The sequence below is a fragment of the Aythya ferina genome (assembly GCF_964211825.1).
Source record: "Aythya ferina genome assembly, chromosome: 3".
Lineage (NCBI taxonomy): Eukaryota > Metazoa > Chordata > Aves > Anseriformes > Anatidae > Aythya > Aythya ferina.
Genome location: NC_140298.1, coordinates 36,251,284 through 36,307,312, shown reverse-complemented (window position 1 = coordinate 36,307,312; position 56,029 = coordinate 36,251,284). Strand labels below are relative to the sequence as shown.

The following is a 56,029-nucleotide window of genomic DNA, read 5'->3' as shown; positions in this document are numbered from 1 at the left end:
CACCTAAGTGAGAGTGTTGAGTGGTGGTAAGTATGTCAGCCTGAAAGTACAAAGCACTGCCTTTGTTACCAGGCGTCTGCACTGTTGGACAGCAAACCTGCATTTTCTTTAACCTTTCTTTTGCTTCCAGTGCACTTAGAAAAGGTATTCTTCACATTTCTTACCAGTATTGACTCCAGCTGAACCTTGGCTTTCCTAACTGTCTGTGCATGCCTGGGCTGTGTCTTTGTTTGCCCTCAGCCGGCCCATCCTCACCTCTACCACCGTGTATTTTTTCCTGTACATTTGAGCTCAGTCAGGATTTCCTTTATCATCTGTGCTGGCCTTCTGTCATGCCTGCTTTACTTTCTGCTCATCAGAATGGACTGTTCTGCTACCTTCAGAAAGCAGTTTTTGAAGACTGTACTCTTGGCCACTTTGGGATGCTAGGGCTGTCCCTCATGAGCTCCTACAAAGATGTTTCTCAAATAAACCAAAATATGTTGTCCTGAAGGTCCAGAGCTCTATTCACCTTATACACATATCAAGATTGTAAATGCCACGATCCCATGTTTGCTGTAGGCAGTACCTTCACATTCTCCACCAATTCTTCCTTCTAACTAACAAGTCCAGCAGAGCTTTTTCCCTATTTGATTCCCTGATTGCTTAATCAGGGAAGTTGACAGACAGCTGTTTAAGGCAGGATTTTCCACAGAGAGTGAAGCAGCGTTTATTGTTGGTATGAGCCAGTACTGGCAATGCAAGCTTTTCCTTCACTCTTATTAAATTGAGTGTAGGAACTTCAGGCCAGCTGAGGTTTCCTATTCAAAGTTGCTATCTTGACAACTTAGTCTGAAACAGAATCTATTTTGTTGTTTGCTTTCATGGCTCAGCTGACTGATGACAATTTTTTGTTCCGCGCAGTCCTCAGTTGATCAACTCAGTCTTTAACTTGATTCAGTGAGTATCTCTCAAAAAAGCTAGAATGAACGTGAATCAAGAGTGAACAGCCACTTAAACTGGCTTTATACCTGTAACCCATTGGGATGTCTGAGGGAGATTTACCAGACCTCCCATTTGTCCTTACAATTGCAAGTTTATCTTTTGAAAGAATGAGCTCCAGGCATAGTATTTCTTGTTTCTGTATAACACGCCTAGCCTTAATTCTTTTTTTTTCCTAACTGTATTTCTCTTCTATTTTATAGAAGTGGAAGACAAACATTAAATTCTTCGATGTCTAATAAGAATGTGTGACTACAGGCTTTTATGGACAGTGGAGTTAAAATTGCCCGTCAGAGTTTTAAAGGCTCCTCCTGGGAGGTAAATTGTAGCTATTTGAAGCTTAGTCAGTAGTTGAACAGAGGACCAGTGTATCAGGAAATCTCTATTTTGATTCCCTTTGAGTCACCATTAGGGAAGCTGCAATGTCCCTGTTTTCTCAGCTGTAAAAAGAATGATAGTATTTGCCTCTTAGATGTGTGCTGGAGACTTATTTTCTTTAAAACAAAACTACTTTATTCCTTGAGAGTTTTGTGAGAGCTGTGAGCTCTCACAGGGGTCGGACTGTTGCTGGCTGGAATATGCTTTGATGGACGCTGAAATGTTAGTGACCTATGTGACATCAGTTGTAAGCAAAACTGCTTATCAGAAAGAAGCACAGCACAGTTGTGCTATTCAACTGCCATGATACAAGGAAGGCATTTTGGGTGGTGTCCTTCCACTGAGCTTTAGATATCTGCATCTAGATTTGTTGCTCTGGGCCCCATCTGCAGCTAAAGAGGAATAGTCACTTTTAGGAGAGTGTTCATCTGACCCAGATGTAGAAGTCTAAAGGAGGTCAGATGAGTGGTGTTCTGCACGTGTCTGGTTTTCCACTGCGTGCCAACAAAGTGAGTTCAAGCTGACTACCTCAGCTGAAGACATCCATGTCATCAGTATCTTCATGAAGTGACCTGACTTTAGCTCTCCCTGTCTGGGAATCAGAGGAGACTTAGTCCTGCTGGGCAGCTGCTTTTCTTCTACACGTTCAGTAGTGCTTGGTGTTGAAATTGCAGTACCGATCTAAAAGCAGCCTGCCTGTCTTACCTACAACAGCATATCCAGGGTTCTCCACTACATGCATGATGTGCTAGACCTGGGCCTCAGGTTCAGCCTGGTTTGGCTCCTGTGCCTGTCTTTGGTACTGAATGAGAACACCTGTAAATTGGGCCTTGCAGCAGAGATGCTTTGCCAAGCTGTTGTAGTTAAATATTTTTGAGTCTGAGACATCTAAGCGAAGTCCCTTGCACCCTTTTCAGGAGCTGGAGGACTGAGTGGCTGCTGTCAGCATCACTTGCTCATTTGCAAGACTTCAGCTGGGCTAAAAACGAAAATCTGGTGCTCTCCAGGGCTTTAGCTAAACCTCTTAAGCCTCAGTCTTAAGTGCTTTCTTTATATTGCTCAAGTACAGGTGCTCTGTCTTACTTCTAATCGTGCTTTTGTATTTCACATCCCCTTTCCACACCCATCTTACCCTGTAACACACACTCTGCAACAAGCCAAGCCTGAGTGCTTCAAGTGTTTAAATACAGTGGAAATTCACCCTCTATTGATTCAGCTGCGTTGTTGCAATGTAAGAGAGATGTGTTATTGATTCTCTTTAGGATGCTTGTTTATGCAGAGATTAGAAATGCATCAGCATAGCTTGTACATTTAAAAAGTGATTGCAGAGTAAAATCTGTACCTCCTGTTCACCACTATGCTGTGTTGCTTCTGGCATTTGTATGCTGGACACTTCCTTTTGTGCATGTGGAAGCTTCACCTTCTGGGTGAGCCCTTCTCTTCTGAACATTTGCAGGCCTTAGATTTACAGGGGTGTTCATCATGCGTGAAATAGTGAAATTTCAAATGTAGCTCACCAGCTCAGATACAGACCATGTGCTTTTCTGATGAATCAAATAAGATTTTACTAGGTGTTGATGCAGCCTTGGACAGCTAGCAAGAAGTTCATTGACCATGTAATCCCCAAATTTTAAGCCACACTGAGATTATGCAATGGTTTGGAATGAAGCTGTGCTCTCAGAGTTGTGTTTTTTTTTTTTTTTTTTTTCTGTTCCTGTGTAAAGTACTCTGCTGCCCCACCTGCTTCAGAAGTTTGTCATTTTGTTGGCTCTTTCATCTTTCTGCCTTCCCTTTCCAAAGGTACACAGATGGCAAATTGGAATATTGAGTGTTGACTGCATCCATGTCCAGTGGCATTGATGTCTTCAGGGATTTATTTTGCTGTGATTTAAATTGTTGGTAACTGTGATATCAATTTAGAGAGCAAGATCTGTGAATTACTAGGCTTTTGAAGTATTTTGCATGGGAATGATACAGGATTATTGCAGATGAGAGAATGCTATGTATCATATTCCTTTTTCCCTCTAGCAATACCTTTTCATTCCTTTTGAAGAGTTTTGCCTGGCATCCAGCAAAGTTCGCTGTGTAAACATCAGTGTGACAACTCCAGTGTACACTTGTAAGTCAGACTGTGCTACCTAGCGATTTAATTCCAACACCATCCATACTAATTTAAATATGCATAATGCTGTGCAGAAAAAGATGTTTCCTGCATAGAAATTCACAGCTGAAAAGGAAAATAGGAAAATAAGATTAGGTAGGGTAGGTGAGGCCAATCTGATTATGTGCTGAATTCTGAGACTGATGCACATGTTATGTGCGAAGGGTATTTTTAAGTAAAATGTTTTTTGTACATGCATGTGAGTGAAATATGTAACTTTGCTTCTGTTTATATGCAACAAAATTGCTGGGAAATACTTCTTTCTCTTTTTTTTTTTTTTTCCTTTTCTTCCTTGCTCTCCTGGAGAGAGTTTCTTTGTAATTAAGAAAAAGTCTAAGAAATAAAAATTGTAGATGTTTCGTGTGGATTTTTTTGTTTGCTTTAAAGCACAGTATAGTGAATACAAAGTCTTGAAGTTCCTATCGTGGAATTTGGAACAGACATTTTGCGGACCTGAATATGCTACTGACATGATATTGGTGTTAATATCACAACTAGGCAGGTGAGATATTATTCCAGGATGGAGCTGGAGAAACTGGAAGTCTTATTTTTCATGGGTGCCACTGCCAGTGAGCCCCAGAAGACAGATTGGTACCACGATGCTAGTGTTGGTATTCAACTAGCATAAACATTTTGATATTCTACAACAACTACTACTTATATTATCAGACTATGTACAAGTCTACTTGTTCTACATACTTTTTTTTTAAAAAAAAAAAAAAAAAAAAAAAGACTGATTTAGGCTGCAGTGACTGAAGAAGAGGGTATTTTCCCCTCTGCTCCACCTGTTGCAGTAGAGCTGAGGAGTGATGTTTCAGATAGAGGCCCACGGTACCTAGCTGGGTGAGAGGGAGCACTAGCAGTAGCACTGCCCATCTCCCCTTTTCCTGAAACTAGTCTGTCCACACAGCTGCTGTCCTCTGAAGCGTGCAGTACTGAATTAATTCACCTGTCCAAGGGGAGCCTGGGGTGTGCTTTGCATTTCCCTGACAGTGCCTGGGGAGAAAAAGACAGTAATCACCAGTTCCTATTGCACCCTGCTGGATTAAAGCATGAGCCTCCTTCTGTCCCAGGTTTATGTCCCTTTACTCTAGTGACTTGAAAGTCCCTGTGCTGTATCACCTCTGTCCTCGAGCCAGTAGGCTCTCGGTGATCCTCTGAGTCACGGAAGATGTTCTCAGCTATGTCCCCATGGACATCCTGGGGGGGGGGGGGGGGAATGTGTGTGTGTTCCTCTTTCCCTTTCAAATGTGCTGTGTTCTGCTGTCCTGCTGCCTGGCAATTCAGGGCTAGGCCCTGCAGCTGTGAAGAAGATACCTAAGCCTGTAGCCACCAGCCTGACACGAAGTGCCCTCTGTCCTGCAGTGTGCCCCTGTCAGCTCTGGAGAGGGCCCTGCTTCCAGTACCACAGCACAGGGAGCAGCTCTGTGTTGGGCTGTGCTGCTGCAACCCTGAGTCCACCAGCTTCTGTGAGACAGAGCAAGGGATGGCCGAGAAGGTCTCAGCAGGGCACCTGCCAAGCTTTCTTGTGCCTGTGACTTTTGCCCTCTGCCCAGCTGAGATGTGCTGGGGCTCGTGGTCCGCCGGGCTCGTGGCCGCATGGTGGTGCTGGCTGCACGCCACGCAGGGGGTGCCAGCAGCTGCAGAAGCATCCTCTCCCCTCCCCAAAAAATCCCCCAAACCCCAAACCATGTCATTTTTCACGGCGTCTTTTATATCGGAGATTAGAATCGCCTCTCTTTGTTGCTATGGGAACGCTCGAGTGAAAGAAAACGACCTCATTATGATTTACGATGAAATCTCCTTCGGGGTGGGCTCGCTGCCCCCACGCCCTTACTGCAGGGCGAGGGGACGCCCAGCCCCGCTGTGGGGATCTGGGGAGGTGAGGGGGTGCTTGCCCACCTTTGCACCCACCCTCTGTGGTTTGTGGAGCTCTTGGGCTCTTCTTCCCTTTGGGCTTGGCAGGTCAGAAACAGCCCCTGCTGCTGGAGCAGCCCCTTCCCTTGAAAATCAGCTCATGAGCAGTAGCTGCATCGCTTCTGTGCCAGGGCCACGTGTGCCTTTGCTCTGGGAAAGTCACTGCAACAAGAACAGGGCCCTGTCAGCGAGCTGGACCAGTGGCTTGGATGCTGTGAGGGGTCTCTTTCTGCTTCTGGTGCCTGGCAGGGCCCTGGTGTTCTTTCTGTGTGTTTTTTCCCTGAAACCTTGGCTACTGCCCCTGAGCCCAAACTGTCCCTGGAGCTTTGCCTCACCCTCAGGTGGGATAGTGAGCTGTGAGGAGACTGAATTTTCAAGTCATGTGCTGAGCTAATCAGGGCTGTTATTAGCACTGAGCACGTGCTGATGGACCTGGGAGAGGCCACGGAGGTTGGTGAGACATGAGCAGCTACCTCCAGGACCTGCTGTGAGTGCTGGTGGCTCTTCTCAGCCTGTTGAAGCTGGACAAACTGGTGGCCCAGCATGGCAGCGTGTGGCTTCCAGCTCCAGCACAAAGCTGTGCTATCCCTGGTGCCTCCATGCTGCAGGACAGGGAGAGGCCAGCAGGCTGGAGGGGCTCTGCTGGGGCCTGCAGTCTCCCTTTTTGGCAAAGCTCTTTGGGAACGATCTGCTAAACAGAAAACAAGGCCTCCTGACTGCCACTGCACCTCCTTCTCCTCTTCACTAAGTACTGGGGCACATTTTATAACTAAAGGTCTGTTTTTTCCATTGGGTTGTACTCAGGAAAATGTCTCCACCCAGCTGCCACTCCTCCAGCATCGCTCAGGGAGCGCAGTCCTCGGGCAATGAAAGGTTTCAGCACGTGAGGAGAGGAGCTTGAACATCCTGTGCACACCAGCTGGGAGCCTGTGTGTGCTGCCCCACTTCCCCACAGCTGGCTCTTGCTAAGCAGTAACCCCATGAGAGCTCTGCACATGGAAGAAGCTTGGCCTTTCTGGGCTTCGCTTTCAGAGCAGTGCAAAAAAGGCTGGAAAAATGACAGCGTTTGCCAATACTAGCACAAATAAGCAAATAGGAAAAGCAGCCTTTTTCTTGAATTCATTTATTTTTTCCCTTTTATTTTCATATTATTTTCCAACCTGGGAGCAGCCACAATATTGGTTTTGGCATTCCTGATCTTGCTGGAGGAAATTTAGTGTTCCTGGTAAGTGGGACGTGTCTGCTGCTGCTGCAGCTGCTTTGAAGAGAGCGATGCTGAACATTTAGCAAAACCCCTTTTCATCTGCAAAGCCCAGTACTGAAAAGACTTAAATGAATGCAACCAGACCAGTTTAACACTGTCGTCCCCCATTGTTATTCTCTTGACTCTTGTAATACCATAATTTTGCTATTATTTAAGTCAATATAAACTCTTCTATTGTACAGCAGTCCTGGATTTCTCTAGCAAAGAAAAGAAACAAGGAATCCAATTGCTGGTTACTCTTCATGACTAAAGAAAATAACATGGAATAATTCTAACCTAAAAAGCTTGGTATCCGAAACCATCTTCTGAGACTTCCTTATAGCTTATAAAAAAACAAAGATGCAACTCGACTTCCCCGCATCATGGATGGCCACATTGAAAGTAAAGTAGTTGCATTTATAGTGTGCTATCTGAATTAAATTTGTCTGTTATGGCTGAGATGTCCCAGCTCTATTAACTATAGGTGCCCCATAATACAGAGCATTTTTAAACACGTAGGTAGGATAAACCATAATCGTTTGTCTACTGAATTGATTTTATAGAGGAAAAGAGTGAGCAAACCAGATACATCTCTTTATATCCAAATCTTCCTCTAAGACTTCAAAGAAACTGTAGAAATTAAATGAATAAAAAGATGCTCTCCTTTATGTATTCAGATCTGCTAGCCTAAAGCTCAGAGACTTCCCTGCACTCATTTCCAATCTTTAAAAAATGAGCTTTGCACAACAGATCCGTGGGAGCTCCACAGCTCTCAGCAATGATTTCTTTCCCTCTTCTCACTGTGCCTTGCGATGCTGTTGGCATTCTCAGTTTTGATAAGCTGTGCTCTTCTTGGTTTGGGTGCAAAAGGAACAGAATCCTCCCTACAAAAGGCACTAATTAATGGCCCAGTCCTCCCAGGTGTACCCGAGGCAATAAGGAATTAAAGATGCCTGGCCTTGCAACTGCAGGCCAGAAGGGAGGATGCTTGTTGGCCTGGCACAGACCCTTGAGCATAGACTCTATTACTCTGCTTTATAAATTCTGCATGAGCCTGGCATCTTACAGAGTCTTCAGTAGTTTCAGATCCTATGGATACAGACTAGGGTGCTGTCTGTGTATACTTCTAGGATATTTTAATGAGACAGAAGTAATTTTGCAGAGTCATGATGCAAGTAGATGAGTACCCATGAGTGCCAGTGTGGGACTGTGAAAGAGCTGAAGTTTCTTTTTCTGAAAGGCAGATGGAAGAGACGGTGACAGTCAGCACAGAAAATCTGTGAGCAGCCTCACTTGGAGGGAAAGCTTCAGCTCTTGGAGTGCCTATTGAAAATTCGTACAGTGGTGAAGGATCTAAAAGTGAAAAGAAAGGCAGTGAAGAGAGAAAGATGAGACAAATTCTTCTAGGAACTGTAAAAGTTAAAAATGACAAGTTTTGATTTCTCTATCCCCCATTGCCCTGAATCCAGCTGCATCTCTGAGACTTCAGCGATTCAAAGTGACCTAAGAAACTGAAGAGAAGGAGAGAGCAATCTATGTAGGTATGTATTTGACAAATGCTGATACAGTTAGTATTTGTGTATGTACTTATCTATGCGGAGATGTACCTACCAGATATATATATGTGGCTTTGCAGTTACCATCCTATCATTTATAGCTCCTAAAGGATTCTGAATACTTCCTTCTTCTGTAAGCACGTTGGCTTTGTGGGATGTGTGACCACAAGGGTTTTGGGTGCTTGAGATAACCATGTGGTGCTCCTCGCCTTTCATCTAGCAATCTAGATAAGCCCACATAATTTTAGGTATCTGAACAACAGGGTGTGGCTGTGCTGTGAATTATGTGTGTACCTCAATGCTTTTCTGGATAAGAGCTGTACAGCAGAGTAATAAGCAAAATTTAAAAAAGCTCATCGTGCTAAATTTAGATCAGGATCTGCAGTTCATCTCTTTGGGCACCTGATGCCTCTAGCTAACTGGCACGATTGGGCTGCTCCAGGAATGATTTTTATATTCCACCGATCTGACAGCACCCGTCTTTTTCATATACACAAGTGTCCATATCACTAAATCACCTCTGCCATCGTTAGTGCTAATTGGTTCCCTTGCTGTACCCTCAGAGAAATGTGAAAAGCCTGGATGGAAGCTGAAGGCCCATCTTCCCACCAAACGGCACTGCCACACGTTCCTGGGACAGCCATGAATATACAACAACTACTGCAATCATGTTATGTGCTCTGGTCTTGCTACGGAGAGGCTCTCAAAATCTAGGGCTGTTACTCTTGTCATGCTCTGTCAGGACTGAGCTTGCCCACACAAAATTAATGCAAAGCTTGCTAGCCATTAGCAATGATTTGGTTTCAGCCACATTTTTTATTTTCATTTTTAAATTTTTTCTAATGGATGCTCATCTGTGTAGCCTGGTGCTCTGGGCAGGATCTGGTCCCTGGTAGAAAGGAGAGGCAGAACTGGGACATGAGGGGAGTGGGAGCACGGGCGGGTGATGGCACGAAGCCTGACTTTTTTTACAGAACACACACCCCTCATTTAAGCTGTGGCATGCTTTCTTTTATGTCATATCTTGTGATGGATAAAGCAAAGTTAATAAGTTCTTGGCATACTGAACAGAGCACATGCAAGAGTCGGTCTTTTTACAAAAAATTCTGTTTCAAGTCATTTCTGAGAAATCCAAAATTATCCCTGAAATTCTCTGGTTTACATGTAGATATTCAGTGTGCAGTCCTGAAACAGATCTTCATTTCTGAGTGATAATTTTTGTGAGACCAAGTAAAAATGCATCCCGTGTCTTGCAAAGATATTTTTGTATAATTTTCCCAAAGGAACAAAGGGTTTCCTACCTTAATAAGGAGAAGAGAGAGGAAGAAGGGGAGAGAGAGAGCTGCCGTCTATAGTGCATGCTTCAGAAGTGGGTTCCACTACTTTAGTTTCCTTGTTAGAATTTATATAACCAGAAAACCTTGAAATCTGCTTCTGAGAAGGGAGAAATGGAGCGGGCTGTGGAGAATGGAAGTGTCAAGATTTTGTTCCAAGGAAACTGAGGGAGGAAAACCAGAGAGTCCTGCAACAGGAAAATAGTGTTTGTTGTCTTCTGTTACTTTTGATGCCACCCCACCAAATACAGCAGGGTGCCTAAGGGAAATAGAAATAACATGAAGGCACAGAAATCATTAGACTTATTTTCAAAACCTGTCCTTAATTGAAGTTATTTATATTGCCTCTTTATCTTGTCAGTTCTAGGCCCTGAGGGTCTTTCTATCCTTTCCCTCTCAATGAGTGTGGGTGAATAGTGGCATCCTTTTTTGCTCTCCTCCATCTTCTTTAAGGTCTCTGCTTGGTTGCCAAGTGAGAAGCACATAGATTTGCTATCTGGCAAAACACAGCATCATTATTCCATACTTTGCTCTAAATCTTATGCGTCAATCTCCTTCCAGCTTTGCAGGTTTTGTTTGCATAAATGAGCAGACTCCTACCAAAAGAATCTGAGATGGCAGCTCTGAAGATTTTAATCCTCTTTTCATCCCCAGAACAAAAATAACACAGCAGCAATATGCCTGGGATGACTGCTGTGCTGGCTAACACCAGGGACTGAACTGGGGAACTTCCACAGCTTAAAAGCATGACCCTTTTTATAGCCTGAGCTGGGGGCATGAGGTCTGTAAGAGACCTGTAAGCTCTAGGGTCTGGACATGAAAAGGAAGCTCTGGATCACAGGCTGTCTTCTCAGCAGCATGAGTTTCCTCCAAGAACGAGCCCTTTCCAAGTGTCTGGGCTTTATAGCCTTGCAAATCCTGTGCAAGTCATTACCTAGGTGATGGTAGTCACCCTACTGGCCATATAAAAAACTGTGATTCAGTCCTTAACTAGAGGAAAAATAATCCTTAGATCATGTTATTCTTTTAGATTCTCTGGAGATGCTACTGGCAAATTCTCCGGGCTTGTTCTACAGTAATATTTCTGTTGTGGTTACCAGGCTAATTGTGCCTCTGGCTCTCCCACATCTCATGCTTTTGGACTTTAATTTCCAGGCCTTTAATCAACTGGGCAGTCCTCCTCCTCCCACACCCTGGCTGGAATCCCCTGTGCAGCAACAGAGCCATCCTGCAGCAGGTCTATCTCATAGCTCCACAGAAATACAGAGCTGGTAGTGTTGCAGAAAGGTCCTGGAGCCCATTGCCTTGTCTCAGGCAGGATCACCAATAAGCAAATCATTCTGTGCCCCTGCCGTGTCCTCCTCCCCACACCTGTAAAGCTGTCGGGTTACTGAAGGTCCCTCAGTCCCTTGGGAAGCTCAGGACCACCCCACAAGATTCACATCTCCAAGAAACACAGACCTTGTCCTCAGCCCATAGCCAAGGGTTTTGGCTACCCTAAAAATGACACTGATCACCAGACCCTTCTTATGCTGGAAGGAAGAGAAAGATGCCAGCGACACGCATCTCAGCCTAGATATGTGTGAGTTGTTGTGCTTATCATTACCATTGTTCATTTGCTGCAAAGCAGGTGTTAGCTCAGAAAAAACATAAAAGCTGCATTCTGTATTGTTTGTTCCTCGTTAAAATGATCTGGGCCCCTGTGGGCATGTGTTGTCTTAATATTCTGGTGCTGAGAAGTGCCACATTTTCATAATGAAAGCTGTTGCAGGAAAGCAATTCCAACCTCAGATAAAAGGAGAAGATTGCACTTGCCACTCGAGTTATGGTATTAGAACAACTGATTTTATTTGTTTTCATTTCATTTTCCCTGTCAGCTGCTTCTGAACCTCTGTGTAGCATTCTTCAGAGATGTTAATTGTATTTTGTATGTCTGGATCCCCCTAAGAAATGACAAATGTTTTCACTCACAAATTAGATGTCTCTTTTCATTTAAACACCAACAAGGAAAGCTAATTTAAGAATGGTTGTGCCGTTGTTGCAGCAAGAGCCCTGATGTATGATAGAAGCTGAGATACAGAGTTAGGGACCTGGAGCAGCAAACTCTGCATTGGGAATGTAGATCGATGAGATACTCATTTAATTTTTCCCTTAGCTGGTTCACAAGTGGAAAAAAAAAAAGGTCATATGCTTGCAGTTGGGCACAGGAATAAAGTAATTGTACTTCAGGAGTACAGTCATGTAGATTATGTCCAGTGTTGAAGCAGACACAGCAACCTTTGGACAAAGTTCCTGGGGACATCTGTGTGTGTTTTGCCTGAAAAAGGACGGGAAGGCTTTTTCTAAGTCATGAATGAATGTGAAGGAGGAAGGAACTGTTAAATAATGTGCAAATAGATGGGGAGAATATTGAGTATAGCATGGGATATTAGGAATATATTGGTAGTAATACAACCAGCTGAGTTGCTGAAAGGAAAGGGAAGGTGACCAGAACAAACCCTGCTCTTCTGGCAGAGGCATCACTGGAAATTCCTCCAACAGAAAAATCATGCTACATATCCACCTGAGTGTAGTCATTTGGCTCTGAGAACTCAAGCCCAAGCCTGAGCTTCATGTCTGATAGCAATATGGACAGGTATTTCAAGAACAGATCCCATCCCATGGTAGCTAATAGGACTTCGCAATGGCCAAGTAGAGATGCAACACAGGTGCTCAGAAGGTGTTAATAACTCTCTGCTATTGGTAGAACTGACAAAAGCAGATAGAGTAAAAGGACAATTGCAATGGACATTTCACCAGATCTTGTTGAGACCTTTGTGAAAAACAGTGCCTTCATGAGCAGAGTTACCTCCTTGGCTAGAAGACTTACACTTGTACAGTTCACATTTCCTGTACTTTTTCTGTGCTTCATGTGTGCTGGGCAAGGCAATGCAAAACAATGTGTTTCATTAGGTCTCTGGCTACCATTGGCCAGAGTCAAAAATCTGACAACATTCACCCCTCTGGTTCCATGGCTTATTTGGATGGGTGAAATTATAATATGATTTCTGTGAGTGCTGAAGGTTCAGAGACCTCTAGAGAAAACAAAACAAACAAACAAACAAACAAAAACAGAAAACAAAAACCACAAAAATGAAAAATTGTGTTGTTTCTGCATTTAGTCACAATGCTTCACATAGGCTTGGGTACTTGGAAGTCTTTGGAAGGCATGAATTAGTTATAACTGATAGACTCCATATGTATCCCTGCTTTACAGACAGTAAAAGATGCCAGACTGCCAAGACCCCATAGAAATCACCCTGGAGAAGAAAAAATACCAGTATCACGTGCACCTTCCTTTCAGGCAGGTCCTCCTTCCTGCCTTCTGATTCTGTGTGGCCTGACTGTGTATGGAAAAAGAGCACGTGAACATCAGGCAGGCAGTGGAGTATCTCCCCCTCCTTTGCAGATCAGCGTCCCACATGTTTCAGAGTTCTCCTCCCATGTGTTCAAGGGCTGTTGCTTTTCATTCGCAGTTTTTCCACGCTGGTATGAGTGTTCCCTGAGCAGAGGCAGCTTTACAGCATTTAGCCAGCCGACACTTTCTGATAGGCTTTGTGCTCCCCGTGAAAAGTGCAACAGTCCTTGACCAGAATCAGTCACTGTGTTCATCAGTAAATGCTCGAAGGTGACTCCAAAATGTATGTCCTATCCACATTTTTTTTGCTTCGGTGCTCAAGAGAAAAGAAGTCATCCCATAGTTACTGCAGCAGGACTGCCAGCTGCTGTGGATCCTGTCAGGCTGCGGCCTCAGCTTATCCATTATGGAACAGGCTTTCTTATCTGTAGGCTTGCCAAACAAGTTTCTAGCTTCATACCTTTATCTTTTTCCTGTGGATCCAATAACTCATCGAATGGGAAATTCAAAAGAATTTAAAGCAACCTTGGGCCTCCCTTTTTGATTAGTGCCAAGTGTAGCACAGGCACTTGTGGAGAATGTGGCCTGCTAATATGGCAACCAGCACCTCACACCAGCCTTCACCAGCCAGCGGCTTCAGGGACAAGGGTCACCCCACCACAAAGGCCAGGCTCCCTGTGTGGTGCAGCTGTGTGTTCAGCCGATGACTTGAAAGAGTCACTGAGAGCATCACTATTTATTTTCTTATGCCATCAGGCAACAGGCAGGGCTGCAGGAAAGCAAATTCTCAGGGGATACCTCTTTGTCTACCTGCAGCACCTAGGGCAGGCCTCCTCAGACACTGAACACACACAGCATCTCCCAGCACAGCCTATCTAGCGTAAGCTGGAGTCTGGAAATTTTACCTGTGTCCTGGTTTCAGTTAGCACAGAATTAATTTTCTTCCTAGTAGCTGGTGGAATGCTGTGTTTTGGCTTAGAATGAGAAGAGTGCTGATAACACCCCGATGCTTTAATTGTTGCAGAGCAGTGCTTATACTAAGCCAAGGACATCTCAGCCTTTGCTCTGTCCTGCCAACGGGCAGGCTGGGGGGGTGCAGTAAGAGCTGGGAGGGGACAGACCCAGGACAGGTGACCCAAACTAGCCAAAGGGGTATTCCATACCATCTGACGTCATGCTAAACAATATATAGGGGTGGCTAGCCGGGGGGAGGGGGCCGGACTGCTCGGGGTTAAGCTGGGCATCGGTCAGCGGGTGGTGAGCAATTGCATTGTGCATCACTTGTTTGTACATATTATTAGTAGTAGTACTATTATCATCATTGTATTATTATTATTATTATTATTATTATTATTATTATTATTTTCCTGTCTTATTAAACTGTCTTCATCTCAACTCACGAGCTTCACTTTCCATTTCTCTCCCCCGTCCCAGAGAGGGAGGGGGGAGGGTGAGCGAACGGCTGCGTGGTGTTTAGCTGCCAGCCGGGTTAAACCACGACAGTCTTTTTGGCGCCCAACGTGGGGCTCGAAAGGTTGAGATAACGGCAGATCTGACCAGAGTGGGTTAAACTAAAATTGGTATAAGTATTAGACCTGCTTAATAGTCACTTGTCATAATGCTGATTGCTTTAATCTCAACTGTGCTGCGCCTGTTTTCCAAATTGAGTATTATAGCACGTTATTTTCCGTATGTGCTCTCTGTCATGTTGTTTATCCTCTCCGGGCCCTGGTTTCAGACCATTATGGTACTGTGTGTTGTATCAGTGGCTTATGAGATGATGAAATATCTGGCCATGACTCTAACCTGGTATTTGTACTCAGTAACATCTTCGATTCTATACTTTGGAAACTGTATTTTGGAAACTATTAGCAATTGTATCTGTTGCCTTTTTTCATTAGGGAGTCAATCTGTGGAGGGGAAAGGGGAAGATAATTTTTCTTACTTGATCACTCTCCCTTTCTCCTTCACCACCCCTGTACCCTCCTTGATCACTCTCCCTTCCTCCTTCACCACCCTCTTATCCTCCGAGTTTATTACAATAGCTCTCCAAGATATTGAATATCCTTGGGATACTCAGACCAGCATAGTCCTGTTGTTCTGCCTCCTGAATGCACTTCAGGTTCTGCTTAAAGTTAAACAACTACTTATGAAGCTCATCCGGAGATCTGCCCGGAGGCAGTATAGTTGTGGGTGGCAGGGAGTATGGGTGGATATGGGCAGGCATCTAGAGCAGTTGGCACCCCCAGTGTGTTGGAAATTCACCCCTGAACAATGGCAAAATCCTAAAAAACTGGCAGAATGCTTGAAAAAAAGGTGTAATGATTCTGGCAGTTCCAAAGTAACACAAATCATTGTAACGTGCTGGGGCCTGGCTCATGCCTATCGAGCTGCCATTGATACTGCTGTCAACTTAGTGACAGACCCTGCGGCCACTCCAAACCCTGTGACAGATCCAACGGCCACTGTGACCCCTACGGTGGATTCTGCAGCCGCTCCAGTCCCAGCTCCTGCAGCCGCTCCAGTCCCAGCTCCTGCAGCCGCTCCAGTCCCAGCTCCTGCAGCCGCTCCAGTCCCAGCTCCTGCAGCCGCTCCAGTCCCAGCTCCTGCAGCCGCTCCAGTCCCAGCTCCTGAAGCTGCTCCAGCTCCAGCTCCTGCAGCCGCTCCAGTCCCAGCTCCTGCAGCCGCTCCAGTCCCAGCTCCTGCAGCCGCTCCAGTCCCAGCTCCTGCAGCCGCTCCAGTCCCAGCTCCTGCAGCCGCTCCAGTCCCAGCTCCTGCAGCCGCTCCAGTCCCAGCTCCTGCAGCCGCTCCAGTCCCAGCTCCTGGAGCCGCTCCAGCTCCTGTGGCCGTGTCAGAGAAACGAGCTGTAGCAGTGCAAGTTGACCCTGCAGAGGGCATTCCAACCCCTGTGGCAGACCCTGTAACAAAGTCAGAGAAACGAGCAGTAGCAGTGCAAGCTGCCCCTGTAGAGAAGGTGAAAATATGGTATAGAAATTCAAGTCGTTTAGAACGCAGAGAGTCTTCTGCCAATCCAGGTAAGGCTTCTGCCAAAACTAAGTATAGAGATGACGAAGATGATGACGACGCTGGGCCGTCAAGGATTCAGGAGGAGGAAGATGAGGATGCCGAAAGAGCAACAGTAACCACCCGAAGCCTAAACGAGCGCGAGCTACGAGATGTGCGAAAAGATTTTGGTCGCTGTATAGGTGAGCAGCTTGTCACCTGGCTGCTCCGGTGCTGGGACTCTGGAGCCAATTGTGTGGAATTAGACGGCAGGGAAGCCAAGCGGCTGGGATCCCTTGCTCGAGACGCCGGCATTGACAAAGCAATTGCAGATGGAGCACGACCCACCAGCCTCTGGAGGCGTCTCCTCTCAGCTGTGAGGGAAAGGTATCCCTTCAAGGAAGATATTTTATGTCTACCAGGCAAGTGGACCACTATGGAGAAGGGAATCCAGTACCTGAGGGAATTAGCCGTACGGGAAGTGATTTATGAGGATCCAGACCTCAAACAAACATCCACAGATCCAGATGAAGTCAAGTGTACACAACCCATGTGGCGGAAGTTTGTACGGAGTGCACCATCATCATATGCCAGCTCATTGGCAATAATGGCCTGGAAAGAGGATGAGGAACCCACAGTGGGTGAAGCGGCTAAACAACTCCGGCAGTACGAAGAAAGTCTCTCCTCTTCCTTACAGGCCTGCGTCTCAGCTGTGGAGAAACTTTCTGAAAAGGTTCACCAACTTGAAGAGAATCTATTGTCCTCCCCACCTGAACCAACCAGTGCCCACCGACCAAAGGAGAACACTTGGGAGAAACTTTCTGAAAAGGTTCACCAACTTGAAGAGAGATTATTCTCCTTCGCACCTGTACAAAGCAGTGTCTCAGCTGTCAGGGGTAGGCGTTCACCCACACAAGGAAGACGATATGGTGGGTACTCACCCCGTGCCACCCTGTGGTTTTACTTACGAGACCATGGAGAGGACATGAGAAAGTGGGATGGAAAATCTACCGCGACCCTAGAGGCACGGGTACGTGAGTTGCAAAAGAAAACAATCAGGAAAAAGGGATTCTCCGAAAAGTTTGCTGCTCCAACTTCCAGCAGACAGTCCTTCAAACACAGAAACGAGGAAGATTCTGACCAGGATTAGGGGGGCCCTGCCTCCAGCCAGGGGGAGGAAAGGGACAATCGAGTTTATTGGACTGTGTGGATTCGATGGCCTGGCACATCACGCGCACAGAAGTATAAGGCTTTAGTAGACACCGGTGCACAATGTACTATAATGCCATCGAGCTATAAAGGACCAGAGCCCATCTATATTTGTGGAGTGACAGGGGGATCTCAGCAGTTGACTGTATTGGAGGCTGAAGTGAGTCTGACTGGGAATGAGTGGGAAAAGCACCGCATTGTGACTGGTCCGGATGCTCCATGTATCCTTGGCATAGACTATCTTAGAAGAGGATACTGCAAGGACCCAAAAGGGTTCCGGTGGGCTTTTGGTATTGCTGCCTTAGAGACAGAGGGCATTAAACAATTATCTACCTTGCCTGGTCTCTCAGAGGACCCCTCTGTTGTGGGGTTGCTGAGGGTCGAAGAACAGCAAGTGCCAATTGCTACCACAACTGTGCACCGGCGGCAATATCGCACCAACCGAGACTCCCTGATTCCCATCCATAAGCTAATTCGTCAATTGGAGAGCCAAGGAGTGATCAGCAAGACTCATTCACCTTTCAATAGTCCCATATGGCCAGTGCGAAAGTCTAATGGCGAGTGGAGACTAACAGTGGACTATCGCGGCCTGAACGAAGTCACGCCACCACTGAGTGCTGCAGTGCCGGACATGCTGGAACTTCAGTATGAACTTGAATCGAAGGCAGCCAAGTGGTACGCCACAATTGATATCGCTAATGCATTTTTCTCCATCCCTCTAGCAGCAGAGTGCAGGCCACAATTTGCCTTCACTTGGAGGGGAGTCCAATATACTTGGAATAGGCTGCCCCAGGGGTGGAAACACAGCCCTACCATTTGCCATGGGCTGATCCAGTCTGCACTAGAGCAGGGGGAAGCTCCTGAACACCTGCAGTACATCGATGACATTATTGTGTGGGGTGACACAGCAGAGGAAGTTTTCGAGAAAGGGAAGAAAATAGTCCAAATCCTTCTGAAAGCCGGTTTTGCCATAAAACAAAATAAAGTCAAAGGACCTGCACGGGAGATCCAGTTTTTAGGAATAAAATGGCAAGATGGACGTCGTCAAATCCCAATGGATGTGATCAACAAAATAACAGCTATGTCTCCACCAACTAACAAAAAAGAAACACAGACTTTCCTAGGTGTTGTGGGGTTTTGGAGAATGCACATCCCAAATTACAGTCTGATTGTAAACCCACTCTACCAAGTAACTCGTAAGAAGAATGAGTTTGAATGGGGCCCTGAACAACGACAAGCCTTTGAACAAATCAAGCAGGAAATAGTCCATGCAGTAGCCCTTGGGCCAGTTCGAACAGGACCAGATGTAAAGAATGTGCTCTACACTGCAGCCGGGGAGAACGGCCCCACCTGGAGCCTCTGGCAGAAAGAACCTGGGGAAACTCGAGGTCGGCCTCTGGGGTTTTGGAGTCGGGGATACAGAGGATCTGAGGCCCGCTATACTCCAACTGAAAAGGAGATATTGGCAGCATATGAAGGAGTTCGATCTGCTTCGGAGGTGGTCGGTACTGAAGCGCAGCTCCTCCTAGCACCCCGATTACCGGTACTAGGCTGGATGTTCAAGGGAAGGGTCCCCTCTACGCATCATGCAACTGATGCTACATGGAGCAAGTGGGTTGCACTGATTACTCAGCGGGCTCGAATAGGAAACCCCAGCCGCCCAGGAATATTGGAAGTGATCATGGACTGGCCAGAAGGCAAATACTTTGGGATATCATCAGAGGAGGAGGTGGGTCGTGCTGAAGAAGCCCCACTGTACAACCAGTTGCCAGAGAATGAAAAGAAATATGCCCTGTTCACTGATGGGTCCTGTCGTATTGTGGGGAAGCATCGGAGATGGAAAGCTGCTGTATGGAGTCCTACGCGACGAGTTGCAGAAGCTGCTGAGGGAGAAGGTGAATCGAGTCAGTTTGCAGAAGTGAAAGCCATTCAGCTGGCTTTAGACATTGCTGAACGAGAAAAATGGCCAGTTCTCTATCTCTACACCGATTCATGGATGGTAGCAAATGCCCTGTGGGGATGGTTACAGCAATGGAAGCAAAACAACTGGCAGCGTAGGGGCAAACCTATCTGGGCTGCTGCATTGTGGCAAGATATTGCTGCTCGGGTAGAGAACCTGGCTGTGAAAGTACGCCACGTAGATGCTCATGTGCCCAAGAATCGGGCTAATGAAGAACATCAAAACAACCAGCAGGTGGATCAGGCTGCTAAGATTGAAGTAGCTCAGGTGGACCTGGATTGGCAGCATAAAGGTGAATTATTTATAGCCCGATGGGCCCATGACACCTCAGGCCATCAAGGTAGAGATGCAACATACAGATGGGCTCGTGATCGAGGGGTGGACTTGACCATGGACGCTATAGCACAGGTTATTCATGACTGTGAAACATGTGCTGCAATCAAGCAAGCCAAACGGTCAAAGCCTCTTTGGTATGGAGGACGATGGCTGAAATATAAATATGGAGAGGCCTGGCAGATTGATTACATCACACTCCCTCAAACTCGCAATGGCAAGCGCCACGTACTTACAATGGTGGAAGCAACCACCGGATGGCTGGAAACATATCCTGTGCCTCATGCTACCGCCCAGAACACCATCCTGGGCCTTGAAAAGCAAGTCCTATGGCGACATGGCACCCCAGAAAGAATAGAATCAGACAATGGGACTCACTTCCGAAACAACCTTATAGACACTTGGGCCAAAGAACATGGTATTGAATGGGTGTATCACATCCCCTATCATGCACCAGCCTCCGGGAAAGTTGAACGATACAATGGCCTGTTAAAGACTACCTTGAAAGCAATGGGCGCTGGGACGTTCAAAAACTGGGATACGCATTTGGCAAAGGCCACCTGGTTAGTCAATACTAGGGGATCTACCAACCGAGCTGGACCTGCCCAATCAAACCTGTTACGTACTGTAGATGGGGATAAAGTTCCTGTAGTGCATGTAAAAAATATGCTGGGTAAAACAGTCTGGGCTACTCCTGCCTCAGGAAAAGGCAAACCTATTCGTGGAATTGTTTTCGCTCAGGGACCTGGATATACTTGGTGGGTGATGCAAAAGAACGGAGAGGTCCGGTGTGTACCTCAAGGAGATTTAATACTGGGTGAGAATAGCCCATGAACTGAATTGCACCATGTTAAATAGTATATTATACTGTATGTTATCACTACCATGATTACTATAGGTGACTAATTAGAATGTATGGAAAAGAGTGTAACCTGAGCATGACATAAATGGTATGGAATAAGGGGTGGATAGATGTCCTGGTTTCAGTTAGCACAGAATTAATTTTCTTCCTAGTAGCTGGTGGAATGCTGTGTTTTGGCTTAGAATGAGAAGAGTGCTGATAACACCCCGATGCTTTAATTGTTGCAGAGCAGTGCTTATACTAAGCCAAGGACATCTCAGCCTTTGCTCTGTCCTGCCAACGGGCAGGCTGGGGGGGTGCAGTAAGAGCTGGGAGGGGACAGACCCAGGACAGGTGACCCAAACTAGCCAAAGGGGTATTCCATACCATCTGACGTCATGCTAAACAATATATAGGGGTGGCTAGCCGGGGGGAGGGGGCCGGACTGCTCGGGGTTAAGCTGGGCATCGGTCAGCGGGTGGTGAGCAATTGCATTGTGCATCACTTGTTTGTACATATTATTAGTAGTAGTACTATTATCATCATTGTATTATTATTATTATTATTATTATTATTATTATTATTATTATTATTATTTTCCTGTCTTATTAAACTGTCTTCATCTCAACTCACGAGCTTCACTTTCCATTTCTCTCCCCCGTCCCAGAGAGGGAGGGGGGAGGGTGAGCGAACGGCTGCGTGGTGTTTAGCTGCCAGCCGGGTTAAACCACGACAACCTGTGCTAAGAAGCATCTTCCTCCAGAAGTGGCTCTACTGCAGTCCACGGAACAAGTTCCTACCTGAGTGAGTAAGGCAGGCAACAGCTGGTCCTTAAGAGCTGGGAGATGAAAGTCTAGTAAGCAAGCTGATTAGAGCTTATCTGCATAAAAATGGAAATGAGTCAGAGAGGGGAGTACCATATTGGAGTGCAAATGCAAGCAATTAGCTTAAAGCCATTACTGTAATGGCTAGAAAGATTTATTTATTTATTTATTTTAAAATTATCATTACTGAAATGCATTAGCAATATCTTTTTAAAAAATGTAAATATACACAGTACAATGCCAACTCTCTGCCAGAGCATGGAGTAACCCCTTTTCAGTGGTACGTGCAGAGGAGCCTGTGGAGGCTCTTAACCATCAAACACAGCAGAGTGCAGAGGAATATGAATGATGGCATTACCAGGGAGCGCTGGAGGAAGACAGCTGTGATTGTGTACTGACACAAATATTTACTCAAATGGAAAGCTGAACTTTCATAAAAATTTCTAGAAACACCTGTCCAGTGTTCCCACCTTCCTGGCCTTGGCTTGTTCTGATGCCTCTCTTCCCCAGAGAAGTGTGTTTCTCTCCATCCCCAGCAGATCCTTTGGAGGATGAGTGGCTAAGGCAAGGGATACATGGGTCTGATCTTAGGGTATGGAAGCACTGGGGACTTTCAGGGTCCTAGTGATGTGGGGAGTGGGTGTCAAGTGCAATGGAGGTCATCTATCAGTTTCTGTGTAGTCTTGGACGGCCTTGGATTTTTGTTTGAAGTGATTTTTACATAACTATTCCTCCACTTGATCTAATTAAATTGCTGAAGCATTTGTGAATATGTGATTGAAATATATGGTCAAGGAATTCAAACTCTTTTCTATTAAAATCATAGAAATCATCTCCATTGTATTTCTTTGAGGAGCACTGCAATGTCTGAGATAACAGCACGAAGCCTTACCCATAGGAAACCAAACTTAAGCGCACAGAAGTGGTTCTCAGGTATCATTGAGTGATGATCAATCTCCTGAGGGAGACACACTGCCCTGGAGTAAAGCAGGCCAGTTAGCCGTGTAACTTAATCCAGTGAGCATCTTTTTCCGGTGCTGACAGAGCTGAAGACATATAGGAGAAATGTTCTTTCAGTGAGTTTAGAAGGTCTCCATGCTTTCTGAGCCCTAAGTATCACTTCCTAAATGATAAATTTGGGACCTAATCTATGCATTCCTTGGTAAATATTTGCATTTAAAGGATTTTAATCTTGACTTTTAGGCCAAACTCTGCCTTTGAGAATGAGTTCAGGGTTCTCGCTGAGGACAGCAGAATTTGGCACCATGGGAATGGAAATGGCTGCAGGCCAAATCCCTGCAGGCAGGGGAATTCACTGAACACCGTGCTAGTGGAAGTATCTGGTGTGTGAGTAACTTATACCTGCCTCCAGAGGCTTCACTGAGCCTGAACCTGGCCCAAAGGTGCCATGGAAGACTATGCCTCCTGGAAAAGGATGCATCGTATTTTATATGTGTTGTTCTGGATTCAATGAGGTGACAAATGTAAGCCTGTTTTTTATTACTGTGTGGCTGCTGTATTTTTCACAACTGCTTATCGAGGGATGTCTGACAGAGACAGAAAGCCCTGGTTTGTGTGTTCCTGTAATTTATATGCAAGGCCATTCTCTGTAATTCTTTCAGAGAAATGACTGAAAACCTCAGCCCCACCAGCTCAGCCTGGCACCCATTTTCTCTGCTTCTGTCATGAGGAAGGGTAGCCAGGTGCTCCTTGCTTCCCTCAGGCCCTTGGTTCTCATGCCAAATTTTAGGTGTGCAAGCAACACCCCCAGCTTGTGATTCTTTTCATGGTTGTATCCATTTTCACCAGCCTCACATCACAGACCAGCAGAAGGCCTTGGGGCAGCTGTGGACAGTACAAAGCCAGTCCATGCCATGAAGCATCTTATATTTATATATATATTATATATTTATATATATGTGTATATATATATATGTATATATATATATATATATATTTTTTTTTTTTTTTTTTCTATGAGGCTGACAGTTGCTTCCCCTCCAGGATGCTGAACACGGGCCTGAAGTCACAGCTATGTGCGGGAACCCAGCAGGTATGCTTCTGGGAGGTTTTGGCAGGAGTTAGAGAAGGACAATGAACCTGCTCACCTCTTGTAGCTTTGTTAGGCACACGGCCACTCAATTTGGTGCCATTTCTGGGCTCAGAAAACAGGGACCAATTTCTGTGCCGGGACTGCAGTGTGGGCACCAAAGAGTTGGTGGCTGGGGATGAATTTCAGGGTGAAAGGGATGATTTTTCTGAGGTGCCTTAAAGCATGAGGAGTAGAGCGTCTGCAGGAAGGGATCGCCCATGAAAAGTTCTAGGCCTTTGGCAGGTGTTCAGCTGCCCTGCACTATTTAAATGAGATCAGGAGTCTCTGCCAGATGCAAGAACATAGCTCGGCTCATTACATGCACCACAGACCTTCAGAAAAAAATGTTGACACCCACTTTGACCAGGGAACCCTGCAGGAGTGAGTCTGGAAAGGCTTCACGAGTCAGTACACGGACTGCTGCTGGAGCAGGAAGCAGTGGGGTGAAACAAGCCTAGCAGGATGCAGTTCATTTCATCTCAGGATGGACATCAGTTACTGACATGGCCCATTAGCAGAGCTGTTTGTTATACCGACTTAATCGAGTTTTCAGAAAGAAAGGGGAAAAAATAATCAATATTCCCAGTTCATTTTAAAACGATAAATAACCACAGGTCTCTCTCCTGCCTCATTTATAGTACCACTCTTGGCTGGGAGAGTGAGAGGCGCTATGCTGGGCTGTTTGGCCAGCAGGAACAGGCACTGTGGTGTGAGTGCTTTTCCTGCCTCCAGGCACTGAAAGAACTCCCGCATCCCGTGGGTGATGCACGGAGCCGCTGCAATATCGTTCTTTGACCTCAGCTTTCACATTCATCATTACTCCTAGCTACAAGCTCCTTTTCTGCTCTGGACATTTTAGCATAGCAGGCCCAGTCTGTGGCCATGGAAATAATTTCCTCTACTCATTACATATAAAGGGAACCTCTGAACCAGAAACTCCAATAGTTGGCGCAGGGACTGTGAAGGCAATAAGTTAAAACACCTACTCATGAGCGTGCTCCTTGCCTCAGAGCTTGGGTCATTTTTTGCTTCGCAGAGCGCAAGGACTGCACGCATCCTGAGATGCCGTGGTCACCCGGTGAGGGTGGGCAGGAACCCTTTGGGGCTGATCCCCCCCAGCCCAGAGCCACGGATGTGGATCTGCCCAGATCAGTCCCAACATGTGGGCTGACTGAGTGTGTAGTGCAGATACCAGAGAGCATTGCCTCTACACACCCTCACGTAGCATGATCTGCGGCATAGGAAACATGACTGCATCGATCAAACTTGGGGTATTTCCTTTCATCGTGCTTCAGCAGTGCTTCCATTTCACTGCTATCAGCTTTCATCAGGTTTTCTCATGAGGCTTCCATAGTTTTTCAGATATCATGCGATCGGCTGGGAAATCATATGATTAATAAAAAAAAAAACACTAAAAGTGTGTGTTTTTTTTTTCCTTTTTTTCTCTCTCTCTCTCTCTTTTTTTTTTTTTTTTCTTTTCAAAGATTCATTAGGTTTCTAAGTCTGTTTTATCTCATTAAAAACACAAGGAGAAGAAATGTCTTGAAAAATAAACCAGAAAGCCGAAGATCTAGGTGGTAGGCCTTTAAGACACACTGTAAATATTGCAGGAATGATGGTGAGCTCACAGCAGTTTGTGAGAAAATCTGTCTATTTAAAATACAGCCTCTTAGTGCAGGGCCATAATTTAGTCTTGTGCATGTAGAAATATGCTGTAAGTGCTTAACAAATTATAGAAATAATAACAATTAATAATAGATGAAACCTGAGAAAAGATGAATCACTACATTAGAGAACACAGTGAAATTCTTTGGTTTCCTGTCAAGGATCCCAGGCTGACAACCACACGTGCTACAGCAGCATATGCTAGAAAAATAGTCTGAGACAGGGCTTGGTCATGCAGATTTGCTTGGTGTGATGGGATTTGGGCCACGGTAGGACAGTCTCACAGCTTGCTGAGCTAGGAGGCAAGGGCCAACCTTGCAGGGCAGGGCTGGGCATGGTGTGGTGTTGGGATGGTCCCTTCCAAGAGATTCTTTCCCTTTCCATAGGAAGGTGAACAGGATCCATGTGGACTTTACATCAGCCTTATGTGATGTCTGTACACCCTCCTCCCAGCGGCTCTGGTGAAGAACCAGCATGTCCGGATGCTTGTGTGCAAGCAGATGTCATCCTGCTTGTTGACATCAGGGTGCATTTACCATCAGAGCGAGTTTATCATCTGCATGGGAGCCTACAGCCCACCGGGGGCTGTGTGCCTAAAGCAGATCATCCCCTTAGCCCCATCTTGATGTGAACTCAGCATTCTCTGGTCCCGGAGGGAGTAACACATCATACAGGTGCTGAGCACAAAGAACACATCTTGGCATTGCCGGCAAAGCAGAAATCCCAGCTAAACAGCTAGAAAGTCTGCCTAGGGCACACCTGAAGGCAGAAAAACCCAAAGATGTGTAGAAACATTGGATGCATGCTAGCACTGCTCTTTCTACTTTTAGCATCCTTTTGGAGACACGTTTCTGCTGGGTTGTTCACTCTGAACCAAAAAGATCTGCACTTTGGGGATTGTTTTCAGTTATAGAAAAAGTTCTTTTTGCTCTCTTGGAAATGTAGAGGAGCCATAAATTAACAGTAAGTTGCGCTTTTGACTATGTGAAGTCATCTTTACATTGCCAAAGCGATGGCCTGAGTTTAAAGATGAGTTTTAAACCTAAATTGCAAATTGTTATTCTTCTCTTAACCTCTGTCATCTTCTCTGCTTATATTCAGCATATGATATTTTGAGAGCTGGCTCCATCCTTCCTCAGTGTTTGGAAACTGCTCAGCACGCGTGGCAGGCTGCTGTAAACATGTGATAAATAAGTACAGCACAACGGGCTGCAGCTTGGGCTTCAAATTGGTTTGAAGAGACAGTGGGAACATTGCCCAAGTTGTGGCTCGCTATCCTTCAAGTGGACAGGACTTTTAATGAGAAATTACAAATACAACAGGTATTGGAGAAGATTTCTAAGCTGGCCAGTGATGCAGTGAGATTTTCTCACTTCCCCTCTCTTCTGTTTCCTGATGAAACTCTTGTATTTTCCCATTAGAAAAATCTCTGTTATTACATAATGTCTCTCATATTTTTTTCCCATTAGAAAATTCTCTGTTATTATGTAATGTTTGCTTCTTTTCCTCAATTCAGTCTGTATGCTATATTTCAGCCATACAGAAGTCTTTAAGTATTTCCACTGTTCTTCCACCACATTTAGGCAGAGAGCTCCTTTCCCTCAATTTTCTGTTTAGTTTGCATAAAAATGGCTCTAAAGCCCTAATTTAATCTTTTTTTTTTTCTTTTTTTTTTTTTCCTTTTTTTTTCTTTTTTTTTTTCCTTTTTTTTTCTTTTTTTTTTTTTTTTTTTTCTTTTTTCTTCAGAAAGCGGAAAACTTTCCTATACCTTTGTTTCCATTCCACCTTTTCCTTTTTATACCCAGGAGAATTTCTTTGCCTTCCCTCCCCTGGGGCAGACCTTTCCATTAGGATCCTCTCCATACTCCACTGTTTCTGTTTTTCCACTGATACCCTCAGAGGCTTTTAGCTGCAGGTGGTGAAACCAGTAATGGAAGGAATACCAAATACACATCACTATTACTAATGGTTACTGCGATTACTTAGGCTGATGAAATACAGCTGTTGGCAGAACAAGAGCATCCAGCAGACCCTGTCTTTAGCCAAAGTTGCCCCTTCCATGCTTTGCACAGCAACAGGGCAAAATGGCAACTATTGATGCCAGATGCAAACAATCCCCATTTATATGATGTGGTACAACGCAGAGAGGGGTGACACCATGAGACAGTTGTGCTTGTGGTTTCAGCATCACAGGGATGGGAGACTCCCCTGCTGAAGGACATTTCTCCTTCTGAGCTGAACCCTGGAGCAGAAGTGGCCTATAGTGGAGAGCAAGAAGAAAATCATCTGCATTTAAACATCAGCTGGATGTAAGATTGCACCTCACTCAATGAGAACATCTGTTTCTGCCTACCACTGCTGTGCTCACCCTGGTCCCAGTTACTCAGGGTTTTCAATGTAACCTCTTTGCCAGCTCTTAATTGTACTTTGAGAAAGGGAAAAAATCTAGGTTGTTTCCATAGCTGTATCTCCTTTCCCAGAATCTGAATGACAGCCTAACACCAAAGTTTCTATTGTCAGCTGTTCCTGAAAAGGGGTGAGGGAAAAATTTCTTGAGCTTTCCAATTACAAATGTAATGATCTCCGCAGAACAAAACGCAGTATCTGTCTGTAATGCAGACAGGTTGAAACAGTAGATGTAGAAGAGAAATAATAGAAAGGAGAGCATAACACACACATAAAGAGATGCTACTGACATCTATCCCCCAATGATCCTTTGTCATTATTTGCTGAAAAACTCAATTTACTTGTTTGGGGATGAAAAAAGAAAAAAAAAAACAAAAACACAACAGAAACAGAAAGAACTGTGCATATGGAGAAGTGGGATGTTCTTCCCCCCTCCTGCCATCTCCAAGGTTTTGGGAAAGCTGACCCCTTTCACACAGCTGGACGTCCTTGTGGATATCCTATGAGATGTAATCTCTAATGACAGGTAGCAGCTGTCATATTTTAATTTTATCAGAGTGTTTTAATTGATTGTGTCAGTCCTTGGACCCGATTCCCACCTCAGCCACATTAAAAAATAAAGAGACCTTTGCTCTGCATCTCCTCTTGGGCTGTCAAGGGCTTGCTTTGGGCAGTCAGGTCGTGGACCATCTTTCACGTTTCTCTGCTTACAGGAGGCATTTGCCCAAGTCTGGAAGGAATATGATCAATGTGGTAAAACTGGTGCAGTGCACAAGGTTGGAAGTTCCTGGTCTGGTTATCTGTGGCATTTGGGGTCTCTTCCTTTTAAAACTGAAATAAAATCAGAAAGCTTTTCCTTTCCATTAATTTTGCTTTACCCGATTTGTTTTCCCGCTTCCTGAGGGCTTTTGTAACCAAGCATTTCAGACTGTTTGACTTATCAGGCACATTTGTAGATGATAAGCTGGTGACTCAGAAGAGCAACCAGCAGAGACACCAGTAACAGCATGCGTTTGCCAGAGTGTTTTATGGAGAAATGTTATCTACTTGGACACTCTTCTTTCCTGTGTTTGCTTTAACATTTCTTTTGAATCTGTTTTTTTTTTTTTTCCCTTTTTTTTTTTTTTCCTTCTAAAATCCCTCATCATGTTGTCTCTGCATGGAGGGGCTGTTCCCACTTCTACTGTACCAACTGCCTGGGGCAGCCCTACTAAAATGCACAGTAAAAACTGGAGGAGTTTGACTGGAGTGCTTAAATTTGGTGCCCTTGATGTGCTGAAGGGCAGGACCCCTCCACCTGGCAGTGGTTAAAGGCTGCGGTAGTCCACGGGAGAGGACAAGGCACCAGGAATTTCTTGACTAACCATGTAAAGCAGCAGGCAGTGTGCACTGGGGAGGAGAAAGTGAAAAGGTTGCTGATAGAAATGGGTAAACAGATGCCAGGTGAAGCTGCTTGGACACCAGGCAGCTTTAGCATCACAGGGGTGAAATGCCTGCTTGACCTCTCCACCTCCTCGTGTCCAAGCACATCAGGGTTAAGGTTAAGGGCTATAGGAAGTTAAAACGAGCAGGAACATTCTCTGTTTTGCTTTTGAATGAGAAACCTGAAATGAGCTGAATACAGACTCATGCATCCCAGAGCCAAGTGCCAGTGAGCAGCAGGCATTTCACAGAGCTCCTTGTTATATGGGATTTCTGATAGCATGGACGTAGCCATGCTACTTTACGAACCCTGGGTGATAGTTTGAGTGTTGGCCCCAAGAAGTGAAACTTGCATGTGCAGATATGTCTGGTCTCGAGGAGGGGATGTTAGGGTCAGCATCAGCTGCCACAGTATTGTAGCTATGAAGGACTTCCCAGGGGTAGATAAATACTCTGGCACAAAGTAAATTGATTGCCTTTCCTCTGCCTGCACCTTCAATAGCAGCCTGGTGTGGAGGCCTGTCCTGTGGTGGCTGGGAATGAATGGGCACTGCTTAGCTTGCTTCTCCCTCATGTCTGCTCTTCCTTTGAAGATTTTTCAATCTTGCTTCGTGAAGTGTGGGGAATTCCAGGCATTTCCAGCCTTTTCTTCGTCTCACAGGGATGTGCTCTTTGTCCTTGCAGCCAGGTGGGGAGGATGAGTGAAGCCAATGATGCCATTTTACCAGTAAAAAAAGTGGATTTTGTGTTTTTTGTCACTTATTTTAGTTTGGGAATGCCTCTGACACAGGTAGAGAAAACTGAAGAGAGTGTGTTTCTACCAGCAAGACTTGCTGGCATATTTACAGCTTCATGCCTATGCTGACCAGTCCCTGTCACTGCACATGAAGCCTTCAGATGTGTGGAGTGACAGCTTCTTTGGGCTCTAGCCAAAGGACTGGGAAGCACTTTTTCCCATGTGTTTTAGTTAAGCGGAAAAGAACACATAGCATGGCATGAAGCTTGCCTAATGAGATCTATAAAAGCCAGGGTCTCTGCCTGAGTGTTTCAGATCTTGTCCTGGAATATGTGTAAATCTGCACTAGAGCCCTACCACTGGCTGTAATGTTGTATTTGCTGCTACTGATTTTAAACTAGCTACTGTGGAAATAGGTAAGTCAGAAAAAATGGCAGTACGCACCCACATTGAGCCTTGTGTCACCATGAGTACACTGCTAGCTGAGGAACCTAGTTAAAAGTTTGCCCTGGTGAATCTGTGACCTAAAGGCAATAATTTAGAGAAGGATGTAGATCACAGACCCTGGATCAGTCAGAGCACCACCTGATTGAGAGCCCATAGTGCTCTGAAAGTTTGCTGAAGCAGACAAGTGGACATGAGCAGATGAAGTCTTTGGACAGCTCTTCCGGAGTGTCTCTCTGGAGCCTTGTCACCTCCCTTTGGAGACCACAGAAGCCATCATGTCTTATGTCCAATTAAATATTAACCAAACAGCAGCTCTATCAGTCCCCTGGGGCAGTGGTGGTGGGTTGTGGCTGCCAGGGCCTGGGAGTGGTGTGCGGGGATGGACACGTAGGTTTGGCAGCAAGGAGTGGTCTGGGCTCACTACCTGAGCTGTTTTTTTTCTGCTTAGTTGGGGTTGGGTGCCATCTAAATGGGTCAAAATCCTGTTTGCTGCATCTGAGGCAAGTGCGGTCTAAATGCTCTGATCTCTAAGGATGGGATTTTGGCTCCGAAACGTAGCCCTGGTTAAAATGCATAGGTTTCTGGGCTTTCAGGCTGTTGCTGGGAATGAATTTCTTTCAGACTTTCTCCTGTACTGCTGCGAGCTCAGTGCAGCCACGTTGTGCAGTGCCGGAGAACTGCAGAGGATTAATGGGAAGTGAAAGGGATTCAACCCTAAGGCCTGAGAAATTCTCCTCTAATGCCAGTTTTCCAGCTGAGCAGTAACTTGACTTTAGTGGAATTACCCCAATTCACACCAGCGTACATAGAAGGTCCTGGAAAGAGACCAAACCTGTGCTTGACTTAGCTTGCTGCTGACATTTTAATTTTCCAGTACCAAGGGTGACTTCAGTGCTGATCCTATTTCCTCTCAAATCCCAGAACACAGGTCTGTGGAAATACGGTTTGGATTTGGGCCCCATCTCTGCCAGTCGGTCCCATCTAACTTCACCATCCGTCTCAAAGAAAAGCATAAAAGCTAACAGCCAGACTCTCCGAGGGAAACAAATGAAATTTGAAGAATGTGTTAGGTTTAAGATAAGAGATGTAGACTGCAACAACGAGAGGTTTACAAGCCCGGCTTGCTTTGTTAATAAGTTGAGAGAGGAGACATCAATTCTTTTAACGTGATTTCTGCCCTGGTAATGTTCCTTTAAGAAGTGTGAGGCACAGTGAGATACTGTAAGGTTTCATTCCTCTTGATGGGGTCTTTGCTGTAAGCGTTGTTATTCTGATCAGCTTTGACATCGTATAAAATAGCACTTATTCTCCAAGTAATCCGAGAAGCTCTTCAGAATTCATGAGGTTTAAGTCCAAATAATTACATTTATTGATCTCTACTATGTGAAGAAAATTTCCAATTTATTGCAGACTTGTTTGGTGTTAGACCTCAAATTAGGCCATGTCAGGATTTTCTTTTTCTGTCTCTATTTTTAATGCTTTATTTTATTTATTTATTTATTTATTTATTTATTTTGGGTCTGAGATTGTTCATTTGATAGCAAAAGATTTCAAAAGTGTTGTCACTGAGCAGGGAAATTAACCAAGGTGCTTGGTGCTGTCAGCAAGCCCTGGGCCAGGGCAGCCCCTGCAGCGGTGCAAGAAAGGGGTTTAGGTCCTGCAGTGCAAAGCCCTAAAGCTCTGCTCCCAACCTTGTTGCAGGAGGCTGGGTGCTGACTGCTTTGATCCCTGGAGAATAAAATGGGGCTAGCACTTCCTCCAGTCTGGTGGGGGTAAAGCTCAAGCCCTTGGAGATCCTCAAATGTATCCTCTGCCCAGAGACTTCTTTAGGAAAAGGAGGCCCCAGTTCCCTCTGGTCATGCCAGAGATAAAGGAGAATCATCAGTATGGCTTAGTGGTAAGTAGAAGATCCATCCATGCCATGTCCCCACCTGGATTAATTCCCAGTGGTACCAGACCTTAATCAATCTTTGTGGGTCTGCGGCTTCAGTAAACTACAAGTGGACTAAAGGTGGGCACAGGTAGTCCTCAGCCCCATGTACCCGCTGTTAAAGGACTCCACAACCCCAGTGAGGGAGAGGAAGACTCAGCATCTGAAAAGCAGACGTAGTCTGCTAGATCACGCAAGGTGTGCTTCAGTCACCTGGAGTGTCCCTCTCACCTGGTGAGGGATAGGGCATGCTTAGGAAGGCAAACTGTAGATGGTGCTGAAGAGAAGCATGCTGAACAGAGTTTGCTGGCTTGGAAGTTCAGAAGCCAAAGCTGATGACAACAAAAGCCGTGACAAAAGTCACAGGGATGTCTTAGTGTACACTGCTCTGTGTATCGACTTGCTGGTGGCAGAACTGAGGACTGCTCAGCTGGGTGCTCGCAGTCTCTCTTGCTGCTGGGCTCCACACCAAGACTGTGGACAGGAGGCTTGACAGGCATTCCCCACGCTGGGGCTGCTGCTGTGGCCTGGCCACAGCCATGGGAAGACCATCCCAGTGCCCTGGGGCCATGCAGATCTCCTGTTTTTGTCTTCAGTAGGACAGCACAGGCTTTTCTGGGGTTGGAAGGGATTCAGCCAGACAGGAAGGGGATGCTTTTGTTGGGAATGAGGGGCTGTTGGCAACAGCTTAATAAATGATGCCTTTCCCCAAATAAGTTGTTAAATTTAGATCTCAGTTTGATAAGGCAATCTTCACATATTCTTTCAGGGCACATGTATTATTTAAAAAAACATTTATAAAGGATTAATGCCCCACTGACACAAATCCCTATCATTTCTGGTGCCAAGAGCCAAAACAGTTGAGCTTTTTCTAAGAAACCCTTTTCATCTGTGTGTTTATCTCCAAATCTGGCACTGGGAAAAGTGCTAGAATGACAATCTTTTATTTATCTACAGGAGTCCTTTGTTTATCCAGTAAACAGGGACAACACAAGCAGCAGTAATGCTATCTCTGCCCGTGATCAGCCTATCCTTTATGTTTCGCATATAGTTATTAAGTTTATGCAGAGTACCTCAAAGCTTTTGATAAATTTATGCTTTTTTCTCTCTTCTTTTGCCATACAGTGGTTGCCTGTACCTCTGGTGTCTTGGTTAGGTATCTGCGAATTGTAAAATGCATCAGCCTTTTGCAAAGCATTTGTGTATCTGCAGGAGTTAACTGCTGGAGGGCTGATGTGGATGGAGCTGTTATTATTCTGCCTTGGCTGATAGCTGTACAAGAGGGAGCACCAACACTGACTTGCTCTGCCGCCCCTGTCGCATTAAGGGGTGTAGCTGATTAACCGTTACGGGCCCGGTCAGATTCAGGATACTGAACCAGTCGGACATTCACCAAAAACACATTAACCGTCTGGGGGTCCAGTCAGACATTCACCATCAACGCATTAATGGCCTGGGGGTCTGTTCAGACATTCACCAAAAACGTATTAACCATCTGGGGGTCCGTTCGGACATTCACCAAAAATGCATTAACCGCCTGGGGGTCTGGTTAGATTCAGAACACTGAACTATCACGGATAATCACTCTCACCCTCGTTGCACTCAATGAGAGTTATCACAATGCAATCAAGTATGGTTTATTACAGCAACAGATAATCAGGTTCTTTTGGATTGCCGGCGATAGTGACTGTCTGCAAAAGCAAGTTAGTATGCATAAAATACACAGGTGTTATAGGTGTTGTAGGTGTTACAGATGTTACAGGTGTTATAGATGTTTATAGATGTTACAGATGTTACAGAGGTTATAGGTGTTGCAGGTGTTACAGATGTTACAGGTGTTTACAGGTGTCACAGGTGTGCAGCCTAGAAATAAACGCGTTAAAAGGATCAAAGACTCTATAGAGATTTATAAGCAAGTATTCAGATCTCACCCAAAGGCGTCCCAATGGGGGGGGAAGAGAGGCTCAGCCCGTCGACTGATCCCAGGAGTCAGGAGGTCCTAAGGATGTTGTCCTCAGGATGGTATCTCCCCTGACGGTGGTATCTTCCCTAACATCCCCTTTCTCTTGGGCCAATTTATATTATTTTCTATCTTTTAGGTGGAGCTTGAGTGGCTCTAGTCAAGCATATCTTAGTTATGATTGGTGTAAAGTTTTCCCGTCTCCGTTTAAAGTAATAGGCTCCGAGGAATTCAGAGCGCATGCTCAGTGAGGGGTGGTCGCGCCTTGGAGGCGAGTAGCTTTTAGGATGGAGGTGTGTTTTGGTATTATAATGATATTATAATGAGCAAAAAGTACACTAGGGTACAGCATTTGTCAAAACATGACAGGTCTTTGGCTTAGGGTGGCAAAAAGTGCAGCTTTGTGCACAAGAACAATCGAGGTCCCATCTGATTACAGAGCCTAGCCGTGGTGTCTCCACTCCACTCTATGCTCCGTGCTGTTCCTTAGAGCTAGCACACCAAGTTTCCCCAGCGCAATAGCATCTAAGGCTGGGAGCCTAGGGAACGCTCAGATAAAGCAGTTATGCCCTACCCTGAAAGCCTCTTCAATGCTGTACCTTTTCCTTAAAAATGTGAATGTTAGTTTTATTTTCCTAGTTACTTCAGGCATTTACACCACAGCCCCGCAGCGGGCTCCTGGTGGCTGTCCCCTCCACACTGACATCTTCAAAGCTGTGGGGCAGCCACGGGTTTTGCTGCTCCTTTAGCTGGAGCAGGCAGCATTTCTAAGTAGGGCTCAGTTTTGGCATCCTTACTTTATAGAAGGGCTGGCCGAAGTCAGCAAGCTTTTGTGAGGAGCACCCACTCCTACCAGGAGAGAAGCAAGATGCTTGTATGGTGCCTTAAATATTGCTGCTCTTCTGGCACGCTTCTGGAGGACAGACTCATGTCAAAAGCACCATCTGCAGGTGTTCAGGGCCAGCAACAACCTTGCTAGGGAGCTGGGAGAGTGATGGGGAGCGGGCACCCCTTCTTGCCCCATCTGAGCACCCCTTGTGTAGCCATTTCACTGCCATTGGGGTGCACTGGGGGCTCCTTTCCCTGGGGGCTGCTAGATGGTGCTCTTCCCTGTGTCACTTTGTTAGTCAGAGGGGGAAATCACAGCAGAGATGAGCAGGAGGTGCTAAGAGAGAGTGTGTGCCTGTGGTGTCCCTCTCCCACGGGAGAGCATCTGCACCTAGGGAGGGTGAGAGCCCTCACGCTGCTCACTGGGCTCTACCTCAGCTGCTGGCTGGACTCCTTATGCTGGAGGAAGCCAGGAAGGTGGGAAGGTTTCTCTTGTCCATCAATATCACAGGAAGCAGCCAGTCATTAACAAGCAAGGTTTCACTGGCACCTAAGATCTTTGCAAATTATTGTTGTGGGCTGCTCCTCTCCTGCCCTTTCCTTTCTCTGCGCACCTTCCCGCCAGCCTTTGATTCAATAAATCAAAGCTTAGTGCCAAATCTTGTTAAATTCCAACTCCCCCGTTATTCCCTCTCTGACCTTTGGGAGATGAAAGTTTGGAAATGTGTTTAATAATGAGGGTTGTGATATGTGAGTAAAAGACACGAGAAATGTAAACTAGGACAATGATCAAAGACGATGCATTAGCTCTGATGAGGAACTATATTGTTGCTAATAGGGTGACCAAACCAATACAGAATGGTGGCAAAAAATATCTACCACGTGGCTGCCAGAAAGTCTCAGCTGGGTTTCGAGGAAGCTGAGGAGAGCATGTCATGGAGAAGGACCTGTGACATCTGCACTTCTCGTCCTTGGTGGCAGGGCTGGGTAATCTCAGCTCTTGAGGCACGTGAAGGACGGAATGTACAGAGATGGTGAAAGATACCAGTTAAGCTTTCATGAAAAATACTGGAAGTATTACTCTTATTTTTTCCTTAATTAAGAAAAGTGAATAACAATATTTATTTTAAATTTCATGTTTGACTGCCATCTTTGAAAATTAATGATACCAGGTTTTTAGTTCCAACTGTTTGAAATGTCTCTTTCCTGTTCGTCTGCTCATTTCATTTCCATCATCCCTTTTTTCTTCCCCCTCAGCTGGGTGAAGGGAAAATAATAGGGGATTGATTCTAATCCTCCACTGAGGTCTACATCAGAGATGATGAAAGAATGCGTATCTTTAAATGTATTATTTATTTATTTCCAGGCACCAAAAATGGTGAAAAAAGCCAATTTCTTAGAGTTATCATTCAAAAATAGAAAAAAGAAATGTTGACTGACTTGAATGCATGTGGTGACAACTTTTAATGCTGGGGGTTAGGCAATGCTTGGGAATCTGCAGATGATGCCATGCCCAAGGGAGGTGCTGACAGGGTGACACCAGGGTTTGACACCCTTTGGCCTGGCTAGCCAGCGGCCCTGTGGCTGCCCCATGGCACTGGTCTTTAGACGTGTTTCTCCCTTATTGTAGAGGACATTGGCCACTTTCTCTTTCCCTGGGCTTTGTGATTTTGACCCTTCAGTGCCTAGAGTGGTCCACAAGCCCAACACTTGTCTCCTGTTGGAGCATGATGCACACCACAAAACACCTCACCAGACCTGCAGGGAGCACCCACTGCTTTGCAAACAAGAAGGTGGCAATGGAAGGGAGGGGCATTATTTTTGTCCTTTGTGATGGACTCACCCTTAACAAAGGATTTCCCAGTTTTCAAATCCAGTTTCCTTCCAAATCCAAGTTTCCCTCATTTTATTTTATTTTATTTTATTTTATTTTATTTTATTTTATTTTATTTTATTTTATTTTATTTTATTTTATTTTATTTTATTTTATTTTATTTTATTTTATTTTAATTTTTTAACCAAATAATGCTGTGCCCTTCACCATCAGCCCATCAACTTTGGGGCCACTTCCTTAGCCTTTGTCTTTAATGTTGCTGTCTTCTACATTTCTTCTCTTAGTATCCTCAGGTACACTGACCTGAATACAAGACAACAGCCCAGCCCCACTGAAGTGGAGTAGCACAGAAAAAATTCCTTATGGTTTTGGAGATGACACTCGGTAACAGTTGCAAAAATGAGACTGTGTTCATCTTGAGTTTGTATTTCACTGTAGTTTCAAATATATACCTTTGACTTACCAGTTATTCCCTGTCTGAAGGCTCAGCATTTGCTTTCTTCTTTCCTAGTTTAATATTTTATTGAAGGATTTATTGAATTATGGCTTGTTGATTTCATACCATTTCTCCAATTTATTGAGATCATTTCGAATTCAGGTCCTGTTCTACAAATGTCCTCTTACCTTGGATTGATCTGCAGATTTTGTAATTCATGCTGTCTTCCGTTACTCAAGTTACTGTAAAAACCTGGAACAGAGCCAGGAGGAGGACAGATTCTTCCAGGATTCACAAGAAATCTTACACCAATAGTTCTTCACTAGTGGCTTTTTTTTTTTTTTTTTTTTTTCTTACCTAATTGCAGTTATAGGCAATTTCATGTAGGCCAGTGACTTCCACATTATCATCTTTGAATTGCTGATGAGCTGCAAAGCCATAGTACATGCCCTGCACTTGATCCAAGGAAGCACTCCTCCTTCCTATTAAAAGTAAATCCAGACAGTGTTTGCAAGAGAATTTACGACCAGTTATGATCAAGGACCCCAAAAGCCAAAGTACTGCAAAACTAGCGCTGTACTGACTTAATTTGCTCATGGCCATGTGGGACAATATTGAAAGCGGTGCTAAAACATATTTCTACCACTTCTTCCTTACCCACAAAGCTAGTTACCTTGTCAAAGAAGAAAATTAGTTTGCTCAGAAAAGAACAACTGATTCAATGTTCATTTTGTTGAAATGAATAACTGAAATGATTTTTTTTCTTGATAAATTCATTATGTTGAGTTTTTTTTTTTTTTTTTTTTTTTTTTTTTTTTTTATCCACTTGTTTTCCTTTGGGTTTTTATATATTGATCAAGTAATAGTTTGTTCTAGTATTTTTTCCAGGGAGAGTTAACTAGTATGTGTTTTTCCATGTTTTCCTTTTGCCTTATTTTAAATAAAGATATTATATTTGCCCTTCTTGAATCTTCTGGGATCACTGTTATATCATGAATTTCAGGTATAATTTCTGAACGGATCAGAGATTTCTATAGCGGGTACCTTCAGTGTCTGAGGGTGGATTTCAGAAGGCACTGATAATTTGACCATATCTCATTTATCTCAAGATTTTGTTCTTTCTGTGCTCTGGCTTGTGTTTCTGTCTCCTTGTTGGAATTAATTTTTGAAGTATGTTATGAAGTCTGAAGCAGAGATGGATGAGGCTACTGCATCCTTCTCTATATCAGCCTCTGTTTCCACTTTTTCTATTAAATAATAGACTGCATGTTCTCTTTTCTTCTGCCTCTGCTGATACCTTAGCACTTTTATTGTGGTCTGATGTCCATTACTAATTGTAATTAATTCTGTGCTTTATCCATTCTGATTTTTATGCCTCTATTATTCTTTTACGCTGGTCCTTAGCTATGTGGTCTAGTTTTCGCTTTTGCTGTAATTTCTTTTTGATTTTCAGGTCCCTAAAGAGCTCTTGATGCAGCTCTAATGGTCACTTATTCTGCTTCCCATCTTTCTAGCACAATAGGATAGGTTACCATTGTGCTTTAACATGGTCTTTCTCAGTAACTGCCAATTTTCTTCTGCTCCTCCATGCAGAAATTCCCTTCTCTGGAGACCTCTTCTGCCGTGTTGCTGAGTTTGTTGGAGTGTGGGAGGGAGAACCTGCATTTCCTTTGGGCTCCTGCTAATTCTGCCCAGCTCCCGAAGACCAGAGGGTGCCAACATTTCTGAATTATTTGCACCCAAATGACTTTCCAGCTGGGATTTTTAACTACTAGCTACCTGCTGACTGCAATCAAGCCTAGAGGAGCTGCTCCACCAGCACCTTCCTTCACTGTTTGAAACAAGTCCCCAGAACATTTAAGCAACCTGGCATGCTGCCTGTCTCTGTTCTACTCCTTTTCTAATGTTTCTAGTTACATTGCCAGCTGCAGTTCTGCCCTTTTACTGCATTTGTTAATTTCTAAATGCAAAAAGGCCAAGCTTCAGGTTTTCCTTGTTGGGATGGGGTGCAGCAGGACTCTCTCTTTGTCTCATCCTTAGTTTTGTCCTTCCTGCACTAGAGGAAACTCACTGATTGCCTTCCTTCCTTCCTTCCTTCCTTCCTTCCTTCCTTCCTTCCTTCCTTCCTTCCTTCCTTCCTTCCTTCCTTCCTTCCTTCCTTCCTTCCTTCCTTCCTTCCTTCCTTCCTTCCTTCCTTCCTTCCTCCCTCCCTCCCTCCCTCCCTCCCTCCCTCCCTCCCTCCCTCCCTCCCTCCCTCCCTCCCTCCCTCCCTCCCTCCCTTCCTTCCTTCCTTCCTTCCTTCCTTCCTTCCTTCCTTCCTTCCTTCCACACTCCTCCACCTGTTTTCACCCTGGCCAGTCCGTACCTTCCCACCCCAGCACCCCTGCTGTGACCACCACCAGTGATGTGTTGTCACTACCATTCTTCCTCCCTATAGCTCGTGCTCCCGAACACGTAGGGACCACAGATCACACGCACGTGGGAAGGTCAGACTGCGGGATGTACTTTTGTTTCTTTGCATCTGTGGATGCACCCTTCCTGCAGCTGTCTGTGTGAGTCTGGGAGCAGAATTGGGTCCTGTAGGTAGCTAAAGGGCAATGAATGAGTCAAAACTATCAACTGTTTTTCACACACGATCTATAAAACCTCAACATTGGAGTGTCTGCCATGAAATTTATTGTTTCCCAATAAACTAAAAATGCTTCGGTTTACAAAACAACCACTTACTTTTTTATTTTTCCTTCTCCTCTTCTGGAAATTGTCCAGTATTTGTTTACAATAACTCCCTTAAAACTTAAAGAAAATTACATTTCTCAGGAAAAATGTGTATTTTTCTGTAAAATGGCTTTGATATAAAGTACTTAGCCAGCTCTATAATCTAGTGACTTCCCTTGGATAAGTACAATTTACCCCTCTTCTTTTTCTTTACCTTCTCTCACCAGCTATTCCAGAAGGTGCCTGGACCCATCTTACAGGTCCTGTGATGCTACCAGCTGCATTCTAAAAAGCCAGGTAAATATGTTTGCCCTTTTCATTCTCAGATCAATTGTATCCCTACTTCTATGAATACAAGCAATTATTTTTCTGAGGGTGGGAGGAAGGAACTAAGAAAAGGAGAAACCAATATCCATACTCAAAGTACTGCTAAGCGGAGCATTACTTTCTTCTCTCCTTGTCTCTGCCTTCCTGATGCATATCCAGGAGAGGTTTAAACAGGGTGGAGGAAATCAATCCAGTGGGGTGGGAGATGGAGCAGTACAATCCTGTTCCCTACAGGACTGTGTGATGCATTTAGGTTTGCCAGGCAGTCCTGCTGCTGAGCTACCTGTGTCTGCTGAGCTGGCAGTGCAGGTGTCCCAGTACTGCCACGTCGCTGTCAGGGCCGTGACCAGGAGGCATGGAAAAGGTGAAGAAAGTGTTCATTATTTTTCATTTTTACTGTAGGTGTAACTTCTTCCTACCTTCGTGAGGTCTCACTTTGGGGTCTGGTGATTACCTGGGAGTGATGGTGGATAGTCGGCTGAATATGAGCCAGCAGTGTGCTCAGGTGGCCAAGAAGGCCAACGGCATCCTGGCTTGTATCAGGAACAGCGTGACCAGCAGGGCTAGGGAGGTGATCGTCCCCCTGTACTCAGCTCTGGTGAGGCCGCACCTCGAGTAGTGTGTTCAGTTTTGGGCCCCTCGCTACAAGAAGGACATCAAGGTGCTTGAGCGGGTGCAGAGAAGGGCGACGAAGCTGGTGAGGGGCCTGGAGAACAAGTCCTACGAGGAGCGGCTGAGGGAGCTGGGCTTGTTCAGCCTGGAGAAGAGGAGGCTCAGGGGTGACCTTATCGCTCTTTTTAGGTACCTCAAGGGAGGCTGTAGCGAGGTGGGGGTTGGCCTGTTCTCCCACGTGCCTGGTGACAGGACGAGGGGGAATGGGTTTAAGTTGAGCCAGGGGAGTTTTAGGTTAGATGTTAGGAAGAACTTCTTCACTGAAAGGGTTGTGAGGCACTGGAACAGGCTGCCCAGGGAAGTGGTGGAGTCACCATCCCTGGAAGTCTTCAAAAGACGTTTAGATGTAGAGCTTAGGGATATGGTTTAGTGGAGGGCTGTTAGTGTTAGGTTGGAGGTTGGACTCGATGACCTTGAGGTCTCTTCCAACCTAGAAAATTCTGTGATTCTGTGATTCTGTGATTAGCTCTGATCTGGTCAATACGAGTTTGCAATTTTCTCCACCAGTGACATCTCCTTGATGCCTCCAAGAGTTACTGGCCACGGGGTCAGCTCTCTGCTGAGCTGCCCACTGAGAGCTTTGTGTTTCCTCCGTCTGAAAATTAAACATTTGGATGCTGGTAGCTGTTCTGCTGGCAGTTCCTGTTAATGATGAAGAATTACCTATTATGCCAGTGTTGGGCGGCTTTGACAATTCCATTACATATTACTAATAGCACTATTAATGTATGGCAGCTTATCCTCGGCGTTTGTGCGCGTGTGTGCATGCATATTTGTGTGGCCGTGTGCGGATGCCCCAGGGAGCCTGGGCCACAGACAACAGATCTGCTGGCAGAATGCAGCAGCCACTGTGGCCACTTCTCCCTTCCTCCCTCGGGGACACCAGGCTGGAGGGCAGTGCCTGGGTTTGCCTCCCCCAGGAGCAGAAGTGAGCTGAAGCTGACTGCTGGGAAGGATGCCGATCCCTAGTGCTGTGGCATCCTCTGCTGCATGGTCTGTCTGTGACTTGGGAAGCTAATTCCTGTTGCCTGCTGTTGCTTAGTCCTTCTTCAGCTCTGCTCCCCTTCTCTCCTGGTCTTTACTTTGATCTTCAGCTGAACGATTTGACTTCTGGAACCTGCCTACATGCTAGACCTCCTCTTGGGCAAAGTGGTGGTACAGGGCTGGCCAAGTCATGGATGATGGAACTGCTTTGCTCTTCCAGCTCCTCAGCAGCAACCTAGCTTATAGGATTAAAAAAATAAAACAAAATTCTTTTGGTGCTATCACAGCATAATGGATGTTGATGTGATGTGCATGTGACTAACGCAAAATTGACCCCCATTTCAAGGTTCCCTGTAGATTGCACACATACAGCCTGAGAGAAGGGGGGATAAGCAGGACTGCAAGTCAGAACAGTTGGGTTTTGTGTCTCATTGTTCCCACAGGGAATGCAGGGACATAATTAACCTCCTCCAGGCTGCCCTGCTGGTCTCCTGCAGCAAGGAGGGACAGGGCAGCTGCTGCTGAGCAGGCGAGGTATCAGCCGTGCAGAGAAGGCAGGGTGGCTGCTTTGGTTTATTCAACTACAGCAAAGAGAGAGCTGGCAGGGCTGCCCTCAGGGCTCTGGCACTTGCTGGGGTCATCATAGCCCTGCAGAGGCAAGGGCACAGCTCTTGCTTGCCCTCCTGTCTTTCTCCACATCCCTCTCCCCTGCCTGGTGCCGTGCTGGCAGCAGGGGAGCCATGCCAACCCACTAGTCCTGGCCTGGCCTTTGCTCTGAACGTCGGGCAGCCAGAACAGGATGAGAATCTCACCCTCTTTTCCCCCAGGGTTTGTCTCATAATGAAATACAAGGGAAGAAGTTTATGAAGCTTCTGAAAAAAAAACCACAACCCTCCCTCTCTTGTCTTTAACTTCCCACTGTTTTGATCCTAGACCATCTGCAGGAGAAATATGTTTAGATATAGCTTGTGCATCAGTGCAGGTGAATTTTTCTGTGCCTTGAAAAATGGGACAATACCTTCCTACAGATATTGATTGTCATTCCACATCTATGCTGTCCTCCTAACTTCAGATCAATTTGTACTTTACCAAGTGGTTTGATGTCATCTTATGGCAGAACGCTAACTTTTCCCCTTTAAGGCTATTTATCTTTGTCCCTTTGTAAGGTCAGGGAAAATCACTGTACTCTGGCCCCCCAAAAGTAATTCATCTAGTGGAGGAAAAGATGAGGCAGTATTATGTCTGGCAGCCTTTTTAAACAAGTCCTCAGAAACATCAAGAAAAACCTGATAGGCTTGGGCAGGGAGGGGGGAATTGAGGATGTTACAGGAGCAAGTCTGAAAGCAATCAAGGGAAAGCTCAGAGTTTATATTCTGGAAATGTCCCCTCTTCTTGAATCTATTTGCAGACATCTTTCACTGTTACTGAGGGGGAAAAAATTAATAATAATCCAAGCAGGCTCCCGAGCGAAGGATGGCCATGAGTCTGAATTGGAAGGATAATTTATCTCCCCCGCCACTTTGAAGCCTTTTAGCCTGGGGGGGATCCCTTGTCTAATGAAATTAATTGAGTGCGTCTGCAGCCTGGGTACTCCATCTGAATTCCAGTTTCCCCCTTGCTTCGAAGTTGCCAGGTATCTGCTCACCTCCAAAGTGACCGAAGTGAATGCATCGTGTGTCAGAGCTGCTCCTTCTCATGCAAATCACAGCCCAGGTAGTGAGTGGTTCCTGGCTCTGCTGCTGCCTGGCCATGCTCTCCCTAAGCTCCATGCACAGAAGGCAGCCAAATGTTAGAAAAAGTTAGAGAATAAATTCTGTCCCAGGCTATTTTTAAATGCAAATGTCACAGGGAACTTCTAAACAGCAGATTGCTGGAGGGAGGAGAGCGTCACTGGGAAAGGTTTGCTCTATTTTCATCCTTTCCTTACACTGTTTACCTTGGTGCTAGCTAATGGCAGTCATCAGGGGTGTCCGCAAGAGCAAACTGGTCAAAACAGTGAAGAAATCAGAAGATAGAGCAGTCCCAATTAAATATAGATAAAATGGGAAATGATGGAGCCAGTGTTTAACTGAGCAAGAGGAAATGGGGGAGATAGGTGACCGGCTGTATAAGTTACCAAAGAAGGGTGTTATTTCTTCCTTTTCCTCCCGCTACAGCTCCAAAAGAATGCCAGTTATTTGAATATGCTTACATTTCTTTTTATTTTATCTTATTATTATTTTCTGCAGCCTTCTTTTACCTTCCCCCACCAAGCTGCATTCAATTTCTCTGCTTTCCCTTCAGAGCGGATTATCTGATTTTATACAGATTTAGTTGTACACGGCTCTGAGATCGCGTGAAAGTGCCAGCAATATGACAGTGGTTTGCGTAGGCATGAATGCAGTATTATGTGGATAGCCAGCAGCCTGGCTTCGTCTTGAATAGATGCAGATTTGTTATGTATAGATGTGTGCTTATTTGCTGAATACTTATGCCCTCTCAGCTCCGGGAGCTTCCAGGAGGCAGTTGTGTTTGCGTGACAATCTTGTTCCCAGGGAAGAATAAAGTGCTTGTGCAGAAGCTTTGGCCCTTAGGCTGTCAGATGAGGGAGGTTTTTCTTCTTGTCATGTAGGTTGCACCAAAATCAGGACTGAGCAAACCAAACTCTGAGCAGCAGAAGGATGATATTTTTCTTGGTATTGTTTTATTTCTTTCTGCCTTAAACGGACTTCTAGCCAGTATGTGCCCCTCCATCAGTGAAAAACAAGGCAATATCGGTATCAGGCACGTCTTATCTTCAGTGGGAGCTTGAGGCACTTTGTTTCTTACGGTGAGATGGTGAGGTGAGTGTCTGGGTCCGCACGTGCCCTCCTTCTTCCAAGGCCTGAGGGTGTGCAGTCCTACCTTGTTCACTCCCGGGGCAGCCCTTGCTGCTCTGCTGTGCCTCAGCCATTCCATATGGATGTGTGGCTCCATCCAGGCACAAAAATGTAGAGATCTCCTACTGCTGGGTCATTTCTTTGCCTTGATGCTGGAGGGTGCCCTGTGGCTTGGCCACGTCCCTCAGGGCAGATCCTCAGAGACCATCAGTGTCCTTTGAAAGGGGTGGTACAGGGGGATGCTGCCATGGCAGGGCTTGACAGACCAGTAACCTTGAATGCAAAGATTGATGGTAAGAAAACAAATGTTTCCTTCTGAGGTAGCTCAGGAGTTCATTTCTCTGGGCTTGAATTTAAGCCCTGTCAGTTGTACAGGCATGTGGTCATTCCAGGCTAGGCCCAAAGCTCATTAAGTCTCATTGTAGTGCTTCAGGTTTCAGACATCGCTTTTTCATTTAATAAATCTTTCCTCACCTGTCACTCCCAGCCCCGTCCCCATCCCAACAGGCACCACTTCTGGGAGCAATTAAACCATAGCTCCTTTCCCGTGCCCGCATCCTGCAGGGTTCACGTGCGTGAGCACAGCGCGGCTCTGTAGGGATTCCCACTCAGCCTGCCCTACGCTGCTGGGGCAAGGGGCCATCAGCTGTGGGGGCTGTTAGGCAGGTTTTGTTTTTCACCTCACCAACACTTGCCTTGACTGAAGCTTTACATTTGCCAAAGGTCCAGGAAAATGTGACAGCCCTTATGAAAAAAACAAAAAACAAAAACAAAAAACCTCTCCCACTTTTCTTTTTTTCTGTTAAAATATAAATAAGAGAAAATGATGCAATGTTTTCTCATTATATGCACTCCTGTTTAAAGCAAACATATTCTTCCCCAGTCAATGTCTAAGCAGAAAAAGGCCACAGAGAACTGGCTTTCATGGCAGACATAAAAGGTGTGCTGGTGCCCTCTGTAAGTAGAGACAACGTTTGATCTGTCTGGATCTACTCTGCAACGAGTGAGACAGCTTAATGGCAAAAGACTCTGCCATCCCAGAGAGCTTCTAGCTTCTATCCTGAGCAAGCTCACCTCAGCTCCAGGAAAAAATTGCAGTGCCCTCTTACGGAGCATCTGGGAAGGAGGTGGTGATCTGCCCTCTTGCTGCAGGGATGTGAGGACAGGGTTGGGAAGTGGAGTGGAGGACACCTCATGGGCCCTGCTGCCCCATGGCAGAGGAAGCTGTGGGACGTGTCCAGCAGGAGGCAGCCGATTGCCACAGGGGCTGGAAGTGGGGAGGCAAGAGAGCAAGCGGCCCTGAATGGGCTCGTTCTTCAAGTCATATAACTCTTCCTGTGGCAAAAAAACCATAGAAGTAGCAAGGAAAAAATAATCAGAAGTGCCCACCACAGCCACCATGCATATTGCTGTTGTCTGAAGCCTTCTGCCTGTTTATTTCTTTCCACTTTCCAAGCAGAAAATAGATCTGGGGAGATGTTACTTGCTCATGCAATAGCATCCCGATGGTCTGGTGTTACCTTGTGCTTGAAGGGAGCGAGAACAGGAGCCTTATCAGTCTTTCAGTGTTTTGCCTTCCCCTTCTCACTCCTGTTGTCACACACACCCCTCCAGGGGCTGACCACAGGGAGGGGATCAGAGCTCGCTGCAGGTTGTGCAGGGCTGTAGCTGGCTGGCTGCACGTGCAGAGCACAGGCTCTGCAGGCAGGGCACCCTGAGCAGCATACAGTGGCACGTGAGTAAGAGGGAACAGTAATGATTAAAGCTCTGCCATTTATAGACTGAGAAATCAGAACTCAAAACTAACGGCAGCTTCTGAGACTTCCAGTACAGCTCTTTGGAAAGAGAGTTTTAGGAGCCAAGCAGCTTATTCTCCCAGGGACAGTGTGGGCTTGCTTGTGCATCCCTGCAAGTATCGATACCAGACCTTGCACCTCCTGCCTGTGACACACATCTTCAGAGCTTAGCCAGGAGGATAAACCCATCCTCTCTTCCCTTCTTTTTCACCTGTGGCAGAGGACTAATTGCTCTATTTAAGGACATGGTTTACAATTGATCTTAGGATGGGTAAACATAGTTCAGTATCTGGGGAAGGATGCTCCTTTGTCCTTGCTGAATGCAATATAGCAGTGAGGTGATGTAGGAATGGCAGGGGAAGTATCCTTTTTTTTTTTTTTTTTTTTCCTGGAGACCTCACTTCAGCTACCCTGGCACACAGCAAACAAGTACAATCTGACACAGTGGGGAATTCAGCCTGTGAGGTGGAGAGGGTGCTGAGGAGTTTTGGGTTTGGCAACGAGCCCTGCACACCACCAGCTGAAGAGCGTCAGCAGAACTGAAAGGGAATATTTGTGGGGTTTGCTGTTCGCACACTGCTAGGAGTCCTGCTCCCATAAGCAAAATCTCTGAAAATTAATTCTGGCAGAAGTGTATTTCTCCCTGGGAAATGGGATGAAGGCTGACTTAGCATGGGAGGTCTGATGGAGCCTGTCCAATACCTGAAACCAAAAGTAGCATTTCAGGAAAAAAGCTTTAGAAAGAGGCTTGTGGAACTCAAACTTCCTGTAGCAGAGGTGAAGTTTAGCCGAACACTTCTCCAACTCTGTTCGTGGCTGTTGATGATCTTGCCTGCTCACATACATGTAGCCCATCCGCTTCTGCAGCTCTTTGTTTCACATCCAAATTTTAGAAGCTAGAGCTGAATATGAGGGACACAGCCCCTCAGTAGCTACAAATGACGTAGCATCTTGAAGTCAGACCTAATGTTGCTGGTTTATGCTGCTGGTTTATACCACCACCCCACGTGACAGATGGAAGGGAGTCATCCTCTACATGACACTCTGAGAGAGCAACATGGGATGACGAGGACCTCTCCCTCTCTTCTCCCTCAGCACCTCTTCATCAGGTCTGTCAAGAGGAGGAGCATTTTTCCTCATAAGCAAGATGTTCCCAGTGGCCCACACCTATATAAATCCCCTCTGGGTGGCTGCAGTGAGCAGTCCTTCAAGCTATTTGGGAACACCAGAAGGGAGGCGTTCATCTAGCTGTCATTTAGAGCTGACGTTTCACTGTTAATTTCTGCAGAAGCATCCAGAGTTTAAGGAAAAGTTGCCTTAGCTAAACAGTAAGCCAAGAGCTGAGATCTGTGAACCTTGCTGCCTGCAGTCCCCCTGCTCCTTGCTCAGCAGTGGGACGGTCCCATCGAGTCCCCATCATGCCCACCCCATGGAGCCAGCAGAAAACTGTGCCACAGCTGCTGGCAGCCACTGCATTCGGGAGAGAGACATCTCACAGCAAATGATGATGAGACAGGGTCAGGGCATGCACCATTTTTGTAATGTCTCTTGGTACTTTCCAGCTTTCCAGCAGCCAGGAAAACAAATTGCCGCTGGGTACAGCAAAGGTCAGGGTTGCCATCAGCTAAGCGAAATCACTGGCTGTAATAGCCCCATCGACATTTCCCTCTGCAGCAGCTGCTGTCAGCACAAGGTGCTGTCATTAGCTGTGGGCTGGGCTTTTGTGGGAGCATTTTCTATTTCATTTCAGTGAGAGGCACTTCTCAGCTGTCATGTTCTTGGTGAGCTGGTACCCATGGTGCAGTGAGGACAGAGAAACGGATGCTCAGAACAATAATATTCATTATGGGGAGGTGCTGGGAGCAGCCAGTTGGGCCACAGCTCGCAGGGCGGCTGGAGGAGAGCCCAGCTGGTCCCAAGAGTGGTGAACAGCTCTACAGTTGTTCACCATTCCACCCTGATTCCACCCTGATTCCACCTTTGGCACTAGCCAGAGGAGTTAGCATCACAGAGTTTGCATCCATGTTGTTTCTTCTCTCCTGGGAAGCTGACTCATTACGTACCCCAATGCTTCTTTCTTCCCATTTTGCCCTTTTCCCGTCTCTGCCTGTTGCTGTCATGGTTTGGTCAGCATGGACTGTGCAGCTCTGTATGAGCAGCTGAATTCAGTGGTAGGATTCCTCAACCTTCAGCAGAGGCAGGTTCCCCCCCTTGGCCTTTGGAAGACCACTGGCTGTGGTGATTTATTTTAAGAATAAAATTTTCCTCCTCATGCCTGTGATGTCACCAAAATATCGACCTAAAGGTATGTAGATATGGGCCATGGCACAGCTGGAGCTGGATGATGGGCTGTAGAGACCATGCTGCTCCCTGGGGCTCCCAGCATGGTCACAGGGAGCCACCTGCTTTTCATCCCCTGAGAGATAGTCAGGAGGATCACTTCTGAAATGGGGATGTGGGAAACAAACAATTCCACATTTTCCCTTGATAGCTGGGCTTTGTTAAATGACTTAATTACTCCACCTGGAGTCAAGCAGCCTGGAGTGTTTTTTTTGGTACCAAGCACCATGCAGTGACTTGCATCAGTGCTAAACATAAGCCAGGTACTGCTGCTCTGAGCTGGTAGCTTGTTGCCTGGTTTAAACAACCCCACAAAGTGCAGGGCTGGCCTTAGTCCCCCAAGTCCCTGTCACTTTTGAAAGTGGCCATCTGTGGGTACAGGCTGGGTGACTGCCAAGCTGTGATATACCCTGTGCAATGAGATCTTTTTTACCTTTTACATGGTGTTTGAGAAAACATGCTTGTACTGTTATTACTAAGTCTGGGATGCCTTTAATGCCAAATAAAAATTTCTTACCTAATAAAACAGCCCAATGAGTTGCAATTGTGTATTTAGCATTTAACTGAAGCACGGCATCCAAAAAATCTTATTTGCTTTTCTCCCTGCATCATCCTCCCTCCTTCCGTGACATACTCCTTTACCTGCCCTTGCTGCTGTGCTCTCTTTCAAGTCATTTCTTCTGATCTCTCTGCTGACTAATTAGAGAAACAGCCCTGAGAGGCACCATGGCTCTTAGCTACGCATTACAGCTGTGTAAATTCGCTTTGACGTTCAGACAGCCTCGATTTCTCCCTGCCTGCAACAGGAGTCAGTGAGCTGGAGAAGGGGAAATTGTTTGCATTACACAGCCACGGCAGCGAACCAGCATGTGCCTTGTGCCGTGATGGGAAGCGCTTTGTGGTTTGACTTGGTGGCTGGAGCAGTTGTAGTCTGGGTAGGCACCAGCAGGCAGGGAAGCTGAGTGCTGGCTTTGGAAAAGGTGGTCCTGGAGTGTGTGTGGGTTACAGACCTGTGCCTGTGTCTTGCAGCCCCGTGAGACTGGAATGCTTTGCTGGGAGAAGGGCCAAGCCGTGCATGAGCTGGCTCAACCAGCAGCCATCTGAACTGAAAATGCAGAGCCCCTGGCTGAGGGCAAGAGGGGATGATGGTAATTGCGTGTAATCACCTTCACTTAAGTGCATCTCTTTGGTCTGTCTTATTTGATGTATGATCATAATTGCCCCATTTGGATGTAGGAACTATGAAACTGCTTCTTAACTATGGTCATAACTCACCTGTCATTAGAAACCTCATGAAGACAGCATTACCTCTATGTCTGCAGATAAAAGCTATGCACACACGTATGTATGCTTGTACACAATCGTACCCATGATAAGAGAATATTAGCAGACTTACAAAAGCGTCCAGTCAAAATGGAAGCAATGCTGGAATTAAACCTGCCCAGACAACTTCCTCTGGTTGTCTGTGCACCTTTAATCGCATCACCTCATGTCCTATGATCCCTTTCAGGCTTCTGGATAGACAGTGTCCATTTAATGAGCAGCTGTGCAATGTTTTGCTTTACCATCACTGCTGAAGACAGATCCTCTTTCCTTATTATTGGGAGCTAATCAAACCCTACTCTGAAGACAGAATGAATCATTTCCAATTTTTTTTGTTTGTTTTGTTTTTCTTTTTTTCAACAGTGTCTGCTACCGATGTAACCAAACACTTCTCTCTGTAATTTGTCTTCAGATGATGTGATGAATTGAACTGGGGTGCTATTTTCCACTCTTTGGAGCAGGAGACCTGAGTAATTCATAGAATCATACAATCATTTGTGTCGGAAGGGACCTTAAGTATCAACTATATCCAACCTCCTGCTCTCAGATAATGTACCAAGGAGACAGGAAATATCCACATGCGTATAGACTACTTTAAGTTTCAGTGCAGTGCCCTTTCGTGCTTGCAATCACTGTTTTCATTCTCTACAAATCTTCGACTTTTTTTTTTTTTTCCAAAAAAAAAAAAAAAGAGAGAAAAAAAAAAGAGACAAACTCACACAAAAATCTTGGATGAAAAGGGAAAATGAAGGAGCATAAGAGACCTTATGCAAAATCCTTACTGAGTTGAAAAAAATCAAATTAAATTAACAAGCTAGGGACTGTTTTATAATTGTGCATAACAGGTTGCATGAGCACCTTCATTTCTAACGTTTTTTGTCTTTTGCATGTGTGAATTTGAAGCCATAAGAATGTTCTTTGCAAATGGGTATGCACATATGCATGCAAGTATGTGTGCCATTTCCTAAGTTTAAAAACAAAGTAGCTGAAAACAAGATTTCCATCATGTAGCAATACAGTACTGCATATGAACCACCACAAGGCTTGGGGCATTTCACTTGCACAGCATGCACATCTGCCCCCTGAGTCAATGCAGTGTCTGACAAGAGAAGCAGCTTGTCATTGTCAGCTTAAATTCTCTGTAGGGGAAGGAGAGACACCCAGTTTGCTAACATACATGTGTTCTCAGATCCTTCCTTGCATCACAGCACCAGTGGCAGTATGAGCTCCTCTTCAAGGTTCTCAAGGCCAGGTGTTCTGCTGGGAGCAACCACTTCTAACTCTTCTGCTGGTGAAAGACAGAAATTTTTATATCCTCTTAGTCTGCCATGTCAGCAAAAGGGAGAGCAAGCAAGAAAAAAAAAAAAGGAAAGAAAATACATGAGAGTGGGAGCTTTCTAAGTGCAGCTGAATGTGGCAAGGGATCTGTGATTTGAACTTCTTTATTCTCCATGTGGGGTTTGCATCGTATTTTTCAAAAGCACACAGTGTTGGAGGTTTGATTTAAATAATGTTATTGCTGGCTGGAATGTTCATTTTATATGGAGAAGAGTTTTATTAAACTCCACTGGTGACCAGATGTCCCAGGGCACATTGACACATTTGTGAACTGATTAATCAAATATACATGGGAAAACATACAGCGACCCCTAAAGAAAACTGTACCTGAAGCTGATGTATTATACTAGGAATTGACTTGACAAGGTGTTTTTGTTTAACCTGTGTTTCATAATATTTGACAGTGAGCCAGTGAATCCACTGAATCACAAGTTATATTGTGAGGGGAGTCTGAAACCCCATGATCCCACATCTGCTTTTTGTCCTTCCTAGAGAATGGGGAGAGGGCCTTGCATTTTGGTGAAAATGTTCGGGGATATTCAGCAATGAAGTGTTTATGAGTAGGTTTTTCAAATCATTTTATCTGTTCATGTAGTAAAGCAGAAGTTGTCAGACCTTGTCAGGACTACGTTATGATTAATGCTCTAAGTGGTTTTCATGGGTATGAGAGGTTTTCAAGGGAAGAGTAGAAACCTCACAGAGGATGAATCTGGAATCACTTTTCTTCCTTTCACCTGTAGTCCCCTTTGCACGTCTCCGTTATTAATCACTGTTATATTCACAGGTTGGAGGCTGCTCTGGGTTCCATGGAGAAATAATGGCAACTGGAGCTAAAAATCCAGTTATGGATACAGAGAGACCAGAAGAAGTGCAAAAAGAGTGATGGAGAACAAGGCTACAAGGTGTGGTACTTCTTGGTAGTGTTGCCTTTCCTGGGACCATCCTGTGGCTCCAACAGGAATGTTGGCTATCTTCCAGGGGGTATCGCTGAAGGAGCATGTTTGAACCAAGAATATGGCCGCTACTTGAAGGACATACATGCAGAGGTGGGGAAACAAGGACAGGAGACAGCTGAGAGAAGTGTCTAAGTCACTGAGATGGTATTACAAGTGCGAGAAAGATTGTGAGGAAGGGGCTGAGAGAGGACATGGCAGGAGGTTTGAGCAGAGATGTGAACAGGGCATGAAGTGTGAAATGTTTAGCTACTTGTATCTTGAATTCATTATGGAAATTGATGTTGCCTAAGGAGATGAAGACAGCATCATTTGATGTCAAGGGGTTTGCTGCATTGTATTAAATAAATCATCTCCCTATTTTACTATGAGTTTTCAGGTGATTTTTTTTCTTTTTTTCTTTTTTTCTTTTTTTCCCTGAGGTGACCCAAGGTAACTTTAAGAGTCTACTTGTGAATAGCTGATTCTGTTGCAACAGACTAGGCTTTGTCTTCCTGTTTACTCCATCTTCACTCTCTTTCAGCTCTTTAAGATTTAAATTATTGCCTGGTTTGTGAATCTCATTATTTGTCCTCTGTTTCTTGGAGACATGCTTATTGTGAAAAGTAAAACTGCAAGGAAAGTTTATTTTGAGAGAGTTGCCACAAGCCCCCAGGAACCATTCAGCATTTTGCACAGAGACTTTGCCTCCACGGGAAGTCATCTTCTGGCTGCTCTACAAGTACTCTGGACAAACACGAAGAAGAAGAGCACTACTCTGCTACTGGTAATGAATAGGGTGTCATGGAACCAAAGAGTCTTGAATCTCAATAGGAATGTCAGGTTTGCTCATTTTCAGCTAGAAGATTTTGGAGTTTTGCTTCGGATTTGAGTCTTGAATGGGTTTTGCAGTAGCTGCCTCCTGTATCCTAGATTTGACAAAACCAGTGAACTGTAATTTTGAGAAAGTCCATTGAGCTATTCTGGATGCACCTAAGGGAAAGAAAGGAAATATTATATTTTTATGCCCATATTTCAGTTGATTTCCACCTCTTCAAAATACTAGCACTTGAAATAAAATCTTAGGTAAAACTTACCTGCAGGTAAATTGCCCTTTTTGAAACAAAGCATGATAAAACAGTCAGAGGTCAAAAAATCAGAGAAAAAGGAGGAGACTATGGGGGAACTTCTGGGGGAAACGTCCCTAGTGTTTCCTTCAATCTTATATATAATCAACAGTGATGCTGAGTTATGGGGAGAAGAATCTTTGTTTTATGTTGCTAGTAATAACCACTGGATATACATATGAAAATACAGGTGATCACTGCAAATTTGAAGCAGTGTTGGTCTTATTTTCAAATTTATTTTGAAATATATATTTTTTTTTCTATAAGCTGTTTCTCTCCAGCTTAGCTCTGAAATATACATTTTGGAAGGTTTTGTATTGGATGCCTATCTCAGCTTGAACAGAACTCATTAATCTTCTGTAGCACTGAACTGAAAGGATTAATGAAAACCTCTCTTCTGGATTTTCAGTTATTTTGCTCCTTCACTTTTATTTGTAATTTCCAGTTTGAATTAATAGTAATAAAACCCTTGGAACTCACCACCTGCCACCTAATTAATTAATGATAATTTTCCAGGAACTGAGTAGCTCCAAGGTTTAAGTTTTAAATCACTGGTGAGCTTATTGGGAATCTTCTGATCAGCAGGGTGCCTCTCCAAGCCAGAGCTGGTGGAGACATGCCATTACATGAGAGCCACTGCCATCCTTATAAATGAAATCAAGCAAGAATTAAGGTCTGATCTACTCAGGTCGTAACAATAAGCTTGAAAGACTGATGCAGCTGTTTGTTAATTCTTGCAGTTCAGAAAGGAGATAAAAAGAGACTAGGATTTATTCAGGAGTCTCATTGTTTTTACAATTCATTTTGTGATTTCTGGGTATTTAACTTCTGATTTTTGAGTTCCTCAAACTTGCAACCTTAAGTTTTATTCAACACTTTGGTCATGGTGCTCTTCCAATCCAGGCTGCCCATGTCCTGTGCAAAAGGACATCAGGCAAAGCAAAAAGGAATGGGAGATCTCAGTCCAGGTCTTAACCACAAGGTATCCATTTATATCTTTCAACCCAGAAACTTCAGGAAGTTTGTGTTCACACTGCAAAGGCAACAATGTCTGCTTACTTACAGGACAGGAGAAAAAAAAAAAAAAAGAAAAAGAAAGGAAGATGGACACCTCACCTACAAATTATCTCATCTCTGAAACAAACTCAAGAGTGATAATTTGATTTACACCACTTGAGAAGCCTGGTTTTGGCCCTCACTGCAGTTGGTGCAACTCTTTTTAATTTGCACCGAGCAAAGAAATTCTATAAAAAAGGTGGTTATTAAACCTGGTGTTTCAGGAAGGCTGGCTTTTCCACCTGATAATTGCACCTATGTATTTTCAAAAGTGGCATACTTCAAGGCTAAACACTGCCTATGATTTCACAAAGGCTTGTATTACGGTGGCAGCTTTGTGTGCAAACATTTGCAGTTAATTGCAGGAAATCCGAGCGTAGTGTCAAGGCTAAAGAACCAGGTACAAGTGATTTACACTTCAAAGATTTCCCAATAAACATCAATTCAAACATTTTACTCTTGATTCCGCTATCACTTATAGAGGTGTAAACGAGGAGTAATTTTATTGAAGGCATGAATGCCAACATGACACAATGCAAGCTCCCAAAAGATGTCTTTGCTTTAGCAGAAGCCTTTCTGGAAGTCTTTGTGATTGGAAATAAACCATATCACTTAGTACCTAACACTGAGACCTCTCCCAGTGTGTTTGTACTTATTTGATGACATCCCTTCACACAAATGTGGTTTATAGAGGGACTCCGACAGAGCCCATATGTATGACTGGGATAATGATTTTTGAATCAGGTGTGAGAATACCGACTTTCTCTGTAAAAGGCTTGATGGGGAAAACATCAAGGGACTGTTCAGTGTTCTCGTTATTAATTTAAGCAAAGGTTCTTGTCAGCTGAAGTGAAAACAGAACTGAACAGGAAATGTAAAATGAAATGTAAAATATTCTCTTAAAATGAAAGCCATCTCTAAACCATGGGGACTTCATGATGTTGGGTGTTCACATTTTAAAGCTCTTACATATATCTCCACAAGCTGCAAAGCATTAACCTTAATGTGTAAATTCTGATCTACAACCTGCTGCAGCAATGTCAGTACTGGGGCATGGCAGTGGTGTAAGGGGTGGGGAGGCAGATCCACATTGTCTTGAAGGGGATGCTTCAGCTGATCAAACCCTTCAGAGTTCCCAGCTAGGAGTGATTCTGCTTTCCGATCTTCCAGTGGATTTGGACGGATTATCAGCGCACAATTTATTTGCAGGTTGCTGTTCTCTGTTGTGTTAGAAGCTGCCTTTGACCCTCCTGTGTGCATAGATGGCTGTCCTCTGTGAAATTGATATCTTGGTGCAGGATATTATTATCTGACCTTGTCATTTAACGTTCAGGGAAGACATCTGCGGGTGAGGTTTTCTTCTTAAGGTCAGAAGGAGAGTCCTGGACAATGTATGCATGAGCTAGTTTTTCCGTACTTGACTGGTAAACACAGTTATTTTATTTACAAATACAATAATTCAGTGAGCTTGACATTTATTTTAGGATGCTTCTTGAGAGACAACATTTGCAGGTGCCTCAGAAGAATGAGGTGTTTGGGGAGAGATTTTGAATGGACTTAAAAACTGCATACGATGATTAAACAAATTTGACGCATGCACAGGCACAGTATTTACATTTATAGACTATGTGATATTTACTTGATTGCAACTGTGCCTGAATAAAGAAG

At 45.0% G+C, this 56,029-nt stretch overlaps 1 long non-coding RNA gene across 1 annotated transcript; it reads left to right on the top strand.

Moving 5' to 3' along the window:
• The first annotated feature begins 7,682 nt into the window (after positions 1-7,682).
• Positions 7,683-52,550, top strand: LOC311434253. Its single transcript, XR_014691342.1, has 3 exons — positions 7,683-8,221; positions 39,836-39,905; positions 52,031-52,550. It is a non-coding gene; the product is annotated as an uncharacterized lncRNA (long non-coding RNA).
• The last annotated feature ends 3,479 nt before the right edge of the window (positions 52,551-56,029 follow it).